The sequence below is a fragment of the Crocodylus siamensis genome, chromosome 1 (genome assembly GCF_052110815.1).
Source record: "Crocodylus siamensis isolate JL-2025a chromosome 1, ASM5211081v1, whole genome shotgun sequence".
Lineage (NCBI taxonomy): Eukaryota > Metazoa > Chordata > Crocodylia > Crocodylidae > Crocodylus > Crocodylus siamensis.
In genome coordinates this window covers 307,570,481-307,642,569 of record NC_143395.1, presented here as the reverse complement: position 1 = coordinate 307,642,569, position 72,089 = coordinate 307,570,481, and the positions used below count along the sequence as shown (strand labels likewise).

Genomic DNA, 72,089 nt, shown 5'->3' with positions numbered 1-72,089 from the left:
TGTATACTCAAATCCAAGACAAGGTTATTTTCTCCATCCAACATGGAGGAGAGGGGAAAAATTCCTCATCTTGGATTTGAGTACTAGCTTGGAACAGGGGGCTGCTGCAGTGCTGGAGCTGAAGCTGACACCTGCCCCAGGCCAGGGCTGGGGTGGCTCATACAGTAGGGGGAGCACAAGGAGTGGGTGAGAAGCAGGCAAAGCATAGGAAAGACTGTGTACAAGTGGGGAGTGTGGGGGAAACTATGCAGGGGCAGGAGATCTGCTGTGGCTCTGGCTTCAGCCCCGAAGTAGGCCTAAAGGCAGAGCTGGGGCTGGGGCCAGAGCTGCTACTGAGGCTGATGCCTGGCTGGGCCAGGGCCAGAGCCACTGTTGGTTTGCACCTCTGGCCAGAGCCACAGCCATTGCACAGCAAGTGGCAGTAGGGAGACAAAGGGCAAGTGGTGCAGGCAGTTGGGAGATAAGGGACAGGAAGCACAGGCACTGGGGGTAAGGAGACTGAGGGGGATGGGCAATGGGTGGGGGTCTGTTTTCCCCACTGCAGTATTGGGGCAGACAACCCTCCAATAATTACATTCTCTACACGAAAAATTATAACACATTTATAATCTTCTATGTATAAAATCTAATTATTGGAGGATCAATTAAAATTCAAGTTTGACTTGGATTCAAGTAAATACCTACCGTATTTATCTTCCATCAAGAATGCTTCCTTAACCCAAGTAATCATCCATAGGAGTCTTGTGTTTTTTTTCTTCTCTTTCTTTTAGTCTGACAGTTCCTTTATGTTTCAGTCAATGTTAAACTTTTGTCTTTCTTCATCTCTATATAACAACATACTCTTCTTTTTCCTTAGAATTCTGCATAATACAAATCTTACTATCTTCTATTGATCTCTGCTTTCACTTTTTAAATTTATTCAAATCTTGTTCTTAAGTGCTAGCTCACAGAACTTGCACTTTCCTCCAATATTCAAAAAAGGTTCCTAACTTTCTGTTTTAGAGGTAGGAGAAGGTTCATCTCTTTTCCTTCTCACCTGCAGAACACTGACTTGATAGGACAACTTTTTCATTACTATGATTTCCCTAACTTTTTAAAACCAGTCAGAGATTTTAAAGTTGTCACTTCTCTTCCACGCTTTTGAAATGCTGATTCTTGTAACCACTAGACTATGAAACAGTGCAGTCACTAATGTGTCACGTGTACATGGCAAGTCACTTAATGGCATACAGTGAGCCCTCTTGTCCATCAGGTGTTGATACAACTTTTGTGTAGTGAGCCCCCTCGTCCACCAAGTGTTGCTACAATTTTCAGGTATTTGTGTGTAATTAATGTTTTAGGACACCAGGTATAGCTGCAGAGCCTGACATGAATCAATTTGCTGCTGGCCCCCCCAACACCTTTTCCCTCCCCCACAGCCCTTTCCCCCTGCACACTTACCTGGTAAGTAGTGTCTGTCTAGCAGCACAGAAGTAACTTTTAAGTTTTACTCAGCCTCCCCACCAATAATATTTTCTCCTTCTGTTTATGCTTGTGCCTACTCCACACTGGGGAGTTGACAGGCAGGCTCCTGAGTGGAAGGTGGGCAGGCAGTTGGCCAGGGGTCCCTAGAAGCCGTGTCTTGACACATGGGCCATTGTGTATCCTGCTGTTGTGCCCTACATGGACAGGAATTTTGGCGGGTTCAGGGATGTCAGAGTAGGGCTTCTCTCATGGCTTTTGTGCCATGCCTGACATAAAGAAGCCTGACCTTGCTGGGTGAATGCACTGCTGACTGGGCCAAAAATTGCAACAGGGTGGGTGAGGGCCAGCCAGGCTGGGTGGGTTCTGCTCTGAGCTTTTAACACCTAAGAGGAGTTTAATGGGTCCCCAAAGTTCCCTTGGGTGGAAGCTCCTGTTGGTGGTGTGGGGCTCCTTTGTGAGGGCACTGGTGTGGTTTTTGGTATGGGGGATGCTTTTGGCTGGGAGGTGTGACTGGTTGCCTTTTTTGGTTCAAGGTTTGCCCATTCAGTCTTCTGTTCAGTGACTGCATTTTTCCCATTGGGTGCTTGATGGATTTCAGGGGTAATTCCCCAAAACTTCCAAGAATGACAAGTTTTTAGATGAGGGGTGGTTACAGGAACCATATCCCACTGGAAGTAGTGTCTTGACACATGGGTCACTGGGCAGCCTGCTACTGTGCCATGGCATGCAAGGAGAACCAGATACTGTTGGATGCCCTGGGGGTGTCCAACTGAAGAATGCAGGCACTCAGTAATGCAGAGATACTGCTACTGAACACAATACAGGCTATGATGGGCTTTCTACAGAGGCACCAATGAAAGGTAGTAGCTTCTCATGCCTAGCTATACCAGTCAATGGGCTGTGAGCTGGACTTGGAGAACAGAGAGGAAACCACAGATCTCAAGGCTGACAGGGTTCTGTGGATCAACCTACAGAGAAACGATTGCAAGGTCTGGGCCCACATGAGCAGCTCTGACTAGTGGGAATGCATCATACTGTTGATTTGGGATGATCGGTAGTGGCTTAAGAGCTTCTGCATGAGCAGGGACATATTTTTGCACATAGTTGCAATGTAGGGTTGTGCAAAGCTTTGGTAGCCAATTTGATTCGGAGGAGATGCAGCCCAATTTGGCCCCTGAATCTCTGAATCTGAATCAAATCAGGAGACCAATTAAAAGGTCCGAATTGAATCAGAAGCCTCTGAATTGATTCAGAAAAGATTCAGCCTGATTCGGAGATTCAGCCACAGACTAAACAGGCAGTAGTCCTTACCACACTGGACACAGCTGCCTCCAGCTGTTAAGTCTGTTGTAGTGGGGGGGGAGGGAAGAGGTGTGGGGGGCAGATCAATACCCCTACAATGAGGGAGGGATTGGGGCTGGGACAAGCTGTCCAGCCAGGGTGGGGGGGGAATGGGACTCGGGGAGGGGGGCGGCGGAGTGTGGGATGCGAGCACTGCTGCTGCTTGCCTAGCCAGGGTGGGGGGACACAGGATGTGGATGCGGCAGCACTGGGAGCAGGGGCTATGCCCTGCTTCTGCTTGCCAAGCCAGGGCAGGAGAGCATGGGATGTGGGTGCAGCAGTGCAGGGAGTGGGGGCTATGCCCTGCTGCCACTTGTCCCCTTCTGCCTGGAGTGAACTGCACCTGCATCACACCTTGCACTCCTGCCCTGGCTGGGGCAGCAGGGCATAGCCCCACTCCCAGCACTGCTGCGCCCACATCCCACACCGTCCCACCCTGACTGGGCAGCTTGTCCCAGCCCCAGCCTCAATCCCTCCCTCACTGTGGGAGCATTGATCTGTCCCCACATGCCTCTTCCTTCCCCACTCCACCCACCACAACAGACTTACCAGCTGGAGGCAGCTGTGTCCAGCGTGGTGAGGACTGCTGCCTGTTTAGACTATGGCCGAATCTCCAAAGTGGCGTCAAATCTGATTCAATTCAGCCAAATCAAATCGGGACAGTGATTCAAATCTCTGAATTGCTGTCCCTCTGAATTGGCTAAATCCAAAGCAAATAGTTGGTGCTTCACACAGGCCAATTGCTCTGCTTTTGCCACACATTGAGTGCCAGGACACTGTCATGTGTCACCCCATCACACCAGAAAAGAGGGTGGCCAGGGCCATCATGAAACTGGCCACCCATCAGCTTCTGCTTCATCAGGAACCAGTTCAGCATGGTGACCTGCACAGCCAGGGTGGCAGTACATGAGGTATGCCAGCTGCTGCAAAATGTCATGATGAACATCTTCATCTGTTTCCAAACCCGAGGGAAGTTGTTGAAGGCTTCAAGGCCATGGGGTTCCCTAACTGCATTCATGCATTGGAAAGCACACACATCCCAGTCCTATCCCCATCCCAGGGTCACCACTCATTCACCAACAGGAAGGGATTTGCCTCAGTGATCCTCCCAGCCATAGTTGATGTTCACTGAGAATACTTCACTAACATTTATACAGGCTGGGCAGGCAATGCTCATGATGTGTGTGTCTTTCAAAACTCACCACTGCCTGGCATGATGGAGGAAGGATAATATGCACCCGTGCTTCCCAATGCAGTGGTCCAGGGTGTTGTCATGTCCCTATTTATCATAGCAGATGTGGAGTACCCTTTCCTGTCCTGGCTCATGAAGCCGTATGCAGGACAAGTTACTGACCAGCAAAAGACAAAAATAAACTACTACCTCAGCAAATGCCAGATAACTGTTGAATGTGCCTTTGGCCATCTGAAAGCATGGTGGAGGTGACTTAACTACAGGCTTGAGGTGGAGCCAGAAAATATTACAGTGTTCATTGTGGCAGCCTACATGCTCCACAATATTAGTAAGACCGGGGGGAGGTTTTCAGCAATTCCTGGTCTGAGGAAGTGCAGGAGGCAGCAGCCAGACAGAGACATGGGCAGACATGACACAGTGCCCCCTATGATCAGCATGAAAGTGCTGGTTGGGGAGCCACTGTGGGGAATTGCCTGACCACACACATTCTGGCTGCTGCAGGTGGCAAGACTGCTCTGTAGGCCACTGATTGATCAGTGCTGAACACTAAACGGTTCAGCAATTACTATTGAAAGTTTCTATAAATAAAATTTAAAAATTGTTGCAACACTTCTGCCTGTCTCTTAAGTACATTGTCTCTAGTGCGGGGGGTGGCCCTGTGGTGATGGTGGGGGAGGGGATAGGGAGCCAAAGAGGACTGAAGTCTAAAGGTTTTCCTTTAGTTTGTGTGTATGGGGGGTGAAATGCAGCAAGCACCTTAACTTGATGCCCAATATGCAAAAAAGAGCATTGCCTCTGCTATAAGACCAGCAGGAAAGGTTTCAAAGTTTAGGAGTGGCCACCCTGCTAAGGCATGGTTTGCAGATGCCCCTTCCCCTCCGCCCCTGGCCTCACACTCCCTTGTGACTTACACATGAACTGCTTGGGCTGGGGCACAGACGTGGAATTTGTGGTGGGGCTGGGAAGAAGCCGTCCCTCAGGGCGCACCTGAGGCTGTCCTCTTGGCGCATGGCCCCGGTCCTTCCCTGAGGGTTCCCCTCCTGCTGGAGGACCTCCCCCCAATCCCATGTTAAGTGACTAGACATTTGCTTCCTCTAGATGTCCTACCCAGACACTGTCTCCCCACAGTGTGGACTCCCGTGATCTCTCCCTCCCTCCCACTGGTCATCCTGAATGCAGCCTGGCACTGCTATGTGGCTGCTGCACACAGGGGCTATCTTGGCTCAGCCCTCACTGTCCCCTGCACAGGGCCTGCTTCAAGCCTGCTATTACCTGCCCAGCTGCCAAGTCCCTGTGGTGACTTCCACCTTGCCCCAGCTGGGCCATGGGGGCAGTTGGGGACCCAGGCCTCCAGCCCTCCTCTTGGTCCTGAGGTGAAAGTCAGCACCATGGCAGCAGCCCTATGCCACCTGCTCTCCCTGACCCCCTCCGCCCCTAGGCACTTGGCTGCAGCAGCAGCATAGACCCAGCTTCTACTTTTTTACAGGTGTTTTTAATCCTCTTCACCTGTGGCAGGCAGCTGTGAACAGAAGGCACAGACATCTTGTTTCCCCTTTGAGAATAGCCCCCCCCTCCCCCCCAGCAGCTGTGTGAATGCGCTCACCACTAAATCCCAGTCCGAGGTTGGGGCAGCTCTTGCATTGGACCCCCACAGATCACTGGATGCAGTGGGCAAGGGGCTTCTTGATCCGCTAAGCATTGGGGATATCCCTAAAGCAACGGTTATTGCAGACAATGCAGCTTGGCCTGAATAAGTAAATCAGTGACCCCCAACAGTGCAGGAATGTGAGTGCAGGAATGTGGGTACAGAAGGGGGGTTCCAGACATCTTTTGGGATTGGGACCTCCTGTGACATAATGTAGGGAGCACATATTAGAGGTCCAATTAATGTACCACAACGCTCCAATATGTGTGGGAAAACATATATTAGAAATTCATGGGGTGCAGGAGAATTTCACAGGGGTGGTTGTTTGAGTGAAATTAAAAAAAAGTGGATTTACACATGAAATAAAATGTACTCGATGACATAGAACTAGGAAAATAAGAATAAGATGAGAATAAAAATAAAGATAGAAATGAAAAGTATAAAAATAAAATAAGAATAAAAAATTAAATAATTTAATTGCATCATTTCATTACTTAATTTTTACACATATTTTACACATATTGTTTAAAATATTTTTTTCACCAATTTTTTTTTTTTAAGTAAAGAAATTGCACCACTTTTGGTCATCTGCACATATCAGTGTGCTGTGAGCTATAGGTACACCCTTCTGTAATTTAATACAAAGAGATCGATGTGGTGGATTGTTATGCAGTGCCCCCTGCAGTAATTTACTGTGAATAGTGCACTGAGCATTTCATGACATTTAGAAGCGATGACCCACTGTTTCAATTTAGGCGGCATAGAATGCAATCCTGAAGGACTAAACCCCTATCACGTGTACAAGCACCCTAACAAGTTATCTGATGATTGTCATCTATTATTTCAGTGTGTGTTGAACTAAAGCACATTGAACATGTTTTAATTCAAAGCTGAGCTGCCAGAGGTAGGAGCTGTGCACCACAAACCCCACACCTACCCACAAAACCCACACACACACTGACACCCTTCACAACCCCCCCACAAACCCTACACCTGCCCACAAGCACCACATACTTTCTTACCCACTCCCCACAAACCCCACACTCACAAACCCCATCCCCACTCCCCTTCACAACCCCCACAAACCCCACACCCACCCACAACCCCCCCACACATTCATACCACCACACTTCACAAATCTCTCCCACAGACACCCCCCCATACCCACCCCCCAACCACACAAAGTACTTGCATATAGTTCTAAAGAAGGTTCAAATAGGGCTACATTTAATTTTATTTGTAAAAAAATAATTTTGCATAATTTTGAGTTTTCTTGCACATAATTTTTATCCACATAATTTCTAGGGTATACAGAATGGACTCAGCAGGAACATTGATTTTCCATGATGAAATGCCAAAATTAAACGCCAAAATATATAGGTATTTCAAATTCATCTTATTATAGTGATTGAGGCACTGGCGTCTTTCAAATTGCTTTAAAACTGTAAATATATCAATAAAACATTGTGTTCATCTGATACATACACACATTGTGCGTGTGTGTCTGTGTGTCTGTGTATATATATACACATATATACACACACACACACACAGACACACACACACACACACACTGGCTTTTCATTTTAATCATGGATTTCGGGTTTTTGGGTTTTTAATCAGATAATTTGCAATTTTTATCAGAGAATTTGTGATTTTTTTTATCAGAGAAAATCAGGATCCCTGAAGATGGCTATACAGTGTGTTAAATAGAAGGATCAAGAACATCAAGTTTCCAAGTATATATTTGAATCAATAACCTGGATACATATCAATTCACAATGATAACCAATTACAATCTATGAGGAATAATAGTAGTTATGTCAAGTAAAATAGTACCTGAAAACATGAATAGGTACTGTTTACAATTGTCCTGTAACCAACACCGTGTAATTTGAAAATTAAATTTAAACTTTAAACCTGGCTGGTCACCTGTAGGGACTGAGTTCTAGAACTTTAGCTTTAAAAATCACAAGCCTCACCTGGTTGAACTGAAGGAGCACTGAACATTTCCTTTTTATTTGGTCTTTGTTTTTTATCCCTACAGGCAATATCCGTTTTCATTTTTTTAAATGAAAAAATCCTAAGAAACCTAATTGTATAGGCAACGCCAGAGGTTAATTTTGAATGTAGGCTTTGCTGCGCTATGTGCCTTGGAATGCTTTTTGCTATTGGAAAGTATTTTCCTGGTTATTTCTTGACCAGCAGCACCAGTGCATGGTCTCAGAATAAACTGGCTTCTTTCATACAAAATCACATTGTTTCCTGCTTGCTTATTAGCTGACCTCTATTCTGAAAGAGGGAGTGTGAGGATGGAAAGAAGGATATGAAGTCTCAGGGCCCATGAAGAAAATTAAAAGAAAGAGATTCATTTTTGAGGGCAGTTAACAACACCTCCGAGTCCCATGCTTCCTCGGTGCATTCTTCCTCTGGGTTCAAATGGGCCTCAAAGACCTTCTATCTGTCTGGGCTCTGCATCCCCATATCACTGTCCTCAGTGAGCACAACTTTGTTGTTCTGGGCTTTGGGGACCTTCTTCCAGACTGCATGGGGCAAACTCTGCCCCTGGCAGGATGCTGGTGGAATCACCCTTCAGTGTAGCATCAAGCTCTGCATAGTAGTGGTTGCTTTGCAGGGCAGTATCATGCTTTGTTTCTGTTGTCCTCCCTTATTGTTCAAGAAAGTGTCCACAGTTCCTTCTTTGCTAAGCCCTGGAACTTGTCCCTGCTATGCTCTTACAGTAAATTTACCTGGTGTTCTAGCTGTAGTTTTATGGAGAGCCTTAGGTGTGCATAATTTTGAATTTTTCTGTGCATAATTCCCTGGGGTATACAGAGTGGTCTCAGCAAGAGCTCTGATTTTCTATGATGAAAGACCCAAAATCCAATGCTAAAATATATAGGTATTTAGAATTCATTTTATCATAGTGATTGAGGCAGGTTTTCCAAACAAATGTGTTATGAATTTTTATTGAGGTACCAATCAGGGGAGAAGGAAAGGGTTGTAGGCACTGTGAATCTTGGGAACCATTGTTAAAAAAATTCAATCAGCATGGTCATCACTGCTGTGCAGACACTGGCATAATGGGATTTTGGCTGGAGAACTATTTGTATGAATACAGGTAATGTAGGGTCCCAAACAGGCATGATACCAAAGAATGCTGGAAGAAAAATTGTGCTGCTTGTGAAAGTGGTTTAACTGATTGGCAGAGGTTTGTAGGACCAAAACCAAGTGGGGAGGAATGCCCAGCCTTCCTGAAAGAAGGCAGGTTTTATTAGTAAAATTCTGTAGCAGACCTGACATAATATTAATATCTGATCTGAATTCCACTGAAAACCTTCCAGCACACTACATAATTACCTGCCTTGATTCAAATTTATTTTAAAAAAGGACTAGATTTGTCCTATGTAGAGTACTTGCTTTGTACTTTGATATTAAAACAGCCTTCTGTAAGCCATTAGTCTGGATCTGTAACGTAATTTGAAGCAGCTACCTAGCTACTTGATTGTAAATATTCATTCTGGTTACAAGTTCAGGCTAGAAAAGCAAATACTTAGTAGAGCAGTTTAGTGAAATGGTATTCCAGTAAAATCATTTACTGGCTTCTGAAAGATAAATTTTAACATAAATCAACAGCTTTGGTGTTGTTTTGTTTTTTTTCTTTTGCTCAGTGCTCACCTCATGATCGATGATTAGAAGAGATTAATGGTCTTAAGTTTTAGTACTGGATCACTAAATTCCATTTGTGGTGGCTCTTTGGACAACAGATTTTAAAATCTTGTCATTTTCTCACAAGCTGCTAGAAGTGCAAACTAAACTTTATTCAAAAGTATGAAGAAAGTGGCCTAACCTTTAAAATCATTGTAGGTGGGGCTGGTAGCACTGCTTATTAAGAATCTGCCACTTCTGTTATAAGATGCTGCTTTCAGTTGTAATAACTTTGCCAAATTAAACCCTTTGGGCTCAACTGTCCCATGCCAAGTACCAGGGTGCCTCCGGTCTTTTTAAAATTATTATAAATTTCAGAGGAAATAGTTAAATCTGTTTCTGAGAAAATAACTTTAAAAAAAAAGGAAAGGTCATTTGTCCATCTTTTCCAGGCTTAAAAAAATCTGGAAGCCTTTCCTATGAGATGCTGCTAATGTTTCCATGCTTTGAAGCCAGGAATTTAAACTTGCTTTTAAGAGGGAGGTCTGACCTTAGGTGACCCAATGAAAATCTGCCTAAATATGGTCAAATTATATTCCTGTGAATAGCCATGATTTTTTTAGATTAAATAGATTCCCTAGTGATTCCATTCACAGTAAGTATGCTTGAGCCTCTCAGCACTGAGTTTTGGTCAGCCTGTATAAGCACCATCTCTACAGAGCATCTGTAAGCTCCCTCCATGCCAGGGATACAAAGCCAGGTTTTCCAAGTAATAGCTGCTCCAGCCAGGAAGGGATTTGTGCACTGGAACTGAGTGGAGAAGTCCTTTTTCTCCTGTGTCATCAGCATCCCACTGCTGATAGCTGGGCAGCATGGAGGAAGAAGTATCCTGCCTCAGCTATAAAGGGAAAAAGACAAGGAAGAAAATAAGTAGATTGGGACAAGCAGAACAATAGAAACTGAGACTGCCTGGGCAAGTAGACTGGTACTGGACACCAATTAGCTGGGCCAGAACAATGAGATTTGGCTGAGGAGGGAGAGGGAAGTAGGAGACAACTAGGAGTAGGTGAACAAGGAGACTGGGGCAAAAGGTAGGGGGAAGGATAACTGAGTCAAGCAGCTAGATGTGGAGATTGAGATTGGATAAGGTGCCCAGAGAGGAAGACTAGGCCTGTGAGCCAGGGATGTGGGGGGAGTTAGAAACAGATCAGATGAAAAAAGGGTTGAAAGAAATGAAAGTGGGTATGAGAAATAAATTGAGACTCAGTGACCCTAAAGTGGGAGATTGGGATGAGGATAAGAAACAGGGGTTTTGGGCAGTTGTCAGGGTAGTGAAGTGATAGAAGTTATAGTTTAGAGATTCATAGATGTTAGGGGCTGGAAGGGACCTGACAAGTTGATGCTCCCTAACAGGAGACTAAGGGAGCTTGGATCTGGGAGATACATACTAGCTGCTTCATAACTGAGGGACTAAATCAGAAAGATGAAAAGTCTGCAGAGGTTGCCTACTGCTTCAAAATTAGAAGTTGTTGTTTAGTTCTTTTCATTTATTGTATGCTTGCCTTTATTGAACCCAATGACCACTACAGGTAGAGCTTCCTGACTGGACCCTTACCAGGCTACTGTGATCAGACTGACTCTTACTGGGCCCTGGGCATTTCAAGCCTCCTGACTCCGAATAGAGTTCTAGTGCTGCTCTTGGCTGGGCTGTCTAGGCACACCCTCAGGATGCAGGTCGTCTGTCTGGTGTCCCCTTCTGAACACTGAGCTCCTGAGGCTGGGGTTAGCAGTTGAATACCCTCACAACTTAAGTTCACCCAGAGCTCCATCCTTGGGGATATTCTGGGCTTGCAGTTTAGTTTCTCAGGAACATATAAGTGTACCAGGCCTTATGTGGCAGTCTCCAAAATAGTTACTCTTTACTTAGCGTGAAAAACACAGATCTAGACAAAAAAATAAATCCTACTTGTGTCTTTCCCTGCCTCATTGCCTCACTGCTCTGGAGCTTCTTTGGGCTCTGTGAAATGTCTAGGATCCTTCTTAAGCTCATAGCTCTCTTCCCATTCCCAGGCTCCGTCTGCTCCAGGCCAGCTTGCTTCACATTAAGGGCCTCCTCCTGAATTATCCTTCCTCCTATACTACAAAAAGCATTCTCCCCTCTTCTACCCCTGGTCCTAGTACCTTCTGTGTGACTCAGCAGGTGTGTCTCCACATGCAATTAATGCAACTGAATATATTCTGGTTCAATTTGAGCTGGAGTAAACTAATCCCATATCACCATTTACATGTGTTTAAGTGCAGTAATTTACTGCGCTGTCAGATACCACTTGCATTTGACTGGACTATCTGGCAGCGCAGTAAATTAGTCTACTGTGCCCTAATTGTAGCATACATGTAGACAGCGATGCTTTACTGCACAGCAAATTAGTCTGTTGAGCAGTAAAGCATCTCATGCAACTGTACTCAGTGAGTCTCCCCTGGCCCATCTCACCTTTGTGATTCCATCACTTTGTATATTTTTAAGTTTGTTTTGCATTTGGGAATGTAGCACTCTCCATACTGCAGCCCACTGATGAGACGTTAGAGTAATCAGGTTCTCTTCAATAGCCAGTCAGACTATTTCTCTACTGTCAGCAAATGTTTATGAAACATACTGACAAAATGTGTATTTCGGTCACCTCTGGTACTGGTTTATAGAGAGGATGATAACTTGTGATTGTCATGTTACTACGTTAACTCCAGTAAGTAGCACAGGACTGCGGTTCAGTAGCTACTGACAATGCAGGTGGGTGTCCATTTGGGGCCATGTAATTTTTTTTTAAACCAACTATGACGTTAAAAGAACATTATTAAGAGCACAAAGTCAAATATTTGCATGTTGTAAAATGCACAAACTAAGGATGAAACTGCTCTGAGGATCATATAGTATGATGGTGGACAAACTTTTTGGCAGGCAGGTTGCAAGTTAAGCCCCATTCCCTCCCTGAGAGCTACTCTGATTCTCCCTTCCCTTTCCCCCTCCAAGGGACAGCTGAGGTTGCACCCTAGGGTGCTGGAGCAGAGACAAGGGGTTCTTGTCTTGGGTGGTGCACAGCAGGACAACACTGGGAGGCGAGGTACCACTGCCAAGAGCCAGGTTAGCTGTTCTCTGATTGTACAAGCATTAAAGTTTTATATGACAAGCCCTTAAATGGGTAGGAGCAGCAGGGCCAGGAAATCTTAATCTGGCTCTTGGCAGTGACCCCTTCTTTTGCAAAAGCATCCTGGGGTCTTTTTTGCTTCACAGGGCTGGAGACTATTGCTTCCCACAGCCATTCTGGCACCCCTGCTTTATTAAGCACCTGGGGCTTGGGTGCCACACACAGGTTGCCTGTAGCACACACGCTGCAGATAGTTCAGCCCTGCTTTACTACTTTGCATCCTTGGGCTATTAAAAAGAACAATAACAAGCAAGCATTTCTTGGAAACTCTTTAGGTGTGGAAAAATATGGATGAGCACTTGTTGTGCACGTGGGATTTTTGGCAAGGGACTGTCTCCGGGCTGCCCCTTCTCAGCTGCAATTGCTGTTTATTTTATGGCCACAGCTGTTACAGGTGTCTTTACCCTGTGGTAGCCTCAGTAAACCACCTTGTGAGGCAGCATCTGAAGGTACTTTCAGTGAGGAATCTGCCATGTGCTCAGTGACAGCTTCTGGCCTTACACTTACCCTGAGACCAAACACACAGGGCCCTGCCCTCCCAGCAGCGTGCTGCCTTCAGCACCCAGTGCTCTGCACCTGCTGGTGCCTTCATGCCAGGGAGGTAGCAGCACTGGTATCTTCAGGACTTTGCAAGTTGCCACCTTTCAGAGCATGTAGCACTGATAGGACAACTTTCACCCTTGGGCAACTGTATGCCAAACTCCACCTGTGGAGTCGCTGGGGTCTACTGCAGCAGCCTGTTAACCTTCCCCTCCCCCCAACTGGGCAGCCCCTTCAGTGGGAGCTCTCACATCCTCAGGATCCAAGCACTTCCATGAGGCAGTGTGCTGAAGGGTCTCAGAGCTGGCTCCAGGGCACAACTACCCTGCAGGATCCTGGTGTCACGCTGAGGTGCAGCTGGGCTAGGGCCTCCTTGTGGGGCAGTGACACTGGAACTGTAGGTGGTGTGGGTGTAGCAGCGGGCATGTGGGACAAGAGGCTCAGCCTAGGGCAGCAGCAGGGTGTCCAGGGCTACAGGAGGGTTGCCCTGCTGTTTCTGGGTGCACCCAGCATGGAGGACTTGGCATGGGGCAACAATAAGGCCAGGCCATCCCAACTCTGAGCTTGCTGCAAGCAATCCAGATACTGGTTCAGGAGCTGAACTGAGCCCAGGGAGGCGTAGAAAAAACAAGCTCTGTGCCCTACGTCAACCCTCCAAGCACCGCAATGGATGTTGAGCCGAGAAGGAAGGAGTCAGTCTTACCTGTCTAATGGAAGTGAATACTCAAGTGCTGCTGCTTCTGTGGCCTGCACCCAGCTCCTGCAGGCAGCACAGGGCTGTTGCTTCTCCCGTCTCTGGCTAAGCAGCACAGGGCTTTTTCCCACCACCACCATCATCCTTCCAACAAGGCAGCAGACTGTTCCCTCCTCCTCCCCCTCTCTCCAGCCAGATGGCAGAGAACAGGTACCTCTGGCCAGAAGTACAGGGCCCATTGTTCCAGCCTCTGCATGGGGCTGTTCACACCTAGTCCCTCTGACCAGGTCAAGTTTGCAGAGGAGCCAATGGGGCACAGTGGGTGCAATGGGCCCCACCAACCTGGCCCCTGCTGACCTCCCAACCAAGGGAGCGGAGATTCTGAGACCCACGTGCCTTGCATACCACAGGGGCAGTGTGCACGTGTGTTGAGGCCTGCATGCTGCAGGCTGGCCACCCATGAGGCAGTAACTGAGGCTGTTGACTTTAAGACCCTCTCACTTTTTGTAGGAACTGGAAGGCCTAGCTGTAGCAAATAAGGTGGGGAATTACAGGAAAAGAAAGCTCTTAAGATTACAGCACTTCATTAGTTGTAATACTGATTATTTGGAGTTGATCCCTGCTTCTGCAAGAAATGCGTACAGTAAAAATTCTGTAACCCCTTTGTGCTGTAGGAAGGTACTTTTGCTTAGTGGAAAAATGTCTCATTTTCTGAATGCCCAATTTCAGACTACTGAAGTCAGCAGGTGTGGCACTCTGAATAAACTGAGTGAGACCAGAATGCTAAGTATTTAAAAAATGAGGTTCTATAATCTCAGATCCAGCATCTAGCATTAGTGGTATTTTTCACCTTAATTTGTGTCTTGGTTCCCATCTGAGAAACAGGACATTAACTTTGTTTCAACCGCAGAGAAGTTTGCAAAGATGATTTATGATTACAAAAATGTTAACGAAATGAGCATAAACGGCCTCAGCCAAAATAAGTGAAAGAACATGTCCCCAATGAAGGCGACCTCCAGAAAAGTTTGAAAACCTTTGTCTCAGTTGTTGTTCAGCAAAACAAAGTCTTTGGAATCTAGTCTTGTTTAGCACCTGGAATCCCCAATGTGTGACTGCCACCTATTACATGCTACCCAGTTTCTGGCTCAACTCTCAACTTTTTCCTCAAGGGTCCTCTCACATAGGTTGTTTGAAGACTTGTTAAAGTAGACTTTGTAGAGAGCGATGTAGGCTAGTTATCTCTAACATGGCACATCATGGTACAGGAGAATGATCCTGTTCTCAACAGTCATAATACTGTTCCCCTTGCAGAATCAGAAAATTTAAGATTTAGTAACTACATTTCTGATTTTTAATCTGAAAATGCCTTTAATTGTCTACAAAACATGGCACAGTCAAAAAGGTTCAGCATAGCTATTCAATTAATAGAAATTTCCTACTTTGATAATATTTTATCTGTCAGTAAATAATGAAAGGAAATCTTATAATAAAAGTGCCTAACAAACCAAGTAAATATTTTCTGTATGTTCCTTTCCTCTTTAATAACTTGGGGCACAAAACAGGAAAGAAGTCCTATTTTATTATTCAGAAATATGACAGACATCTGTAATCCTTAGTTGTATTTAGAAAATACACTGACCACTATGCCAGAGAAATCCTTTTTCTAATAATATTATTAGATTTCAGTTTCAATAGCTTTACATTTAACCTACATCCTAATGTTCCTAGCTTCAGTGGTCTACAGCTTTATTTGCTAGCATACAACTAGAAAGGATACCCCACATTCCATCCGTTCTAAAAGCTCTAGTGAAAATAGCTGAAAATCAGAATTTAAGACCGGATTCTTTCAGGGTAGAACTGCACTTGGTAAGTGACTTTAAAAAGACATTGTAAAACCCCATGTTTCTTGGTTTCTCCCCACCCCATATAAATCCCATTTTTAAAATATGAAGCTCTGTACTTTCTAGTATTTTGTATAGTTCAAATTTAATGTTTTGCTCTGCTAAAAGAAAGAAATTAATAAAAATAGCATAATTTCTTCACCCAGAGCTGAAGCCCATAGTCTCATGACAGTCTCCTTCTTCTCAATTTACACTCTACTCTTGGCAGCCTAGTTTAGCTTTGAGAAATTTAATGGAACTTCAAAAAGTGAACAATTCTTAACAGAAGACATCTTGCACATTTGCAAGAGGTAGTATCAACTTTGTAAGTGTTAGCATGAGGTAATAAAAATGTCTTACCTATCAGAAAAAAATTAAGGAAAGAAGTAGGTGGGGCAGAAAAAACAAACATTTCAATTAATACAGTATAACCTCATAACCCCAGCATGCTTGGGACTAAGCACTTGCCGGAAATGTGAAAATATCAGATTTTTTAAACTGGTGTGGTGGCTGGTTGCTTAGGGAGGAAGTGGGTAGCAGCAGCTGGTTTTGGAGCAGTGGCCGCACGTGGAGCGATAACGCAGGGTGATGAATGGTGGTGGCAGCCGCCGCATGCAAGCTTCCCCCTCCGTATCTGGGTGGGGAGTGATACCCAGTCCCGGAGCGCCTGGGGGGAAGTGCTGGATTTTTGATAATTTTGGATTTATGAGGTTATACTGTATATAGAGACTCGAATTCTTTGGTCAAAGATATTTTTTTGGAAATAAGTGTCCAAACCTATTTATTAGGAGGAATGAAAACTGACTATAGTATTGCACACAGTCTCCTTAAAAGTCTGTCTATACAACTGGAAATAGGAGTCTTAGGTACGTAATTTAATATAACAAAAGAACATATATAAAACTATAAAATTTGACCAAGTAACATCTGTGCCATCTTAGTTGTAACCTGGGGAGTAAAACTCTTTAGAGATCATTTGATAGCCAGCAGCTCAAGAGAAGTGGTTAGAGCAGTGATTAGAGGTTTAGATTAAAAAATGTTTAAGAATTATGTCATAAGCTCTTTAAAAAAAAAAGATCAGAGCATTTAAAAAAATGAATATTAAGCATGCTGCTAAGTTATGTCTCTGAAGTATCAGTATGATCATGGTAGTACAGCACTTTGTCAATGCACAATTAAGTCATGGAGTTGCATACAATGCTAGAACTTGGGCATAATACAGGATCCTCTAGTGATTTTACTAAGTAGTTATGAACAGACAGAAGGTGCTGTGCTTCAAGTGGGAGTCAGGTCCCACTTACTTATCTGTCCCCAGCAGAAGTGGTTCTCCCCAATATTGCGGCCCCAGTGGCCACGCCCCTAGATGATAACCGGCTATGAGGGCCATCATGCAGCCCTGCCCCTCACTGCCAATTGGAGGGGTGGGGCCACATAATAGACAGCCCTCTCAGCCAATCAGTGGTGAGGGGTGGGGGCAGCAGCTTGGGCTCCCCTGTATGCCAGCAGCCTTCCTTCACCCCCCACCATCAGGATGTGCTACCAGGCTGCACTACCATGAAGACTGCTGGCTCTCTCTGGGAAGCTGGCATTTTATTTTCAGTAAATTGTTTTTGTTTCACTTTTTTTTTTTTTTTTTTTGGGGGGGGGGGGTGGATTTTGTAGGCAATGCCAGATTTTGCGATTTCCACAGAATCATGCTTTTGGGTCCCCGATAACAACGATTCAATTTACTTACATTGTCATCATAACCAGAGAGCCCAGTTTGCTCTGATTTAAAATATCCCCAATGTTCAGATTAAAAAAAGTAACCCAAAATCCACATTTTTGCCTGATTAAAATGAAGCACCATTATACATATATCTGTACATTAGTGGCATTTCATTTTAAGTCATGGAAAAATGTAGATTTGGGGTTACTTTTTTTAATCAGAACATTAGGGATTTTTTTTTTTTAAATCAGAGAAAACCAGGATCCCTGATTAAAACTACTATGTAAGTAACACATTTTAGTGTGCTGTTTGATATCTTACATAAGAATACTGAACCAGAAAGTATATCTGTAAATATATTAAAAATACTGTTATCAGGAAAATTTCATCTAATGAAATACCGAAGGGGAAACTGAGAATTTTGCCATTTCATATGCCAAGAGCAATTTCTTCTTTCTTGGGAACTCAAGACTCAGGTAGCTTTTACAAGTATGGCAGAAAACATGTGTTAATATCTTTCAAATACTTAAAAAATTCAGTCAAAGAGGACTTACCAGCCTGTTTACATTTTCATACTGCTACATACTAAAATAAAAAGGATTTTACAGAAGGCTTAAAGGTATCTGACTTGAAAACAATTAAATATTTGTTCATGTCACCAATGAAAGTACAGTATCTAAACAACGTGAAATCAAATACAAGGTAATATGTAGTTATTTATTTTTAAATCTGATTTTTAAAGGTCCCCTTTTAAACAAACAAACAAACAAGTGTCCCCCACAATTTCAAGGACTTCGCTTGTTTAGCTTTTTCTCCACCGTTCTTAATTCATCAAATCACCAAAGTAGTAACTTGCATAACCAGTGCTAATAGGGTGCACTTTTATGAATTCCATTTGTGTAATAAGCTTTAAATACAATGTATTTTCAGTGAACACAGCAGAAAAACTATTTTAACTGGCAAAACACAGCATTACATTTTCAAAGAAATTGTAAAAAAATTGACAAAATATAAGTATATCAAAAGACAGTAAAACTGAAATGTTTAGAGACTCAACCATTTCTAACAAGTAACATTGGTTTTAAACTGCATACAAAGCAAAACAATGCCAACATGCCTCCAGTCTGTGAGCTATGATAAAATATCAAGCTACGTTTAAAGTTGAGAAGCAAAATAAAAATGCCACAAATAAGAATTAACCCTGAGGCACATCCCCTTGCAGCTGAACACAGGTAACCCACTTTTCCACTTCTATAATGCAGAGCCTAACAACAAAGAAAAGCACTCCTATTCTACCCTAGTGAAACCTTCATTTCTCAAACTGTCTTCACATCTTTAAACATTTCTTTTACTCAAACATCTTAATGAATGTTCAGTTCTATTAAACAAACACAGATTAGCAAGTCAGAGAAGCTCCTTAAGATAATCACTTTTCAAACCTTGCATAGTGACAGGTGGCATTGATATTGCTACCATAGCATCAGCAGAAGATAAGAGGAAAAATCTTTACTTCAAAGTGATGCGCATTTATATCGCACAACTCATTTTTGCACAACATTCAGTTTAAACTTTTCAATAAAATGGAAAAGGTTTTTTTTGTTTTTTTGTTTTAAAGGGAAAAATATAGTGTTCACAAGCTTGGAAATAAAAATATTAAGTACAAAAACAGAACATCCCTTAAAAATACAAAGAATAAACTTTCCATTGTAACAGCACCTTCTATCACCAAGTACATGCCACAAACTAGAACTTTAGTATAAAGCTGTCAAATGAAAGGTTTACTTTTTTAATATAAACAAAGTGTAAAAATAATAATGGTTGCATTTTTCAAATTTAATGCTTTGCAAGTTTTTTGCCCTCCCCCCTCCCATCACCCCAAAACATTTGGTAGCAATTTCAATATGCATTTGATATAAACAACACTTGATTTAGGAACCATGATAAAGATACATTGTGCCTAGGACAGAATTATTGTATTTCTGTTCAACTTTAACAGAAATGGAATGCTCAAGGACACTGTTAAGTTCAGGGATACTTTCAGCAGTATCCCCAAAACCATGATAGTGTCCATAGTGCAAAGTATCTCCTACGTCTTCTACCCACGAGGGCCTGTTAGATACAAAGCTACTTGGGCTTCCATTCTGATGTAAGGAACCACACATATCAGTAGAAGTATTCAGGGCTTTTTCTGGTTCCTCAGTGCCATTACTGGTATGAATTCTATGCCTATTGGTAGAGGTTATTCCAGGAACTAACGTTAAACTTTCGTCACGCCTGGTATCCATTCCATTGAGCTGTGCTGTGCCGGTGAAGTCCAAATGTCCATTGATGGCACATCCATTTGTCAATGCGTTCATTATGGGACTACTGCTATTCATATCTGCATTAAGAAATACACCTGTCACCAAAAATTGAGACTCAATTGAAATACATCAAAATGCTTCCATTACAGTTCACTTATTTAAAGGCTTCTGTAAGTGGGTTCTGAAAACAACACTCAGTGCAAACCTCCTCTTCTTATTCCATGTCAGTATAGGAATTTAACAGTGATGTCTGACATAATCAGTAAATTTGAGACCAACTTTAATTTTATTTTTGGAAACAGAATTCATACCTAAATTAGAAATATTAATATACTTAACTATGTTAATCTTTCTGAAGGCAGAATAAAGTTAAAATAAATTTTAAGAAACTGCATGTGGTCAGTGTAGGGTAAGCAGATACAAATCCAATCAATATTTTGAAGAGTAAAATAAAAATTGTTAAATTATCTTTTTAGGCATAAATTTTAAACCAGGTTAAGGCTAAAAAAAAAAAAGTATGTGCAAGAACTGACTTTTATGTGAGGGGAGCTAGGGTTTTTAACAGCAGTGATTTGCTTCCTCTTTAATGACAGTTCTCAGAAAGTAGTACATTCTGACATAAGCAATACAAACAAATCTTATGGAACTAATATAAAATGTATTCCAGAATAGTCCAGAATAGTTCATTTAGCTAGTGCCTCACCTGCAAAGGAAAAATAATGTTTATATTTAATGACAGATTTGTAATAATATCTGCACAATCCACATGCCAAATGCCATACAACAGCAACTGCAGAATGCACAGAGGACTAGAAGATTAGTAACAGGAAATAGTAAAAACATGCATGCAAAACACACTGACAGCTATTTTTAAGCAACTCCTCTTCTGATATTTAGTAATTAGTACAGTAATTGTTTGCAGTAAAAAATTCAGTCAATTTTCAAGCTTACGTTTTTGCAGTGGTATTCAAAGCACTAGCATTAAAGTAATTATTGATTCTGCCATAAAAATATCTATTAGTGAAACATATATACACATACATTTATGTTAACGTATGACCAAAAATTAGCAACAAAAACGTAAAGACTTTTGTTTTCTATTTATCTGAACATGTGCACATGTTTATGTATAAATTAGTGCATAGAACTGTGTGCAGAAAATGATCTTTATTGTTTTATTTCTAGCTCAGGGCGGTTAGGAATTCTTTGGTAACTCACCAAAAGATAAAACATCAGATCTTTTTTAAAAGTCAGGTAACAAGTACCACTGTTTCACACTAAGAATCAGAAGGTTATGGTTCCCTTAACAGTTCTTTACATAAATATAATTGGATGTACATGACATTGGTACTTCATTTACAGTAAGTGAATACGGAGTTATCTACGAAATTTGCTAGGTGCAAACTAAATGTTTCCTGTTTCATATCTATATTACCTATAATTACCACACTAAACTTACTAGCCGTAGAGTACTACTGGAAGTTAGATTAAAAAAAATATTCAATCAACACATCAGACCCACTACTTCAGTGATGAAGACGCACAATAAAAATTTGTTAAAGTGTTTATTAACTGAAAAGTGCAAATTCTTAACTATTTTAAAATAAGTTATTTTGGCTACCTTTGCAAAGTAAAGTTTAACAAAAATGCCATTACTGTTAATCAATATTCAAAAGTAGATAATGACTAGTTCTAGTGACAATTATAAAACATTGACATTTGTGGGAAATCACTACCTATAACAATTATAGTAATTAAAAAAGAGGCCAATTACTTCTCCATAAATATATTTGGTAACTATCACTGGATTTTCACTATCTACTTTTAGATTATTGAATAAAAGATATTTTATTCCTAACATATTTTAATACCTGTCCAATATCATCCACTTTGGTGAATTTGACTTAAAGTATAAAGCACAAACATGTGATCATAGTATGACTTAAAACATAAATATTAATTTCAAACTATAATAATGCATCCATATTGTAACCCCAGTCCCTTACCTACCAAGTGCATGAAGAAGCTGATATAAGACAGTTTTCATTACCATGCCATATATCCTTTAAGGTTAGCAAAAAGTATTTTGATTGAGCAGCCCTTGAAAAAGCTTAAAAGTATTAAATATTTACTACTACTATTATTACTAACAGCATGGGTTTTCATGAAGACAGATACAGAATCCAAGCAGTGTTTCCTAAAGTATTTTAGTTGCAAATAGCAACCAAAGTCCTGCAGCATCCAGAGTCTCTTATTCAGATAAAACAAAGCAGTAATAGCTCACAGTAAGCTTCCTGTAGGCATAGTGCTGTGTTTAAACAAATGTTGAATGCACTCTGGTTAAGCCTGTATTATTTTTAGCATCTGCTAAGCTAGTTTGAAACTAGGTCAGTGGTACCACATGTTATTTTGAAAACAATGTGTTATTTTTCCCTATTTTCTTATTGGCAATTAAGTCTATTTGGTACCAGTGAAATCCATTTTTTAAATACTTCTGATTTTGCTTTTAAGCTGAAACTATAGTAACTAAGATAAGGCACATAAAATGTAAGCCTTTAATTAAAGTGAAACAGCTACAGTGACTGCTCTTTAGTTCAGACCTATCAGTAATATTTCTCTTATGCCTTTACACGGTGTTTTATGAAACAGCTAATCTTTGATAATCTACTTAAAACCCCAATCTAATGGACGTTACAGAAATACAATTGTTTTCAAAACTGGGGACAACCATGTGCAAAAATTAAAAAGAGTTGTTTTATATTTAAATTAAAAATAAAATGTATATTGATTCTTGCAACGACAAGGAGTTTGCATTGCAGAAACTGTGTAAATTTCAACCTCTTTTGGTCCAACAGAACCATTCTCCTGCTGTTTGGTGTCTTCAACCATTTGAATGTTGTTGTAGTTAACAGGAAATTGTCCACTCCCACCTGATACAACAGCAAACTCTCTATCAACGTGCATATTGTCAGCATCATCCTCAACTCCTCCATTCACCACTGGTAATAAGCCATCAAAATTGTAAGCTGATAAAAAAAGAAAAAAGGAAAAAAAGTGTTAGCTTTATTTTAATGCATAGATTTGAAAGGGCATAACCAAGCAATAAATTTGAGAACACATTTTTGTTATTAAAATAATAATATTGATACAATGAAAACTGATTTATATGTTTATGAAATATTTTTGAAAATATGCAAGAATGATATTCTGAGTTTGAAATAACTGAAGATGAGAGTGGAGAGGCTCAGTCACTTGTTCTTCACTCCAGAAAACTGACAAATTAGCTGGGCCCCGCTCTCTATCCACGTGTCTGCCTGTACATCAACCAGTTATTACCTTGATGCATCTGCCAAAGCAAAATAGAAGGAAAACAAGCTAATATTTAAAAATTACCTATCATTAGGCTTCATAGTTAGTACACTGGTATCAAGGAAAGCAGCTGACATCTCAAATAAAAGGATTCCAGCTCCAAATCACAAAGATACAACTAGATTTTGAATGTTAACTTTTTTAACTACAACAGCTACAGATTTAAATGTGAAGTAAAATTTTGGATTCTGGTGTCCCATCATATCATACATCAAGAACCATTACATTTCAAATTATAGAACTATCATTCAGCATATAGAGGGTATTTTCTGACACTGCTGCTCACTTATCAAGTTGAAGTTCTCCATAGTTTATTGCTATTAGATAGCTACTTTGTTTATGTGGCATACACAGAAGAAATGTGTAAGTACAGAAACATAATTAATTTATTCAAGTACAAGATAAAGGAGTGGCTTAACTTTCCTTAGGCTTGTTTTCCAACTGTATAGTTTCCACAGAGAGCCACAATTTCAGTCTTGTACCTAGCCATTTTATCATAAGAGTCTCTAAAACATATCAGTAGCAATTGCTATGGGCTAGGGTGGATTAATCAAGATCCACCTGCCCTATCGAGTACAAACTGCCTGCTCTCATCAATGCTCTCCTGCTTCCAGAACTTCCTCTGTAACTGTGCTTCAAAGTAGAAAGGATGGAGGGTAGGCCACTGTAGCTCTGAGGGCAATGCAGTCACAGAATAGGAAGTATGCTAATCTTTGTACAGTATGAATGATATATCATGTAATTCAAGATGTTGGGGGGAGAGGGGGTTGTTTTCATGCAGAATAAGGAGGTTTCCATGCAGGCTGTGTGAAAAACAGCAGGTTTGCTATAAAATACTTGCAGAAAGTTGGGGCAAGAACCATCTTTTTGACTTGATATTCTTTACAAGTTTGCACCACAGAAAATCTCTAATGTGCTTAGGGGACCTATGCTATCCGTGTCATAACACCTTAATTTCTAGATATCTGGCCCAAAGTGGAGTCTGAATTTAAAAGAGAATTTCTTATTCAGTGCTTGGGAAGAGTAACACAACTCAAGGACAACTCTTAAGATCCTTTAGATATAGACAAATTATAGAGGTGGGCAGATGAGAATAGGATGGAATTCAATGCAGACAAGTGCAAGATGCTGCATCTAGGGAGGAATCAGCAACACACCTATAGGCTGAGGAACACCCTTCTCGTCAACACGATGGCAGAAAGGGATCTTGGAGTAATTGTTGACTCCAGGATGGACGTGAGCCGCCAATGCAAGGAAGTGGTCAGTAAGGCTAACGGCACCCTGTTATGCATCTACAGAGGCATCACAAGCAGGTCCATGGAGGTGATCCTTCCCCTCTATGCAACGTTGGTCAGACCACAGTTGGACTACTGCATCCAGTTCTGGATGCTGCACTTCAAGAGGGATGTGGCTAGCATTGAGAGGGTCCAGAGGAGGGCCACTTGCATGGTCAGGAGGCAGCGGGGCAGGCCCTACAAAGAGGTTAAAGGGCCTGAACCTATTCAGCCTCCACACAAGAAGGGGATTTGGTGGCCATTTACAAACTCACCAGGGGGGACCAGCGGGAATTGGGAGAGGCTCTGTTTCCCCAGGCAGCACCTGGGGTTACTAGGAATAACAGCCACAAATTGTTAGAAAGAAGGTTCAGGCTGGACATCAGGAGACATTACTTTATAGTTAGGGCTGCCAGGCTCTGGAATGGGCTCCCAACTGAAGTGGTACTCTCTCCTACTTTGGGGGTCTTCAAAAGGAGGCTAGACAAATATTTGGCTGGGGTGACAAGACCCGGGCACCCATTCCTGCCCAGGGAGGGGGTCGGGCCTGATGATCTGTTCAGGTCCCTTCCAACCCTAAGCACTTTGATACTTAAAACCCACATGTTAATTAGTACCCTGCCTAGAACTAGCTAATATGAAACATTAAACACAAGGATGTATCTGCAAACTTTCAGGGAATGAAAGTCCATGTGAAAAACTTTCACACAGACCACTTATCCAAGGTAGGTCTCTTGGAAGTGGTATGGACTGGTAGGGACGAATTCACCGCAGGCTGAATCTGAGTGTCTGAATTGTGCCATGAGATATGGCACCTGGTACAAAGTTCACCACCTGAATGAAAAACATAGAAAGTGTCATATTTTAAAATCCTTTACAAGAAATGCATGAAGACAATTTCTTCATCGCCAAAGAGACTGAAAAAGAAGTGTTCTCTGATGCGGCTGGGAGCAGCCCAGATCGCCTGATGAAGGACTACAAAGCTCTGAGGGACAAGTTGAAGGAGACAGGGGGACAGGTGGTCTCATCTGTTCTCCCAGTGAGCAGACGTGGATGACGCCATGAGACTTGCATCAGGGAGGTCTACTTGCAGCTTCGGAAATGGTGTCTCAAGGCGGGCTTTGGCTTTTTGGATTGTGACCCATACTTCAGAACAAGAGACATGCTTGGGTGGGATGGGCTTCACCTCTTCCCCAAAGGTAAATGTGTGTTCTCTTTCAGGTTGGCTGATCTCCTCCCGCAGGCTTTAAAGTAGGTTTGTCAGGGGAAGGGGAAGATGAGTACGGAGTGAGCCACGGAACACCGAACCAAGAGACACCCACAAGATCAGCCCAGGTATGTAGCAAAGATCCTATTAGACAGCAGTTTAAGGGGGGGACCAGGGACAGCCACCAGGGGAATTAGGTGTATATACACAAATGCCAGAAGCATGGGAAACAAGCAGGAGGATCTAGAGCTCTTGCTAGCAAGCAACAACTTTGACCTAGTGGGACTAACTGAAACATGGCTGGACTCTTCTCATGACTGGGTGGTATGAATAGAGGGCTATAGGTTGTATAGGAGACACAGAGTAGGGAAAAATGGTGGGGGAGTTGCTCTCTCTGTCAAAAAACAGTACATATCTCCCCTAATCAAATTAGGGTCAGAGGGTGGTCAAGCAGAGACTTTGTGGGCTAGGATCCAAGGGGCTCAGGATGAAAGGGATCTGGTAGCGGGGGTCTACTACAGGCCGCTGCACCAGAACGATGAACTAGATAGACCAGGAATTTTCCAAGCAGCTCAAAGAGGCTGTGAGGTCTAGAGATATGGTAGTCATGGGGGACCTGAACTACCAAGACATATGCTGGGAGGAACAGTCAGCTAGATCTAACCGCTCTCGCAGGTTCTTAACCTGTATTCGGGACCTCCACCTAACACAGGAGGTAAGATATCCCACCAGGGGCAACGCCTTGCTCCACTTGGTGTTGGCCACAGGGGGATGACCTAGTGGGGGACCTGCGGATTCAAGGCAACTTAGGGGACAGCAATCACCAAATGATTAAATTCACTATCCAGCGAAGGGTGGGCATTATACTCAGCAGGGCACAGGTGCTGAACTTTAAAAAAAACTCACTTTAATAGACTCATGGGATTGGTTAGCAGGGTGCTAGGAGCTAAAAACTTGGATGCACTGGGGGTCTAGGATGGGTGGACATTACTTAAGGAAACCATTCTTTGGGCTCCGAGTGAGTCAATCCCATGGCAGAGGAAAGGGGGCCAGGAAGCCCCTTTGGCTAACCAGGGGCATCCAAGATACCTTAAGGGCAAAAAAAGAGGTGTACAGGAAATGGAAGCAGGGGGTAGCTAGCAAAGAGGAGTATACTTCTTTGGCCTGCACCTGCAGGGAGTCCGTCAGGAAGGCCAAGGCAACTCTAGAACTCAGGCTAGTGTCAGAGATTAAGAACAATAAAAAGTCCTTCTTTAGGTACATTGGGAGCAAAAAGAGGGTGTGGGGTAGCATAGGACCCATACAGGATGGGCAGGGGGCTTAGTGACAGATAGCAAGGAAAAGGCAGAGCTCTTCAATGAGTTTTTTGCCTCTCGTCTTAAATAGGAGTCTAGATGAACCCTCAACATACACCACAGACACCAACAAAGGGAACATCAGCTGACCAAATGGTCAGTGCCAACATGGTAAGAAGACACTTGGAGGGACAGGATGTATTCAAATCACCAGGGCTGGAGGGACTCCACCCACAGGTAATTAAGGAATTAGCGGGGGTCACAGCTGATCCACTGGCAAGGATATATGAGCAATTATGGTGCTCAGGTCAGGTTCCGGAGGATTGTAAGAGGGCCAACCATTGTCGCAATCTTTAAAAAGGGGAGGAAGAAGGACCCGGAGAACTACAGACCAGTCAGCCGTACCTCTACCTCTGGGAAAATCCTATAAAAAATTATCAAGGAGCACATCTGTGGGAGTCTGCTGGCTAATGTGATATGGAGGGGTGACCAACATGGGTTTTTAGCAAGCAGGTCCTGCTTGACTAACCTAGTTTCTGCAGGAGTCGAGGTGATGTTATCTATCTGGACTTCAAGAAGACCTTTGACAATGTATTGCATACCATCCTTATAAATAAACAGGGGATTTGCCTTGGATGATTACACAGTAGACTGGGTAGCAAATTGGCTCAAGGGTCACACTAAGAGGGTAGTAGTGGATGGGCTGGTGTCAATCTGGAAAGATATGGGCAGTGGAATCCCTCAGGGCTCAGCTCTGGGGCCGCTGCTGTTCAACATCTTCATCAGTGATCTGGATGAGGGGGTGAGAAGCACCCTGTCCAAATTCACGGATGACACAAAATTATGGGGTGTAGCTAACACCCTGAAGAGGAGGAACCAGATCCAGGCTGACCTAGACAGGCTGAGGAAGTAGGCAGAGCAACTGGACGCAATTCAATAAGGACAAGTGCAAGGTGCTGCATCTAGGGAGAAAGAACTGCCATCATACCTACAGGCTGGGGGGCGACCTTCTCAGCTCCACTGAGGCAGAAAAAGATCTTAGAGTCACTGCTGATTCTAGGATGAACATGAGTTGCTAATGATGAAGCAGTTGGCAGAGCCAATCACATCTTGTCATGCATCCGTAGGTACTTCAAAAACAGGTCCAGGGAAGTGATTCTCCCCATCTATGTGGCACTGGTCAGACGGCAGCTGGAATACGGGATGCGGACCACCTGGAGAGGGTCCAAAGAAGGGCCACTCACCTGATTCAAGGCCTGCAGGGAAGGCCCTACAAGGAAAGGCTAAGGGACCTTAACCTCTTCAGCCTCTCCAAGAGAAGGCTGAGAGGGGACCTTGTGGTAGTGTACAAATTCATAAGGGGAGAGCAACATGAAATAGGCGACGATCTAGTCACCACAGCACCCGCTAGAACGACAAGGAAAAATGGCCATAAGCTGAGAGAAGGTTTAGGCTGGACATTAGGAGAAAGTTCTTCATGGTCAGGGTTGCCAGAATCTGAAATGGGCTCCCAAGAGAAGTGGTGCTCGCCCCATCCTTAGGGATCTTCAAGAGGAGAGTGGACAGGCACCTGGCTAGGATCACATGACCCCAGGGTTGGTGACTCATTTCTTGCCTGCCGGGGCAGAGGTCAGACTAGATGGCCCACTGAAGTCCCTTCTGACTCTATGAATCTAAGATGTTTGAAAAGAGCAATTGGTTTGACACTTGTTCTGTTTTGTTAAGAAGCAGCTGAAAGACTCGAGCAATTTCAGAAAAGGCAAAATAAGGGGGGCTCCATGCAAGCTGTGCAAAAAGCAGCAGGCTTGCTACAAAAATATACTTAGCAGCAAGCAGAGAAAATGGTGGGAAGTCCTGTAGTTTTAGGACACAGGGGAAAGGGGGTGTAGGGTGGGGCTGCTTGTAGCAGGAAGCAGGGAGGCTTCACCAGGGTTCACAGAGCCCCAGCCTGCCCTCCCCACCCCCTCCCCAGCTTTCACTTACTGCCCTCATATCAAGCATAGGATGATGTAGCTCAGTGAAGCCTACAGTGTTGGGAGGAGCACAGCCAAGGAGGTGTGGCCATGGGGAAGGGCACATACTTGGAGTAGGTGTGGGGAGGGGAAGGTGGAGCCACCGAACTGTGATGCCAAGGGAATTTACAGCCAGGGAATTGTGTTTGGGAGGGAGAGGGGTGGGGGAGCTATGGCCCCTGCTGGTGCAGCCCCTGTGGCATGTAGCCCTTGGCTACTAGGAAGCTGGATAGCCCTATTTTAGAACATGGGTAGGCCCAACTCTTACTGCAGGGCTCGTGACAAAATATGTTTATACAGGCTTTTGTACAGAACTCAGTCATACTCTGCAAAAACTAAAACCCCCACACAAACAAACCCTAGCCATTGCCAAACAGTTGAACAAGACAAAAAAATAAAAAAGGCTTTAAGATCTTTACGACTGTAGAACTAAAAGATGTTCTACAATCCCTCAAGAACCTTTTTATGAATCAGCTTCTCGTACAAAATTCCTTCCAGCAGCCACTGCTATTCAGATGTCTCTCATTTTGCAAAACCATAGCATATGCTCCTCCAGAGTAGAAACTTACAAAAACATTTTTAAAGGAGGGCATCAATCCTTGTTGTGAATTTTATTCATATCTGATTCAGTTTGGCATTCATTTCTGACTGTGTTAAATTTTTTATTCCCTTTAATCTCATCAACAGTAATCCTTCCCCTTTCACCTTTGAAGTCTTACCTTCAGTCCTTGCTTTCTTTAATCCAGCAGATTCCACATCTTCAAAGGATCTCTTTCGACTTGTCCCACCATTGAGAGGATTGGAACCTGCATTCTGATGAACCCCATTTAAAGTGCCATTACTATAGAAATGATTCAGGTGACAGTTCTGGAGGTTCAAGAGAAACTGGGCACATTCTTGGAAGCCCTGGGTATGAGCAAGGTCTGCTGCCGTCAGGCCACTGGCATTTCTCAAGCTGCACAATACAAATAAACTGAATTACACTCATTCATCAACCTAGCTTGACTGCTGCTGCTGCTCTTACTGACTAACTATCTGTAGGTGATGAGAGAAAACATAAAACTTAGCAAATTTCCATTAAGGAATTAGCTATCAATCTTAAGATTCATAACTAACTTAACTCAACTTTTTGCACATATCTGGCTTCTAAGCAAAATTTGGGAGACAATATACTTAAATAAAATCAACATAACTAAGTGCCTTTAAAAAAAAAAGCATCTTCCTATTTAAACTTCTTACAATGCTTAATTCCTAAAGTTAGTCTGAAGCATCTGACATTTACATGAACTTCAGACCCTAGTCTTGAATACTGAATTGCACTATTTTCTGTAGTTTATTCTGATAATCTATTGCTTTATCTTGAGTAAAAAAATTAAATACTCAAAACAAACTTAGCATGACTTGGAAATTGTCCATGGCATTCTGATGTCTAAGACAATGAGAATAACATCACTAATCTTCCTAACAATAAAATATATACACACACACATATATATATATATGCTATGCTTAGTTATGCTTTGCGTGTCTTTTTTTCTGCATTGTTTCTTATTACAAAGTATGTGACGTTTATAAATGGCAGATTTTTCTCTAATTTGATCCAGAATTTTTCCAGCTAGGTAACTAAAATGGGATTCCTTAATTTTCTGATGCAAGATGATGAAATCAAGACATATAAGTTACTAACAACTGCAGAAACAGGTTTAATTTGAAAGAGTTTTCCTTTGGTCCTTCTCTCTTGAAAACCATTTACACAATTGGCTTCTATGATTAGGAACATATACAAAAAATGTAAGAAACAGCTACAGTGTAGACTCAGTAGAGTAGGAACAGAGAAATTAGAGGGTAGAATAGGGGATGTGGCAAAATCTTTCCTTTCTTGAAACACTAGGAAGGAGGTTTCATGAAAATGGGTTTTTACATCTATGTTCTATGACTTAGTATCTTGGGCAAGAAAACATATTACTTTATACCTTCCACAAAAAGATAGAATGATAACAGAATAAGAATTCTGGAGGTTAAGTGAGGCTGATCTATATGTTCCTTTGTTATAGTTCATGGAAGTTCCAACAAACTGCTCTTAGGCAAATATACAAGAAAACAAAGGAACATGATCAAGTTCTATACAGGGTCAAAATCTCAGCAAGCCAAAAATACAGACTGAATAATGTAATTTTCTATTCAATAAGAACTTTTCTGCCACTATTAATGGCACAGAAACATTAAGCAAGAGAAGTATGTAAGAGTACTTGAGAGCTGGCATGAAGCCCTAACACTTGACATGGTATGGAATAAGGACTGACAAAGGGCAAAGAATAGAGCTGCTTCCTAGAATATTATGACTTGCTGGCTATACAGATCAGGAAGAGATGAATTACTTCAAAAGCAATCTAAGTACAGTTGAGACCAATTCCTAAGCAGACAGATACAGTTAGATTAAGCAAAGTAAGGATGGGTAGAGCAGGTGGAACACAGGTTCGTTTCTCTTAGCTTCTGCAACTAGAAATGCCATTAACTAAGGATGATCAAGGTAGCTTCCTTTCTTACAAAGTCATCCATTATACACCCTATTTGGTACTGTTAATTTATTCATGCAGCACCCATATATCTATAGCATGCACTACAGAATTTTTTTAATGCGGTATTTCCAAGTCTTTAAATTATACCCTTTCTTAAATATCAAATTCTGTATCTACTTAGTTCAACATCTGAAAGAATAAAAGAGTTTTCTATCCTCACTCAGTTGGGGGTGGGTAAAAGAGTAGTAAACAAGCAGGGACAGACTGCTTAATGTCTCTGAATCTCTGCTATGGCTTTTCAAAGTCGCTCGCTGTTCTGGTATCAAGAAAATCTAAACAAGATGTGTATATGAATTTACAAATGACTTTGAACAAGACCTCTGAGTTCCAGAATCACTTAATTTTAATGAGTGATAACTCAGATACCATTAATTATCAGTTATTACTGAAATATTTCCCTGCTTAAAACTGTGAAAAAGTCAGAGCAAGATTATGATGATCTACACCACCATTTTCCAAAGTGGCACTTAAGCGAGAAAAACTAGCAAGTGGTACATAAGAGACTGTATACATTGAGATGTGTAGTCCTTTAACACCATGTGACCAAGTTGCTGGGAATGAAAGAACTCAATTAGCTTGATTTTCCTGAAGTTGGCAATACTCTTCCACACATCCCAAATTTTTAAGATTAATAAAGCAAAAGGAGACAAGAAACATAATGAGTTAGAACTTCTGGAAGGAACAGCTTCTCTTATTCACAGTTCTTCATGTACACAATGAAACTGCTATGAAACTATTGTAATAATAGTGCTGTGGCAATCTGTATGGTTACCAAAGAGCTATATAAGATGATGGTCTATTTATCCTGGAGAGCTAGCAAATTCACCTTGCATAAAGAATGAACTATTCAAATTGGATCTTAACTGGACAAAGCCAAGATATATTTTATACTTTAAGATACTTAGGAACTTGAAAAAAAGAAAATGAGGACCAAACTGGACTTGACAGAAAAGTTATAAAAATTCAGAAGATGTCCTCAAAAAAACGGTATATTCTAGGAGTTGGCAGCATACAGCTGTGGAGTCAGGGAACTTTGCTGCACTGCACCAGGTTGATCTGGCCTACAGCTCCAAAATCTTGCCTATTGCTAGTATAGTCTACTAGTTTGGCTCCCTTGTTTTGGGTCATTCTCTAAACGAAGCTTGTTCACAAGCATGTAAAATGACAATGAGAGGCTAGAGTGCTGTGAAATTTTAATGGATGTTAACATAGGGAAAGACCGCAAAGCACTCAATTAGCAATATTCATAGAACTCAAAGGAAAAAACCACTAGAATCACGCAGTGTTACTTGATTTGAATAGCGTTCATCCCTTTAAGATACCCATATACTTGCTGAATTTGTGTTTCCAAGAAGTGCCATAAAAAGGACTGGTGAGATTTGCTGCCACTTCTGGACAGAATACAGGAGCATAATGAACAACAATAATCTCATACACAGCCTTTTAAAACATCCAAGTGAGAGCATATACATGCATGGAAAAGCTAAGGCCTCCAAAAGCACTGTTCTGGATTGGGGCTATTACAGACTTGGACTGAAATTCCTAGCAGCAGTTATATAAAAGACAGCTCTCTGGCTCCACAGCTATATGCTGACAACTCCTTTCTTCCTTTTGTTAGGATCAAGTCTGGGATCCTGACAAAAGGAAGAAAGGAGTGCAGCAGAGTATGGATCCTGGACTTCAGAAAAGCAGACTGACTCCTCAGGAAACTGATGGGCATGATCCCCTGGAAGGCCAGTCAGAAGGGGAAATGAGCCCAGGAAAACTGGTTATATTTTAAAGAAATCTTACTGAGGGCGCAGGAACGAATGATCCTGATGTGCAGAAAGTATAGCCTATATGGCAGGCCACCAGCTTGGCTTGGCTTGGCTTGGCAGAAAGAACTCTTCAGTGAGCTTACACACAAAAAGGAAGCTTACAAGAAATGGAAACTTGGCCAAACAACTTGGAAGCAGTATAAGAATATTGCTCAGCCATGCTGGGATGAGATTAGGAAGACCAAAGCACAACTGGAGTTGCAGCTAGCAAGGGATGTGAAAAGTAACAAGGGTTTCTGCAAGTATGTTACCAACAAGAGGAAGGGTCAGCAACAAGGGAAAGTGTAGATCCCTTACAGAATGAGGGAAACAACCCAGTAACAGATGAGGAAAAGACTGAAGTACTCAAGACCTTTTTCACCAGTCTTCAAAAACAATGTCAGCTCCCAGACTACTGCACTCGGCAGGACAGTTTGGAGAGAAGGTGAGCAGCCCTCAGGGAAAGAAGGGACTATTTAGAAAAGCTGGAGGTGTAAAAGTCCATGGGGTCAGATGCAATGCACCCAAGGGTGCCGAGTGAATTGGCTGATGTGACTGCAGAGCCATTGGCCATTATCTCTGAAAACTCATGATGATCAGGAGAGGTCCCACACAACTGGAAAGGGAAAATATAGTCCACCTTTTAAGAAATGGAAGGAGGATCCAGGGAACTACAGAGCAGTCAGCTTCACCTCAGTCCCTGGAAAAACGATGGACCAGGTCCTTAAGAAATCCATTTCTAAGCATTTGGAGATGAAAGAAAGCAATCAGGAACAGTAAGCATGGGTTCACCCAGCACAAGTCATGCCTGACCAGACCAGCCCAATTGCCTTCTATGATGAGATGCCTGGCTTTGCAGATGTGGGGAAAGCAGTGGATGTGGTATAATACCTCAACTTCAGCACAGCTTTTGATACAGCATTCTTGCAAGCAAGCTCAGGACATATGGGTTGGATGAATGGGCTGTAAAGTGCACAGAAAGCTGACTGGATTGTTGGGCTCAACAGATAGTGATGAATAGCTTGAGGTCTAGTTGGTAGCTGGTATCAAGTGGAGTGCTCCAGGGGTCAGTCCTGGGGCTGGTTTTGTTCAATAACTTCATTAGTGATCTGGAAGACCGAATGGACTGCACTCTAAGCAAGTTCATGGATGACACCAAGCTGCGGGGGGAGGGGGGCGTAGTAAATATGCTGGAGGGTAGAGTAACCTAGACAAATTGGAGGATTGGGCCAAAAGAAATCTCATGAAGTTCAACAAGGACAAGTGCAAGGTCCTGCACTTAGGATGGAACAATCCCATGCACCAGTACAGGCTTGGGACCAACTGGCTAAGCAGCAGCTCTGCAGAAAAGGACCTCAGAGATACAAGCTGGATATGAGATAACAGTGTGTCATTGTTGCCAAGAATGCTAACGGCATACTAGGACTGCATTAGTAGGAGTGTTGCCAGCAGACTGAGGGAATAATTATTTTGCTCTATTCTGCACTAGTGAGCCCACATCTGGAGTACGATGTCCAGTTTTGGGCCTGACACTACAGAAAGAATGTGGACAAATTCAAGTGTATCCAGCAGAGGACAATGAAAATGGCTTGGGGGCTGGGGCACATGACTTCTGAGGAGAGGCTTAAGGAACTGGGCTTATTTAGTCTGTAGAACAGAAGACTGAGAAGGGATCTGACAGCAGCCTTCAGCTACCTGGAGGATTCCAAAGAGGATGGAGCTAGACTGTTTGCAGTGGTGGCAAATGACAGAACAAGGAGCAAAGGGAAGTTTATACTGTATATTAGGAAAAACTCTCACTAGGAAGGTGGTGATGCACTGGAACAGGTTACCTAGAAAGGTGGTGGAATCTCCATCCTTGGATGTTTTAAGGCCTGACTTGACAATGGAATCATCTAGCAGGGGCTGGTCCTACTTTGTGCAGGGTGGTTGGACCAGATGACCTCCTGAGGTCCCTTTCAACGCTCATTTTCTATGATTCTAATATTAGCATTACTTCACAAGGGCTGATGGAAGTATGGCCACCCACAGAGGGCCAATGGGGCTAGTCCTGCTCAGTCTTTGTGCTATGGTAAATCACTAACACTACAACTGTGGTTACATGCTTTTTAAGAACGAAATGGGAATAGCTAACTCTGCTCTTTTCCTTTTTTCTCTATGTATGTAAATCCCTCAGTGGACAATGCAGGCAGAAGTCATTATGGCCTATGTTTAAATCTCTGAAAAACTAAGTTCTTAAGCCACCTTTAACATGAGGAAAAATGTGGAAAAATGTGGTAAAGTAGCAAGGTATCATTAAAGGAAGTAGATTATATAACTTGTGTGGTAAAACTCTATCAAGCAAGGGGTCGTTTGACCCCACTACTCTTTCCTGCCATAGCAGGGGGTCGGACTAGATGATCTGCTCAGGTCCCTTCCGACCCTAGAAACTATGAAAGGGGAAGTCCAAAGAGTTGGTAGTATAATAATAGTGTCATATTCTCAGCCACAAAACTGAGAGACGCCTTTCCTTGGGAAGTTTTCTTCTTTTCTTTCTCAGAACTGGCTGTAAAAGAAGAAAGTTGTCATAAATACTTATATAGTTTAAGCAACATGGCCTTCAAGGATCAAACTTAGAATGAAGGAAGTGTAATATGTGATCTATGGATAAACAGGAAGAAAGCATTTCAGACTTCATATAGCCTTAATTTAAATTCCTACCCCAAATCCCAAACTTTTAAAAAAAATGTTCTAGGGCATTCCCAAACCAATTTTAGCACAATTTTGACCAAGCTTTGAAGTGCCTGAACCTTAAAATCTGAAGCTGCTTATTGTAAGCAAATAATTCTGTGTCTTCTCAGCTATGATAAACCTTAAAACAAGTTTGCCTTCATGTAACTGGTAATTGCAATAGTGGATGGGACTCTCCTGTACCTAGTTTTGCAAATCAGAATATGGAAACCAGTTCGTTAAAAGGCTGTTTTTGAAAGGCTTTCAGATAAGAAGTTTCTATCTACTAGTTACCTACATGAGAAAAGACAAAGAAAGGTCCAAGGCAACACAATAACTGACACCTTCTTAAAATAAATAATCTTAGAAGAAACCAATGTGGGGAAAAAAGGGAAAGCCATGTTAGACTGAGCTCGAGCCTTGGAAAAAAATGACCAAAAAGTCATAAGCCCTAGGTCTACCAACCAACCCTTAACTATAGAAAAATATGTTCTTGAAACCAGACATTAATTTTTAAGGATAGTATAATTCTTAGCAAAAATCCCCCACGATCTTTTCTTACATTAAAGAAATAAAGGACTATTTTGAGAGGTCAGTCTACCTAGGGGTTAAAAAAAATAAAAGATAAACTAAAAAGGCAACTCTACTGACAAGAAAATTAACCGTCTTGTAGTTCATCAAACCTACTGAGATGAATGTACATACGGTTCAACTGGCAAATATTAGAAAGAACTTTTAGTTACTTTTAGCTAGGACAGACAGAGTATGACTTTGTGATCAGAAAGTCTATTCACTCTGCATTTAGAAAACAGCTTTCTCTGGTATTGTTATCAAATGTTTGAAGAGAGTAACAACACCTCTAGATTTCTTCTTACACATACATTTCCTTCTACTCTGTTATGTGGAACTAAGAAACTACAATTTGAACCTTCTGCCTCAAGGCCTTAAATCCAAGAGTCAGGAATAATGTAAAAGGACAGGTTATCTTTTTAAAGATGATGTTAAATATGTTTCAGAGGGAAGTGTGGAGTTGGGGATTAGTACAGTGGAAAGAAAAATATTCTCACAACAAGAATAAGTCAGATGGAGATACAAATATGGGAGAGGTAAAATTCTTTGAGAAGTCTAAATAAGAAGAATTAAGCAGAGTGATCCTAAGGTTCTTCTTTGCTGTTTACTAAATTTCAAGCAAGAGCTTCTTGCAGTGATGTGTTGTTTCATACAGAAACTCATAAACAGACAGCTGATTAAGTTCGTCATAAAACCCAAGAAGGGATTTATTGGTAATTCCTTCCACTACAACAATGCTAATGATGATAGTCTGCAATTGACTTTTTCCATGCCCATACTTTTTGAGTTTCAAGTGGTTTTCATAAGCTGGTCTTCAGAACTATGTCTAGTTTCTAATGAGTATGTTTGATGTTTTTCACTCATCTCTTTTGTTTTAACTTCCATTTTTTCTTCTTTAGTTACCTACATCACCATAGCATTTATTCCAGAGCCATGATAAATTTGAGACTGTTGTATCAGCCAAATAGTGAAAGGGCACTGATGCAACACAAAGTCTAGAGTGTATTAGTTCTACAATACTCACAAGTGCTGACGTAAGCCTGATCAATTTTAATTCAATTAATAAAAATAGGTTTTTGACCAAACAGGAAGTGGATGTGGAAAGCCGAAGTTCACTTTCTGGACACTTATACAGTAGAAGGATGCTCTCTGCCAAGTTTACCTTAACAAAGTTTTATTAAAAACATTCTGCAGGAAAAAAAAATCTTTACACTAGCGCTCAGAAAAATATCCCCATTAAGAACCTTCCAACAGGAGAAAGCAAGATACTGAAAACAGAGTATAAAGCTATATTAGCTGAAAATACTTATATAAACTTTATCTAAAGTACTAAGAAGCTTGGTAAGCAAACTGTTTCTTGCATATGATCAAGAATTTGATATTCTGTGTATTTACTGCATCTCAGGAAAGAGTAAGTTCAGTATTTCTGTAGAAGTCTTAAAATGTGCTTTTTGAAATAGTAGTCCATCTTCTGCTTATAACGTCACATACTTTGGAAAACAAACAAAACCAGGATTTGCTACTAAGAATAATCAACATTTAAATTAAATCCCCTGTATCTATCATTTTTTTTAAAAAAAGAGATCACCACATCACCTACTGCTTTATGTATTCTTTGTTAATGCCATGCGACAATCTAAGAAAATAAACCACAGTTTTTGTATATCAGCATAATACTTCTGTTAAAAAGTACTGATCTCAACTTATCTATTGTTAGTTTACAAATAAGAATGTAGACATTGTAAATTAGGGTAAGCAAAGCATGCAAATCTATAGATTCTATATCTGAATTCCTAGATTAGCATTAAAACCAATCACCGCAACAAATACCTCAACAGTATGCCTTGTGTGCAGAAAGGAAGCGATACTGAACATTCAATGCCACAACTGTAAGGTTTTCGGAGAAGCACCTGTGGCAGTTTCAGCAGTTTCTATATGGAATGCTCCCCCTTTCTAGGATTACTTGAAAAAATCAAGTCAATTCGAATTACGTAGCTGTAAAACATTGACATGTGTATTTTTTACAGTTTCAGAATCTTCTGTTTGATTTAAACGGGCAATGGTGCATAAACAGGAAACTTATATCAAAAGGGATCACATATTTGCAGGCAACAGTAAGATTAAAAGTTACATTAACATACATAAAGTGCTGTAGCACATTATTCATTATGTAAGCCATTATCATGTGACCACCTTGACAACAAAATACTGAGACTTTAATGCCTTTTAAGCATTACTACTTTCATCCTGAAGCCAAATTAATTGTCAATTCTTTGATGAAATTTAAAAAGCATGAACTAAAACTACTGGTCAACTCATGGCTTCAGTTACTTTAAATTTAGTATGCTGTATTTCAAATAAATTAGTAACTATGCCTATACAAAAATTAGCATACAACAAGGATTAAAAAAAAAGAATCAGAACACTAATACGCCCACAATGAGAAAAACCCTTTTCCTACAAACATCAGTATACTAAGTCTAAAATTTCTAAAGCAAAATGACCTTTAAAATACTACACTTAAAAATGTTTTAACCCTTTGGTGTCCAAGTACAAAAGTTGCAAAGTAAGTTTTTTAAACATACATTCTTTAGGTAACTGCAGAAAGTAAAATATTTTCAATTAAAACAAGATTTATGACTTTCTGGGAAAGCCGTGAAAATACATAACGGACTTCTAGGCAAACAAGAGAAATTGGTGCCAGGTTTTCATTTTACATCTACAGGCATGATGTATGGAAAATACATTTTTATTAATATTTTTAATATTTTTTTTAAACCTTGCCATATTCTCAGTCAGTTCTCCAAGCCTTTGCAAAAAGATTTCTATGAATTTCACAGGTACTGTAAGCAACTTCTTGATGCCACCACTTTCTGCTGAGCATATACTGGCACAAGAAAAATCTGGCAAGTTTACTAATCATTAACATTAAACATTAAAAATATTACAAATTTAGAGAGAGTACCACTGGTGAAATATAAGGCTGCATACAAGTTGGGTGCTGACAACTGCTATACTGAATATTTTTATATTGTGGTGTATTTGTTGCTTTTTTAGTCTAGCTTACAAGAAGTCTATGTTATAACGCAGGGTTTTCATCTTAGATGCTTAGTGTTGAGAAGGAACCAAAAGTATATCCATCAAATGTCAATTTCTCTGAAGGATCTAGTCAATTCATCTCTCCAAGAAATTCTTAAGTTGCATCAATATGCTGAACAAGATACTACTATTGGGTTTTGACTGGTAAGTATAATTGGTAGATTTTCAAGTATGTTTGGGAAACTTATTATGTAACAAAACATAGTTTACAAGACATGTTGTGAGAGATTATGATAATTTTCCAAGTGATAGCCTGCTTCTCTAAGCAATAGTGTATCAGGTAGAAGATGTTTTCCATCCATATAAAATTAAAGAAAAAGAATTCCCTCAAGACACCACAGATGGTATGTTGCCAGCAAACAAAAGCCTTCCTGCTGTACAAGTAATTCAGTTTGATATAAAATATAGTCATAAGGGAATATTAAAACCTTCAAACAAACCAGACTCCGGACTAAGCCCCATAATGCAAACTTAACTGACAAACTAGCAGTACTGCTGCTATGTCAAATGATTGTGTCATATGGGAAGTGGATGGTCTATTTGGTAAAGCCAGAAATTTTATGGCTGAAGCTGTTCTGTTTATAAAGGAAGATGAGGAATTAAAGAAAACACACTTCTGTAGTAGAAGTATTCATTAAAATATTGGAACAGAAGTTACAACAGTGGTATTTAATCTAACACGAAGAGAATTTCATGTTTCCTTACTCACTGAGCGGTGGGTAGCACCCAAAAGTTATCTAAAAATCAAAACAAAACACAAATTTGAGGAACTAGAATCCTCGCAGGGAAAAATAACTACTGAAGAACAGCAGGAATATTACATGCATTATTGAATATGTTGTTACAGAAGATGTACTGCATATACAAGTAAGACTAATGGCAACTTGTGGACAGAAAATGTAACAAAGAAAAATTATGATGCCAAATAGGCTAAATAATGCTGTGGAATTCCCCTGAACTACAGAAGTGAAACTACAGAAAATATAGATAATCATCTCAAAGATTGTTTTTTTTAATGTCAACTGAAAAATGGAAATATATTGAAGAAAAAGGAGAAATAGCCAGTTTAGAGACCAATGAATAGCTCTAATAGCTTCCAGTAATTGTGTAAAGCAGACAACTTCGAATCATCTCAGAGAATTAAAATACTTTCTGCTACAAGATGGCTGTTTGGAGTTGATTATCTCCACTACCCTTCCCTGGAAGTTTTCAAGAAGAGGCTGGATAGACATCTCTCTGAGATGGTTTAAGATTAGTGAATCCTCATTCTGTGCAGAGGTTCTCAACTTTTTTAGACTCATGACATCCCTTGTTAGACTCAAGACAACCCTCAGAAAATATGTCAGCTCTTCAGCTTTATATTTTTTTTCCTACAGAAAAATAGAGCAATTCTTCTTTTGTTGCCAAGAACTCAGACCACAACAGGTCTGAACAGTTTGGATGCTATAGATCCTACTTGAAATCTCTGACTTCATCTTGTGAATTGCATGTATGGTTTTGCATACCAGAGAGTGCCAATATTGCAGGGCACTTTATAGCACCATTAAAAGGATCTCAAGACGCTGGTTATGACCCAGTGTCCTAGACATTCCAAACCTATGGCTCCTTAATTCAGGAGACAGAAGACTTTCTGGATTCAAAAGCTATCAAAGTTTATAAGGCAAGCTTTGGATTTGTATGAAAGAAAGTTTTTGTTCCACCTAAAAGGGAAATGTAGCTTTCTTTTATTGCTAATACTACAAAACACAAAAAAGAAATTGTTCTTGAACTACTGAGTATTAATGTGCAGTTGCCCTTGGTTCTCAAGCTAGGGCTGGCAAAGCATGTATATGTATTCTACAAAGATAATTCTGTCAGGTATTCACCCATGAGATGCTTCCTGAAAGCTGCAGTTCCAGACAGTAAAGTTTTTAAAGCATTTCTCTGACCAAATTTCAGTACCCCTTGTGACAACTTCAAATATTTCTTTGCCAGTTGTTCCTAAATATAAATTCAACCATAACTAAATCTGTTGGAAACATGAGAACTGAAACTTAGACAACAAAGAAAACTACCTAGAGGGATTAGGACAGTAGGGGGCACAGTAAAATATAAAAGTCATGAATGTAGGTGAAGGTTATTTAACAGAACAGACAAAGGGGAGAACTTGTTACCACTCTGTCACAATGTCTGGGCCCCCCACAAAGCTAGTCACATTTCCTGAATCTTATTTTCATAATAAATTATCCATTATCACTACAGCAACTGCTAAGATTATGCTACATCCAACTTTTTCAGATCATGGTTTACTTGGTAATCCTGAAGTATTTCAACCTGCCAGAAAACAGAACTTTCTGTTACTACTATAATCTTCAAAAAAAAAAAAAGTTAATCTCTTCTGAATTGCCCATCTTCAGAGGAACGGCATACCAAATATAATGCCCTTCCCCTCCACAACAGAAATAGGCCCATTCATTCCACAAGTTGGCCTACAAACATGCAAGAAACTAGATCCCAATTCTAAATAATGGGTAAAATTTAAACTGTCTCATATTTTTGGATTTCTCTGTGGTCTATGATAATGTTAGTAGTTTCTGCCGCTCTGCATTACATTACAGAATACCATTCTTTCTAAAAATATCTGTTCTCAGACCAACCGGAATTTGAAGGCAGGAATTTTCCTGGTTATCTGACAATCTGGGCTACAGCTAGGAAACTGAACCTCATTGTTTTCTGATGCTACATTTATTTAAACAGCTTTCCTGGTACATGTCCCTCTACCTTCCTTAGAAAAGCACTCCCTGAAGCTGGCAAAACAACCAGTAGAATCACTTCACTCTGAACTCATGAATTATGTACAATATCCTTCTGTAAAAAGAAGAATCTCAAGAAAGAAATCAGTATAATGGATGCTTGTTTTCTCTATACAACAGAAATACTCAGTAAATAGACTAGAACTACAACCCACTTTCACAGTGAAATGTGGTACATCTTACCTTCCTACAACATGGAGGGTCAATGTATAAGGCAATAAAGAGGGGGAAAAGAAATCCTGTAAGACTCACACTTTTGGGACTGGTGAGATGCTCTGATACTATGAAAGGGCTTGGACAGATTAGATAACTTTTGCACTGCATGCCTTGATAATTTATTTTAAAATTTAGCTCAGCAGGTCAGTTGCTTTGTATGGGGCATGGGAATATGTTTGGAACAGGATAAATTGAAAATAAGCTCTTTAGTTTTGAAATAGTCAGCTTATGTAGCTTATCGTAATAAATCTTTGTATCTCTGCAGCAAAGAATCTAATACCAGTGATATGAAAAATCATCATTAAGCATTAACAGTATTATTATTTGTAAGGAAGAACATGATTATCAGAGGCTATATGATTCTTCTAAATGGAGCGTCCGTTTAGAAGCCACAACACTCTCCCAGAAGGAAGAAGTGGCATTTTACATGAACAGCGTGTAACAATACTAGTTAGTTGCAACTCAATGGTAGAGACATGGTAATTGAGTTACTCAGGTGAGGAAACAAAGAACATTAAAAATTACATTAAAGGCATGTGGTACCTAGAATCTGAAAGAGGAAAAATAAAGACCTCAAAGAATTCCAAAGGTCACATAGGTAAAAAAAGGTAGAGCTAAACAAATGAAAGTGTTTGTAAATCCTAAAGTAGAGAATTCAGAGTAGAGAGCATTGTTCTCCCTCCAATTGATGAATAATTGACTGAGAACTGACTGGTTTTTTTAAACACATTTCTAAGCTGTCAGTTACCATGAAATGCAAGTCTCAGTTTAGTATCTAAGTGGTGAAAATCAAAACTTGGAGAAACATAAAAGTCTATGAAGTTGCAATGAAAAACATTAGCTAAAATGAAAGCTGAGGAATGACACAGGAGAGAGCATAATTAAGGAAACCAACTAGAATTCAGTTAAGAAAGATGGCAAGGACAAACATAACTACAGAAGCTTTACAAGGATCTACATTTGAATACCTAACAAGGATCTGCTCAGGAAAAATACTCATAACTCCAGAAAAAAAGCAGGCAAATAGGAACAGTCAAGTAAAAATTGAAAGAGCTGTGATGAGAAGAAGAAAAAGAGTTGCAAATACAAAAATCAAATCAACAGCACAACAGAAAATGAGAAAATGTTTTTATAAACTGAAAACAGTGTTTAGGACACTCATTCAAATGTACTCCATAATATTTCTAGCAAAAAAACTGTCTGAGACCTCTGAGTGAACAAGAGCTGCAATGAATAAAGCAGCTTGATGATGCAGAGCAGTCACCTGGTGAAAGCAGATTTGTTTCTACTACTTATTTAATCATTTCAAATGCTACTGGCATGTTTATCCCAGAAGTATTATTCCATCTCCTAGCATGGTGCAACAACTCTTTTGCCAAAAGACTTTATAGAACTTGCCTCAAAGAAATTAGGGCTTACTAATCAATTTCAAGAGCAAGCGTGCTGCAAGAAAAATGTATGGACTTTCTTCCCTATTCCATTAGTGTAAACAGAAGAACTGCTTTTAATGAAGATCTTGTGGGTTCAGTTAGATGAACAAGTTCCAAACCAAATCTTGATCTTAACATGTCTCTCTGCCAGAATACAGATGAACAAACAACTAGTAGGCATTCTTTCCATCAGTCATGCCAAGACATTGCAGTTAGTAGTAGAATATGGCTGCTCAAATGGCAGCTGTAGAAGTCTGAACTGTTCATAAACCAGAAAAAAAATGGTGTACTCACAGATGTGATGCTCAATGTAACATACACCAATATAAGTGTGAGAAACTGTTTCCTATTAATTTAATTAACACTAACAATATATCCAGTATGACTTTCTTTCCTGTTTATCCAACTATTTATATCTCTGTTTATAGTCAAGTATTCTTTTTATAAGAGCACAATGTAAGTTTTTAAAATGTGTTAATATATAATGTTGAAAAAGATGCATTGAAAGAAAACCTGGCACCAAGAAACCTTTTCTTTAAAAGATATGTGAACACTCGTTTTTAATCTGAAACACACTTGACAAAATATGAATTGTTCTATTATGTCTTTTTAATAAAAACCCAGCAGTTATTATGGATACTTTAAAAGGTATTATCCACATTAAAAAGTCAGTTACACAGCAAACCTTTTCACTCATATGAGGCATTGTGACCACCTGCTTCCCCTCTTCAAGGGTCCATGAATACCATAGTTAGTGGTGCAACCATTTTTATGGCTGTAGGACATACAGAATATGCTTCAGCTAAAATGAGAAGGTAAATACCACAAAAAAAAAAAATCAAAATATTTTTACTGGGGTACATTTTATATTGTTTTACTATTAAAAATTTACAAAGGAATAGAGACCCAAATTCTCTTTCATCAATTAGAAAAAGAATTCAACAACTTAGTCAAATTAGACTGCAACATATTATATTTCTTTATAAGAATGATGAACTATCACATTTGAAATAAAGTCAAATAAATTTACCTCTTTAAGGTCCATCTATTTAAACTAAAATGCTCATCATATGTCCAGTAAGGAAAAAAAAACCTAACTATAGTCAGCATTCCTTAGCTTCCAATTCAGCTGTACGAGTAATAAAAGAATAGTGTAAAAAACAGATATCATGGATTTTGGTAACTCAAGTTACATTATGCACTAAATTTCAAAAAGCACTATTTCCATTATCAGTCTTCAATAAAACACACATTCAAAAAATATTACAATATTAATTTGCTACAATTAATATTATAATTGAGTCTTAATATTTTTGAGTTACTTTTACAAAGACGAGTGAAAAATGTGAAATTAAGTGCATACTGTATACATGTTATGTCAGGTGTTTGTACACTTGCTTAGGTTATCCTCTGTATCTTCATTCAAGTATGTTTTTTAACAGCAAAAACACAATATAAAGAAACAAAGAATTTATCTATAGAAAACAGAATTAGAAGACCAAATCTCCATGAAATGAAAGGGCCAAAAATACCATCAGTATAGGTGGGCACAATTAACTAAAAATTTAGGACATTATATTTTCTTATACCAGAACTGTGCATGGTTTTGTGCTCAGAGTGTTAACAAATCTTTCAAGTATCCTATATAAGTATCTTACTATCCTGTGACTGAATTTTTAATTACTGTAACAAAGTGGAAGAGTCTACTTTTAACTTGAGACCAGGGAATATAAGAAATACAAACTTAGTACTCAGGCAGCAGTACTGCTTTAATTTTAAGACATTGCCAAAACAGAAGGAAAAAAAAAAAAAAATCAGTTTACTATCAGCTGTGGGCCCATTTTTCAAATCTGACAATTTATTACTATTCCTTTCAAGTGCTAATTTATGGATTCCGCCTAATTTTAAGAAATTAAATATGAAAACTAGATTCCATAGGAGAAATCTCAGTCCAATGGACTTCAACAGCTAAACTCTTCCCAAGATCACTGGGACAAGTATTCCACTCCATATAAAACATAATATAGTTTGAGGCCCAAATTCTGTTAACTGATCTGCAGACACTGACTGCATTAAAGCTGCAATGAAAGCAGACTCAAGGACCATTTAAGTAAATCAGACTAGATTACTGGGGTCTAATACTATAAATCTTTCAAAGCAGGGCATGGTATTTTACTTGTACATAAAAGGTGTCCATATGCCCATACGCATACCTAAAGCACGTATAAATAATGAAATACCAAAACTAGTAATCTAAAATCTTTTTCTATTACAGTGCACTATTTGCTGCATTTTATTCTCCATTAAGAAGAGAATAGTTTTGGCCAAAGTTTACTCATTACTTGAAGGTTAAGAGCAGTTTTTGCCTACATGTTAAAAATGAAAGATGAGTTTAGTCCAGTCATCAAAAACTACTAACTTGTACTGCTTGCACATTAAAGACCCCATGAAAATCCCTATTTATTTTTACTTGGAGTATATCAAGTTACTGCATTTATGTTTGTTTATTACCTAGCTATATATGTATATTACCTATACATAGTTATGGGTATATATTGATATTATCCTTCTGAGAGTTATAAAACTGACTGGTTACATACTAATTGATGATGATAATTAAGGTTTGCTCAATTCCACCGTAAATTTCAATTCAACTTTACCTCAAGACATCTGAAAGCGAATGTCTCGGTCCTCAATTCAAAATGTGGATGTCAGTATCAAGTGTTTTCATGAAATGCATCAAAACTTGACCCTGACAGCTGCATAATAGTTGTTAGTACCATTTTCCTAAAGACAACTGTGTTATTAACTTACAGATTATTATATTTTGTGGACACTTTACAGTAACATAGCAAAGTTTCATTTTAAGACAGATTCACTGGTGCAGCATTATTAAAACAGTAAGATGGAAACCAAAGGGTTAAACAAGGTATTAACTGCTTGATTCTTATTTCACTTAAAACTCAGTTTCATATTGTAGATTAAAATACAAAATACTAATTATCATTAAATAATAAGCTAGTTCTAATTAAAACAAGGTACTAAAGTATTTACGTTATTATAAGCCATAGAGCTTATACTCAACATTTCTAGGTGAAAACTGCATCCATTTTGTCCATGCTGTAAGTTGCAAAAGTTTGTGAGATTTTCTGAATGTTTTTGCAGTACATAAACCTTTAAAGAAAAAAGTTAACAGTGCAAATATACAACATACTAATAAAAAATACTGAATAGTTAAGGGTGTGTGAAATGTTTTTATTCCCCCAAATAACGGTATTTACTCTGATGTTTAAATTTATTCAGTATTATGTATAATGTATTTTAGATAAATATTTATTAGATACAACATAAAATTTTGGGGCATTTCACAGAATTGAGATTAACGTTTTACTAACTATACATTCAGTGCTTAATGTACTGGTATCAGTTAAAATGTTTACTATTAGACATATTCAAAATCTTGAGCGTTACTATAATTGAATATGTCTTATTGATGTTTTCTTTTAATAAAAAATCTAACTGCTCTTTTTCAATTTTATTAGCATCTGTGTTTACTGTTCTATGTTAGATACAAAACAATCAACCAAACAAAAAACCACACTTACTCTATTTGTGCTCCATTAGCCACAAGGGCACTTACGGAATCCATACTACCAGACCGTGCTGCTTTATGAATAGGAGTTTCACCAACATAATCCTGTAAAAGTACATTATATTTTGTCAAGTACCACCACTTCAAAAATTGAAGTTCCTAAACATTCCTGACTTCAATTAAGGAAATGGACATAGTAATAATCAATTAATGAATGCAACTGCTCCTTTATTAGCATTTTAAAGACTGTGCTGGCTCTCAACTAGATTGAATGTTTCATTTAAAAAAAAATCCTTGGTCTGCCCCATCCCCCCATACAATGGTCTAATAAAATGCATCACTTGTAATAATCCTTGCCTCTTGGCATTTTTCCTGGACCATCATAGCTACAATATCACTCCAACATTCTTCTCTTTCACCCAATTCCCATCTCTGCAAAGAGCCTTTAAAAGAGGAATGGACAGTCTAGAGTAGGCATGTAAACTTCATTTGCTGGTAATACAGCTGTGACAGATCTTTTGTTGGCATTAGGTAACATGCACAAAAACTGAAGGGAGGATAAGGCCATAAAATTGAATTTCTGTTCTATACTTTACTGCCATATTCATTATGACAGTAACATCAATTGTCTGGATTCAATTTCAATTGGTTCACTCAAGGCAGAGAGTGGTGGGCAAACCACATGACCTGAGGAGAACTGGGATATGCACCATGGACATGATGCAGCCTCCCATTTTCACTTGTTTGTAGTTGCGGTGGGGACGGGGGGAACAGCGGTGGGGAACCAGGAACCTGTTTCACCTGAATCTTCAGGTGGCAGCCTTATTCTGTCGTCTTACTGTAAGCCACCCTGAGCTTGTTGGGAAGTGGCACCTAGATCAAGAGAATGTGATTCTTTTTTCCTTCCAGCATTTTTGAATCTCTTGTACCCCTCTCTCTCCATTTCCCACTTCAGCAATTGCCACTTCCTAACCTATGTGCTATTCTTCTAACCTCACCTCCGTCTGTGAAAAGGATCATTAAGTTTTTAAGTGGCAAGTGTCACTGCTTCAGAACTGAGCTCCAATCCAATTAAAAGGAAAACAGGGAGTTCATATCTATGTTACTGTTTCAGATACCTACAGACTAAGGTGGATTTTCACTCTTCATATCTGGAAGATTCTCTCTGTAGTCATGATGCCTAGAAACTTTTTCTTTTACATGTTCTTGGTATATGGGCAATTTAAGAGTTATCCTGAAAGGAAAAAAAATGCCCTAGAATTTGTCCTTCAGATTTGGCCTAGGCCTATGGGTAAATGTCCTCTCAGCAAGTTGCATCAAATAGTCAAGTTGCCAAAAAAACAAAGACAAGCATACAATATTGGTCATAGTTTCAGTTTAAGATTTTAACTTACTGCTTCGGATCATTTTCACATAAACTATTAAAATAAATCCTAATTTTGCTGATTGATGCAACAGACCTGTTTTTCCAAATTCTTCCATTGGATACATTGCAATTGTCCCACATGCTACAGGAAAAGAGATGAGACACTAAGAAAGTAGCTTAAGAAGGTTGCAGCTTTATTAAAAAGCATACTCGAGTTATCTAGCAATCATCCATGCATTCCAGGTTATTCTTTCTATGGTCATCCATTTCACCTACTGGAGGACTGCCAGTAGCTGGGCATCCTATTTAGCTGGTCCCAGCAGCACTGCTGAAAACCTTCTTCCTCTCATCTAATGATCAGCAAGTCAAGAAAGAAGGGTTCATGTTCTCACTACACTGGTAGACATTTGGAGCTCCCAACCCCATTCCCCACTTCCTTAGGAATTGCCTTCTAACCTAAACCCACATCCAGTACTTGTTTGCACACCACATAAGCCTCTTTCACCAAAAAACAGCCCCCAAAATTGGGGTATATGTCCTAAGCAGAGAAGGTGATTTTCCACCAAGAACAGATTCACCATACTTTGATTCCTGCTCCACAAGTGCAGTAGGAGCGGTATCATTATTAATCAAACAGCTAATATTTCACTAATCAAGCTAACTATTCTTCTGGCAGTTTGGGTGTGCACCAGCTACTCTTGGGTCTCTCTTTCCCTATTTTGCACTGTTCAAACTGCAAAATCACAGATTCACCCACGGAGATCAGTCTTCAGCAGCAGCTAGGGTTTCACCTTTTAGTTAAGCATGAGAGAAAGGGTGAGTGGGCAGAAGATTAAGTTCTATTTCTGCTCTATACAGCCATAATTATGGGGAAAAAAACTTTCATTCTGCCCTCCCAAATATAAGGTGCTTGGTCTTATGTGGGGTTGTGATGAGCCATATTCCCCTCTCACACAACAGATTATGATAGCACTGAATTCTAAAACCTGACCTATGCCACATGGTCCCTGCTTTTGGGAGAGTTGGAAAAGAACACAGGGGAAAGTTCCCCACACTGCCTGACCCCACTGCGTAAAAGGGTTGACTGGCATGAAGTTTACAGAAAGACCTGATTTGACAGTAATATCAAGATAGACAAGAATGGTGAAGGGAATTTGTCTTCCCAGCATGAGTAAGCCCCAGGCCAGAGGAAGAACTTATAAACCACGGGCAGACAATTATTTCTGCTGGAGGGCCAGTTAATGAGTTTCGGTGAGCCGTCGAGAGCTGCAAAGGGCAGACCCAGGCTATGACAGGTGTCCCGCCCCCTGGTCACCATCTTGGGGCCAGAAGTCCCTCTCCTAACCCCTGACCTTTACCAGTGGAAGTCTACCTTTTGGGAGGAAAGGGTTGCCATCTTGAAAACAGAAAAACCCCCCAATAAAACACCTACGGACTAAAAGTCAAAAACCTATTATAACATCTTTTAATTTTATTACAGAAAATATTTTGTCATAATTTGTGTTTGCATAGTGTATATATTAGTGATTATATAATAACTGAAAAATAAAGTCTTACCCTTATATATTATGGAAAGTGTGCATGTGCAGGGAAGGGGAGTTTATAAGGGGATGTGGCTGTACGCGTTGGGGGACAATAGGGTATGTGGTGACTTGCGGGGGAGGCTGTGGTTGTGGCATTTGAAAGGTGTGAGGGAGGGTAGGGGAGCCCCCTCCAAACACACTTTGCCCCCCATGGTGCAGAGGCCTCACTGCAGCAGCTCTGGCCAGTGCTGCACGTGGTAGTACCAAGCGCTGTCAGGCTGGCCCACCTCCATGGCACAGAGCTCTGCACAGTGCACATGCAGCTCCCAGCACTCGTGAGCCACCAGGGGAAGCCCCATGCAATGAAGCTGGCTGTCTTCACCACTCCCTGTTATGCAGGTCTCAGGAATCTACCAAAAGTGGGGCAGGGGGAGCCCCACCACTTGCTTTCCAGCAGAGTCCTGGGCAGGGCTACTGCTGCCACCACTGGGAGAGCTGCTGGGATTCCCCGTGTCCCACTCACTCCAGGTACCAGGCAGGGAAGTGACAGGGGTGGAACTGCAGCTGGGCGGAAGGACAGAACATGGGGCTAGAGCTGACAGCAGCTGCTCCACTTTTTGCCACCACATGGCAGCACTGGTCTGAGCCACATGCCACTACACCCTGCTCACCCAAACTCTGCACTCCCACACTCCTGCCCCCACCGGGCACAGGCTCCATGCTGCTGCCAGTCCCAGCCCTATGCTCTGCACTCCTGCCCAGCTGCAGCTCCGCCCCCACTGCTTCCCTACCTGGTACCTGAAGCAAGTGGGATGCCAGAGAAGCCAAGCAGGTCCCCTGCCGGCTGCAGCACTAGTAACAGCAGCTCCACTTGGACACTAAGTGCTGGCTTTTGCCCGTGTAGGTGGGAGCGAGAGGCATGTGCTGGGTGGGCTACAATTAGCCAGTGGGCACCCACAGGCCACATGAAATTGCCTAGTAAGCCAGATCTGGCCTATGGGCCATATTTTGCCTGCCTCTGTTATAAGCCCTCCCACCTATAAGTGCTCACAAATCACAAGGCTGTAGTAAATCCAGTTGTCTCGTAACACAGGCCAGAAACCCCTGAACATGAATGGGGCTAAATGCCCCCCCAAAAGAGAGGGATATTCCTTAAAAGGAGCTATTACTCCTTTTACACCTACTGACCTAGGACAGTCAATACAAGAACACCCTCCTGTGCAACCTCTGAGGCTGTGGAGGGAGCAACACTACTCTCCAATTAAAGATTTAGTGGATTAGCTACAAAAATAACTTTGTGTTTGTTTACAACACCTGTAATAAGTGTTCTGTGCTTAATGTGTCAAAATTCTAATCACAACTACTTCTAAAATCCCCAGGATGCCAAATTATTTACAGTAAAGTTTTAGATGAAAACCAGTTCTTTGCTGAGCATGAAGAAAACAGGCATGTTGGCAGTTATGCAAGGCTAGAAAACAAAAATGATTCTCACTGAAAAAGGAATGATCCCATCCCTGAACTTACGAGGCCAAATTTCAAAAGTTAATTCATTCTGAAGCACTTCCACAATGAAGTGTGAAAGGGTTGGGAAAGAACGTGGGGGAAGGAAGTAGGTTTTTTCTTCCTGATAGGTGCAATGGGGATAGATGAGCAAACAGTTCGACAAGAGTAGACCTTTTTAAATTAATGTTACAAAATAAAGACAGAATAGCACTTATGTCAGAAACTTTTCTCTAATTTCCAGTCCAAATTTATGGTTAGTTTCTATATCCATTTGTTCTTGCGCCAAAGAGTCCTTCAGTTAATAAACAGCCTTGATATCTGCTGTCTATAAATAGATGCGAGATGGAGACGGGAGTAATCATATCCTCTGAGCCTGTTTTGCAAGGCTCTAGACAAGCTTGTCTTCTCCTTATGATAAAACTCTCAATTTCCCCGATTATCTTAGGCCAAAGGTGCTCAATCTCTGTTAAATCCATGCTGATGTGCCCGTGGGCTCAGAACTTTCATGCAGCTCTTGAGCCCACACGATGCATGCCACCACTGTTGCTCAGTCCCTTTTTCCTGCTGCTGAATTCAATGGGGAAGAAGGAGGCAAACAGTAGGGATTCTCAGCTGCTGAGCTCTGGAGCCCCACGAAAATTTTGGCAGCTGGAAGTGGCAGTGGAGACCCACCCTTGGTGGTTCCATGCACGCATGCCCACAGGGCTCTAGCATAGCACAAGGCTGGCTACAGCATCTGAAAATACAAATTTCAAGTTTTGAAGAAAGCCTCACTGCTCTGGGGCACCACATAGCCCTACGTCTACCACTTGGCCATGACTCTCCACTTCAGGAAAACAGTGGTAGGGCACTAGGAAGAGCAGGAAGCTTATGGTACAGTGCTGCCAGCTGAGCAATCTCCATCTGTGATCTGAAAGAATTCTTTTATTGTCATGTCTTATGGCTGGTTTTATTTTTTGTAATGATTTTTTAATTATTTTTATAAAGTTTAAATTAATACTACAGAATACTGAACTTTTTAACTTTATATCAATAAACCTAAAATTACTAAAAAATGTATGCTTTCCTTTCTAATATGTAAAATACTCAATATTAGGATATGCAAAAATACAAAAAATATAATACTTCCCTATGCAGCCTGTGGCCCATTTTCAATTTTAAAGTTTGGCCCACTTTTGTTAAAAAAAAGTTGAGTATCACTGTCTTAGGCCTTGGACAGATGTACTTTTTAAGTGTGTCAGGCCACAGAGAGGCATTCAGCTCACTGAAAGTGCAAGCTCTCCCAAATAGTTGCTGTTTTATTCAGGGTTATTTTTGGAGCACTTAAGACATTTTGGGACCACTTCACAGGGCACATATGCCTGAAGCATTTGAAGTGCTTCAACTATTACATCACTCCAAGGCCTTGGTAGCCCTTCCCTGCACCTGTTCCAGTTTGAATTTCTCCTCCTTGAATATAAATGACTAGAACCATATGTAATTTTCCAGTCTCACAGTGGCACTAGTACTTCCCCACTCCTACTGAAAAATGTGTCACCCAGTACATCCTATGATTACAACTGCCTTTTATATAGTGTGTTAACACTGAATGGTTCATAGGCTACCAAGTCCTTCTCCATATAAATTGCTTCCAACTGGGAAATTCCCAGCTTAGAGTAGAAATTTAAGAGTAGGAACTGTTGTTACTTCAGTCCTTAAGTTTATCTAGTTCTTCTTGTAAAATACTCCAGTATTTTTGTATTTAATTTTTCCTTAGCTTACGTCATCACCACATTGCCACTTTTTGGTCAGTCACTAACAAAAGTATTAAACAAGATCCCAATATCAATCTTTGAAGAACTACTACTAATTTCCTCTCAGACTTAACTCAGTGCAGCCCTCCCCACCCCCTTTAGCCACTTCCTTACTCACCTGACAGTTTTATCAACTTTACTTCTTCAACTTTACTAACAATTTTCCTTGTGGCAGCACTTCCAATACTTTACTGAATTCCAGATGCACCAGATCTTTTCCATCTCCTTTGTTTATAGGAGAATTTATCGTATAAAGGCATCAGGTTACTCTGGCATGAGCTAGCTCTGGTAAACCCACACGTTATTTTTCACATCCCCCCTAACCCCCCATTTACCATCTCATCTTTATTTTTTCCTTGCAAACTGCTCTGAAGCCTTTTATGCTATTGAGGTGGAAACTGCCTAAATCACCTCTCCCTTTAAGTAGATACTACTATTGTTATTCTCTAATCACATGATCCCAACCCCTGACTTTATAGCTTTGTAAAAAATACATGCCACAGGAAGTGCAATGTGACTCCAAAACTGGAGTGTGTTAAGCTAAATTTTGCTTCCACCTCTGTGGAGGAAAAGTCCATTTCCATATCCCAATCCCCTTATTCTGCCATTGCCCTGTTGGTCAATGTCATCATCCTTACTGAAAATTAGGAGAAATCATACACTTAGGTTCTTGAGCCTTTCCTATTCTTAAATTACCTTCACTGCACAGGAATGCCACTTCTTTTTTTGCTCTACTTCTATTTTTGCTATGTTAATAGTCTGAGATCTAACTAAGCTTGTCTTTGCCTTTGACATCCTTTCGTCTGCGAGACTCTGGATGTTGAAGCCTATGACACAGATGGTTTGCACTATCTTATGCGATTAATCTGAGATGTGCATGATCTGTGGCAGTGGTTGCAAGTATATGCATCATGGTTAAGCGGTTTGGGAGCTGCTTGCTTCCTATGGACTCTTTTCTTCAAGCTGCTGGAGCCAATTCCAGTTGTGGACTTCGATGCTCTGCAGGAGACAATGACAACACTTGTTCTGATCTCTTACCAAGGTTACCCATTAGTCAATTCCAAATGACTTCATATCTTGCTGCAGTGAAACTTGGGAAATCCTGTTGTTCTTGTTCCCTGTGATAGTTCCTCGTATAGCATGTCCTTGGGTATACATCCATCTTCCAATCTGCTCAGATGACCTACCTAGCTCAATTATCTCAGAGTACGGCTGTTACATTTGGTAAATTTGCCCTTCAAAGAACCTCTGCGTTGGTAACTATCTTGCCATTTAATGCCGAGTATGTAGTAAGTGGAAGCTTCTCTCTTGATATGCACAGGTTGTCCATGTTACCTCATTACACAAGAGTGCAAAGTATGCAAGCTTTGTACACTAGCATTTTGGTCTTGATGATAAGCTTTGAGATGTTCTATGCTCTTTTAGTTAGTCTGCTGAAGCTGGTGGCAGCCTTTTCAATTCAAACATTAAGTTAATCATCCAGGCTAGGGACAGACATTACACATGAATCAGTTTAATTGATCATAAACTGGTTTAAGCCTACAACAGAACATAAGTTCAGTGCACATAAACCAGTTTCAAAATGTCTGTAACCAGTTTGAGATGAACCTGGTTGAATACAGTATCAGACTTAACGGATCTGGGTCAAACCAGTTTATGCAGCGTCTAGTTTAACTTAATGCAGGACGGGGTCTGGGACAAAGTCCCCCAGCATCCCAGATGCTTTGCAGCCCTGGATTATACTGTCTGCTTCAGAAAATAGGGCTGGCCCCGTCCCTCTGCTCCCTAGCTGGAGCACCAGCAGAGACTGCAGGCACAGCAGGGTCTGCCTTGCTTTCCCCTGCCCCCATTCCCCCCCTCACTGCTCAAACAGGGATTTTGCTTCCCCCCCACTCCAATCTCCCACAGCGCAGACCCCAGCCCCACAGACTCTAGACATGTGGCATGCTAGCTAATGCTGAGAGGTGTCTGTGAGTGTGTCTCCAATTTCACTGGGACAGGCAGACAGAACAGTGTCTGCTCAGGGCTTTCTGGAGCTAATCAACAGATCAGCTAGTAATGTCCCTTCATTCCTTCCTTGGAAAAAGCTGTTTAAGAAGAGCTTGAATTAATGAGAGAGGCTTTTGTTTCCTTGATGGGCTGATAAACACTGTATTATCAGGCCCCTGCTGGATCCCTCACCTGTCCAGTTTGCAGAAAGTATGAAGCAGGGAGAGGGAGATAGAAAAGCTCAGTATCATCACCAGATGTATGCGCTGCACACACCCCACTGAGTGACAGCTCGAGGCTGAGGTCTGGCAACACTCGCACCTCTTCAGCAGCAAGCGGGGAAGAACCTGGGACAGCACAGGCAGAGTTGGGGTTTACACCCCTCCCTAATCAGAGTGTTCTGCCAGAGCCATGTCATACCTCCCCACTCTCACCTCAGCGCTGTCAAAGGGAAGGGAGGGTTGCTCTTGTGTCCTCTGGCTTCTAGCCTGAGCCGCTGCAGGCATGCACCTGCATTTCTTCAGTCCAGAGGGAATGTCTGTGCAGTTGCAAACCAGTTCTACCTACGTAGGTTAGACTAACCTGCAAAGATTGAATCAATTCAAACTCAGGCTTTTTTAATGTCTGTCCCTAGGCCCAGTGAGAAGCTGGTGGTCACTGTAGAACCTAGGTAGCTGAACTTTTGGACTACTTCTAGCTGGTTCTCTTTAAGGGTAATAGATGGATCTCATGGAACTCCCTGTCTTAGTACAATCGTTTTCTTTAAGCAGATGGTGATAACTAATGTCTGGCAAGCTCTTGAGAGGCAATCCATGAGTTTTTGTAGTAGGTCTTTGTCACAGGCTATAAGGGCAGCATCATCAGCCAATAGAAGCTCCTTAATAAGCACCTTTCTAACTTTAGTTGCGACAGGTTGAAGAGTTTCCTCAACCTATCTTGTGTAAATGTACATTCCACCTTTCATGTCTTTAAACGCGTAGTTCAAGAGTACTGAGATTTCAAAGAGTGTGGGAGCAAGAACACATCTTTGCTTCACTCTGCTTTTTATCTCAAAGCTATGACATCTGCTTGCTTCCATCTAACAGCTTCACTGCTCCGTGACTTGAGGGGGGCAACCTTGTTGAAAGCCTAAAGCTTTCTTCAGACCACTGTACATGACTTTTAGGTTTCGTGTGTCTGAGGCTGTTTGTATCCCACCACAGAGCTTAATCCAATACTAACTGGCACAGCATCTAGTTGCTTTCTGTACCTTTTTTTTTTTTTTTTTGCCTATCAAAGCCTTGCTTTGGTGTTCTCTATTGGCTTCTTGCTGTGTTCCAAATAGGCTGCAGCTTGATGCTGATGAGGTAGTAGTTTTTCTGAATTTTCTTATTGGATGGTCTCTCTTCCTCAAACATAGCTTTAGTCATTTCATGGATTGCAGTTTTTAAGCCTTCTCAGATTTCCCCTGCCTTGTCTGATGGCAACTTCCCAAACATGCCAAGTTCAAAAGCTTTCACAAATTCTTGGCATTTCCTTTGGTTCTTGGTGTCAGTGGTACTGATTTTGGGCTTGCTCCTAGGTTTTGCTCTATGTGGTTTCTTGGCTCTAATTCTCACTTTGCTAAGGATCAGGGAGTGGTCAGTGTCACAGTCAGCACTGTGGAATGTGTGGATCTTCTGCATTGAAGGTAGATCTTTCCTGTTAACAACAACATGGTCTAGGTTGGTGCCAGTGGCCTGATCGTGGATGTCCCTATTGGATGTAGTCCATAACACAAGATCCCTTCTAATCAGTGTGCACATGCTCAGAGGTAGGAAGGTTCTAGAACAGCTAAACTTTCCATCTTGATGGTGCCAGTGATGCACTTACATCTGGGGTGCTCGCACAGTAGCTTGTGTGGTCCAACAGAGCACCATGTACTATACCTGAGTGCCAAGAGCACAATAGTAGGGTATCATGCAAATGCGAGCATGATTGGTGAAAAGAATGACTGACACCTGGTGCAATTTTGGCGAGTATTTAAGGAATCCTGAAGTGCGATGCAGCATGAATGGAATATGGATGCTTAAGAGGACTTGAAGTTTGAATAGTGCACAAGCTTACTTGGTTGGTGATAGATCATACCTGCATGTCTGAGCCATATGAGCAGTAACTGTAGCAGTGAGAGGAGTGACCAACTGGACTGGATTATAATTGGAGACTTACCTGTAAAAGTGTTATTGGATCAGGACCTCGATCATCCATTGGACTGGTAATTATCAGCAATCACCCTTCCCTCACTCAGTCTGAGCGAAAAAAACTGAGGGCCTGACTGTCACTCCAGCTCAGTGAGCCTGTGAAGTCCCTGAGGCTGCCCTTTGCTGCTCCTGGCAGTTCTGTTTATGGTGCACTGAAGTTAACCAGTGTATACAGTTAATGCCTGATGTTATGTACGTTTCCTACTATTAGTCTTTTTTTGTTGTGATCATGAGTTTATAATATACTGTTGAACTTTACTGGAGTCTCTGTGTATTCATAGGTTATATGAGGGTAGGCTGTAGCTCTATGTATATCCCTGGCCCCAAATCCACCACAAACAGAGACAGCACACAAAAGGCCCTGGGGTTGTCTGAAGAGACCTAACAACCCATCAACCCCTTAGCCTTCTCATAGGTGATCAGTGTTCAGGACAGCTGGTGATGTCCGCCTTTCATCCCCATGACACCTTGTGACAAACTTTTCCATAAAAATATGAAATCAGTAATGCAGAGTTGGTTTTGGGCACAGAACTGAAGAAGTCAATGGCTGTTTTCATTCATCTTGCCAATGCCAAAGTGTCCTAGGCAATCTGGCCATGAGTGGTCTGCGCCAACTCTTACACTGAATTTTCTGAGGAGGAATAGTTGCTCAGTTGATGGTATTCCTTTGACCACTTTGTGCAGAGCATCGTAAAATTTATCCCTGCCTATAAAGCTTTTCCTAATAATTTTAGCACCTTTGACATGAACGTGGAAGAGACCTGAAAATTCTTTTGAGTCTCTGAGATCCTCACGTCCAGAATAGTTACTTCCCTCAATGTCCATTTACCCTTTTCAAAGAGGCTGTTAGCATTACACCTATTTCTTTTTAGCCTTCTTTTAAAAAACAGAATCAACACACATGAATACTGAATCCAAGGTCATCTTCAACGATCAACTCTCCTATAATGCCTTTGTGGCAGAATGCCATCCCAGTCTCTCCCCAAACTCTGCTATCTGACAACTTGGCTATCATGGTCACTGCAGAGGGCAGGCACCCCTCCCCATCTGCTTCAGGTAACCGTGAGTTGTAACTTGAGCTACATACATTCCTGAGGGAGGGAGGAACCTGTTCCCTCTGCCCACATGACTGGCCTCATACACCTTGGTGGTGGGGAGGCTTAAACTCCCTATTGTTCTAAGCAATGACATCATGACTTGGACGGGGCTAGAGACCCTGCCAATCTACCCGGCAATGAGTGATGCATTTCAAATTGGTTGTCTGGCAGCCAACAACTGCTGGCCTTCACTGGATCAGGTAAATGAGGTCATAAGGTCCATTTGTTATAGCCTGCCCAGGAGGAAGGGTGACAGTTGTGATGAAGACTCTCAGAGAAGCTGGACCATCTGAAACTAACTCTCTCTCTTGAAACTCATGGAGAATGAACTGCTGGAAGGTGCAGAGGGAATCTCCACCTTCCTCTGGATACCTGTGAGTAAGCTACTTGAGATCTAACTAGATATATAGCTTGCAGTAACCCAGATGCGTGATCAAAGGCTACGATGCCACTGTGCGCTAAGGGCTGTTCTTTGATATTGCTCCACCCCATATGCTATTCCAAACCTACTGACTGTAATCAATCAAGTTCTCCTCTGTACCTAGCAGGGGAGAATTATTGGGAGAGGGTCTAGACTCCCTTGGCCTGGCTAAGGGAAACCTTTATTTATGCTTCAGACTAAAGGAAAGCACCCCAAGTTCTTGCAATGGGCCAAGTACCACCTTCAGGTCTATAAAGCCCGTGTACCTCACAAGGCACAGAGCCACTAATAAACCAAGACTTGCAAGTGGTGGCAGCATTACCTCCAGGCTTGCAGGTGTGCCCCAGGAAGGGGATCAGGCAGACGTGAGGTGCCCCCAGAGAAGCACTCAGAGCCTGGAAGGTGGATCAGGCACAGTGAGGTGGGTGGCTCAGCACAGGAGCACCCCCTACTGGTCCGCCACAGCCTTCATTACCAATCAAAAGAAATAAGCATCACTTCTTGTTTCAGTAAGTATTTGGTAAAGAAGTATTCGCTATCAGATCCAGGGCCCAAACATAAATTGACCCTACTATTATTTACAGCATCTGCTCTGAAATTTATATCTGACAAGTTTCTTATAATGGCAATTGTTGGCATTACTCCCTAAAGACCATTAGGGAGATCTCTACTTTTACCCATATTTGATCCTGAGGATCCAAAGTATACTTCCAATCCTAATGCAGAATTATTCTACAGCCAAAATTGCTTTAAGGAAGGATGACCATGTTTTATCATTGTTTCTTAATAATGCAGACTATAAAATAAAAACATTTAATGAATAAATCAATCAATCAATCAACCAGGATAACTTGCAAATTAACAATAATTTGTTACCTGTCCTTAGCAGCACATACCCTTCAACACCGTCTTCCAGTGATGGCTGCTGTTCTACCATGTTTCTGTTATTCTTATAATATTTGGTTTTCCATTTAAGATTGTTATGCCTAAATTGCTTCATTCTGTTTTCCACCTGCCTGGTAGTAGCATACAAACATTTCAGTTGTTTCTTACCAATTGCACCCAGTTCACTAGTTGATAGGATTCCTTAGCAGAATCCTATCCTGTCACTAACTGTATCACCTACCCACTACTGTTCCCATCATTATTATTACTTCCTCTTTGCCATCCATCCTTCTACCCACTGACATACTTTTATTCCCTGTCATATCCTGCTGTGACCTAAAGCCAGGCAGAGAGGTCATCCTACACTGCCCCTCTACCTTCTCCCTTCTTTTCTTAGCTTAATACTCTTATCAGTTATACCAGCCTTAATCCTAGAAGGCTATTTCCCAAAGTATGCACATGAAGTCTAGCCTTTGAGAAAAGAGCTCTTCCCGTGGTTGCCTCAGTGGTTAAGATATCCCAATTCCTTCCTTGGAGCACAAATTCAAGTCATCTTTTTTTCTCCATTATCTTGATATGCCTTTGCCCCTCCCCCTTTTTATGAGCTGAAGGAGTTCTATTGAAAAAAAAAAAAATCACTTGAACCTCTACTGCTTTGAGAATCTTCTGTAGTTTGGCAATCATCATTATCCTAGGTCAATTTCAGCAAGAATCTTGCATCTTTTCCCTAATAAGTAGACTCCAGGCACACAAACCTGCTTCTTCCTCGCACTGGTGTAAGTCTCTGGGGTCCACTTCTTCAATTCTCCCTTCTGTCTGAAGATAATTCTGCCTTCTGTTGTCTCTCAGAGTCTTCTGTATTTCAGCCAAGTATCCCCCAAGGCTCATTTCCTTGGCAAGCTCCATTGTGTCCTATGCCTCTATTCTCATGGGCTACTCTCTTCTTCATTGACACCTTATTTTAGGTTTCTGCCTACTTATATTTCTCCCCAATTCTCCTCTTCAATCTCCAGCCCAACAAATTTATTCCTCAAATCTTAACTCCTCTGCTAGTCCTATTTCTCTGCCTTGTCCTACAGTCATATCCTTCTACTTTCTTTCATCCTGTTGTTTAAACATATCGAGTCATTCTTGCATTTCGGTCTCTTCCCTGTTATTTCCTCAACTCCCAGTCTGAGCTCCACAATTACCTCAAGTTGTACACCACTAGTCCTTGGACCTTCCCCTTTCTGAGTTGTTAGCCAAGAACAGCATGCCTCAGTCTCTCTGCTGGTCTGCAATTCTTCAGCTCCCCTTTACCATTACAAGTTTTCTTCTCGTTGTTTCCATCTTCAGGAGAAGGAAGAAGCCTTTCCCTACTAACTAAAAAGTAACTTGTAGAATTTTGCTACATCTTAGAAAAGAAAAATTAGGAAAACAAATACATGCTAAAATAAATGCAGACCCTGCTTTTTATTAGAATGAGCATTTTCACTCAATGGTGGTCTGCTACCAGCTTCCATGGCTTAATTAGATATGGTATAGACACTTTTCCAGACCATAACATATTAAGCCACTGAGAAAGTCCATATCTATTAAAAATAGGCATTTTTAACATGAGAATTTGTGGTTCTGCTGCAGACCCCAGTGATCCAATATAATAACCTTTTGCTCAAGTCACCATCCATACCTCAACATATTGTGCAAAAAGTGTTCTTCAATAATTAAGTGGTCTTATACACTTCATACTATAGTTGTCATCAGCCGACTTCCTTTATAAATTTTTATGAGATGCTTACGCTTTCCACAGTTGATCTTTATGATGCTGATAATCTCTATAAGCATATTCAATTATTGTTTAAGGCATAAACACACTTTTAGATACAAAGACAAAACAAAGTATTAGTTCATACCTGCTTGTTTATGTTGGCCCCTGCTTGAATCAACCAGATCAGGCACTGAGGATGTCCTCCAAAAGCAGCAATATGGGCTGGTGTTTGGGCAAAACGTGTTGTACAGGCATTTACAGTAGCTCCAGCTCTCACTAACTGTATTAGGCACTCCAGCTTTAAAGATACATGAAGAAAAACTATTTAGAAATACCATGCATCATTCATATTAATTGATAGTTGAAGCACTATCAAGCAATCAAAAACACTTCCTTCTGCTTGAAGATAAACAAAATTTGACATCTTAAGTAGAAGCGGGCAATTATTTTGGCTGGAGAGCCATTTAATGAGTTCTGGTGAGCTGTCAAAGGCTGCAAGTGTAGCCTCACCCCCCTAATAGGTGCCCCATCCCCTAGTTGCCATCTGGGAACCAGAAGTCCCATCCCCACATGCCGTTCCCCTGTAATCCTCAACTGTTGCCACCGTAAGTCCCTCACCCTTGCCTCCCATAAGTATTCCTTTTGGAAGGGGGCTGCTATCTTAGAACCAGAAAAACACCAAATCATACACCACAAACAAAACCTACTTTAACATATTTTAATTTTATTTAAAAAAATATTTGTCGGGGTGTGTGTGTGATTGCATAATAACTCAAAAACAAAGCCTTAGGCTTACACAGTGTGTGGGGGGAGTGTGAAGTATGGTATGGGGGGGTATTAAACAGGACCCCCCCCCCACACATACCACCTCCCCCATGGTGCACAGCTTGTTGCCAGTAGCAGCAGGTTCTAGGAGCTGCATGTGGTGGCAAGGAATAGAGCCAGGCTGAAAAACATCTTCCTGAAAACATTTAATATCAGGAGCAGGAAAAATATGGCCTGCAGGCCAGATGTGGTCCGCCAGGAGATTTTCATCCAACTTGCTGGTGCCTCCCAATTAATTGAACCCTGCCCAGCCTGTGCACTTCACTCCTTCACTTTTGTGTGGGAGGGCCCCACCCCAGCCAGCACACACAGCATCCAAGTGGGGCCACTGCAATAGCCGGCAGGGGACTTGCTCAGCTTCCCTGGACTCCAGCAGCTCCTCATGTCCCTGCTGTAGCTCTTGCACCAGACAGCAGGTAGGGAAGTTGCAGCTAGGCAGGAGCTCAAAGCCCAAAATCTGGGGCCCATGCCTGCTGTGACTGTGGATCCCTTGTCAGCCTGCTTCTATCACGTGGGTCTCCCCACAGCTCATGCACACATCCCAAGACTTGCATGTCACCAAGGGGAAGCCCCATGCAATGGAGCCAGTGGCCTAGCTCCACTCCCTGCCACCGCATGCAGCACCCAGGACTCCAACAATGTCCCAGGAGCTGCATGCTGGAGCAGGGAAGGAAGCCAGCTCCATCATATGGGGGACACACATGGCATTTGAGTAGTGGGAGCTACACTAGCCACGAGGAGCCCAGCGCGATGAAACCAGGCTAACCTGGGCTCCACGTCCTCACTGGGCATGGGCCCCAGAACCTGGGCTCTGTGCTCCTGCCCAGCTGCAGCTTCCTCCCACTCACCACCACTTCCCTACCTGCTGCCTGGAGCAACAGCTGCAGCAGGGACACAAGAAGGAGCTGCCACAGAAGGTGGGAGAAGCTGAGCAGGTCCCCTGGCAGCTACAGCAGTGGCCCCACCTGTGCATGCTGGCCAGGGCTAGGGCTCTTCCACACACGAGGAGCTAAGCATACAATTAATTGGCAGGCACCAGCCAGCTGGATGAAAAAAAAAAAAAAAAGAAAGCCTGGCAGGACCCGTAAGCCATATTTTGCCCACCCCGATCTTACGTTTTTTCAGGACAATCTATAAGGAAGGAAGAAAAGTTCTTCACACCCACCCTCCCCACATCCCTCCAAAGAGCTGAAACAAATGCAAAGAAAACAAAATGCTGGTCAAATGTCCACAGTCCAAGCCAAATTACGTATATACAAATAAGTAAGCTTTCAGATTATGTTGATTACCACTCTTTCAGATTAAATTGCTATAATAGCCATTACCAACAACAAATTTGTTTCCCTTTTTTTCCCCGCCACATTCTGTTTAATATCACACTAAGCAAAAGTTTTGGCTATTTTAATATACACAATTTTGAAGACTGTTGTAAAAGTTTATAGCCGAATCAGGCTATTGTCATTTTCTTAACTCAATCTCAGCTTCAATAAATGGTAGGTGTTGCAATTTTCTCAATTTTAAAAAGAAATGGAATTTGGGAACCACTGCCCTCTTTCTTTACTGTTTAAAACTGATTTTGCACCTCTATTAACGATAATTAGCCATACTAAACAGTATGGCTAAGTGAAATTGTTGGCAGGGGAGGGGGTCTTGTTAATCTCAAATAATTTAAGACAGACAAGGCACAGTATCCATTTTAGCAATTCTCAACCAAGATGCTACTGTACCCTGGGCTCCCTTGACATCATTTCAAAAGGCACCACAGTTGTAGAACTGTTCAGTGTACAAACATGATTCCCCAAGGTAAACCTGAAAGATTTCAAACAGGATTACTTAGTGATAAAAAAATTATATATATATCCTGACCTGTTGTGGTCTGAGTTCTTTGCAACAGAAGAACTGCTCTATTGTTTTTCTGTGGGGAAAATAAAAAGAAAGAAAAACTCCAACAAGCCAAAACTAGAAGTTGGCACAGGATCACTGACTGAAGACTAAGCAGTCAACAACTGGACGAGTACAAAACATGGGGAAAAAGAGTTGGGGTGGGAGGGGGAGAGAGAGAACGAACAATCTTACGCTACATCCCTGCCAGCAATGGCTAGAGATCATGAACTTAGATATTTGTTTATCTCCCCGCTATATAATTAACTGTAATTTGGCTGGATGTTTGTGTGGAATTCGTTCATCTCTCAAGAAGCAATTCTCCGTTTTTATATTTTCCATGAAAATAAACATTAAATTTAAAAAGGAAGCGCAACTTTGAATGGACTGTGGTTTATACTCAAGAAGATACCAGAATACTAAGCCATTAAAAATGAAAGGCATCACACCTTCTGAACATTATTTTATGTTTTAGCCATAGTAGTTGCTATGCAACAAAAAAGCGTATGAAATCACAGGTTTAGAACTCTTTTCCATCTTTGCATTTTCTTAAATTTGAAAGCATCTTGGTACTAGACTTCTTTTCTGTCTCATTCTTTCCCCCCTCTCCTCATACTTCCCCTCTGACAGCTTTTCTACCTTCCTCATTGTGGGGTCAGTCACCATTACCTATATAAAACCTAATAATATAGACAAAACTCAAAACTGTTTTTGAGTATTTGGGTTTTTTTAATTTATGAAGACACTGAAATAGTTTCTCCCCTGAGCCCACTATCCTTGGGCAGAAACAAGTTATAGAAAACCGTGAATACTTACTACAAGATGCCATATATTAAAAAGTTGAATGGCAAAACTGAGCTTGTAAATGCATTGCCCACTCATGAACTCTTATACCAACCAATGACTGCCTAAGCAGAACAACATGACAACAACATGCCTTCCTTTGTCATGTAGGATCTACTTAAGCCTTTCAGAAGCTAACACTTAATAGTCCGCAATAAGTTTAAAAATAAAAGTATTTTCCCATTTCAGTTATGACCACTCTGAATTAAGATAAAAGACATTAATAAAAACACAAGCAAATGAAGGTGTATGCAGTCCATGAATGCAGCTATTGTTTCATTTCCCAGGAATGGGTATATTACTCAGTCTTATCTAATGAAAGGTCTATTTTGGTACCCATGCAATCTTATGAATATTTAAATACCAAATTTGTTTTTTTCTTAATTACTCAAATATGTCTCTTTGAAGTACGCCTTACACTTTCCTAGCCCACAGGAAGGGTAGGGTTTGTAACAGAAATACAGCATTCACACAAACTTGATGTAAATTCAATGCATACTCAAATTCTTCATAAATTCCAATACACCCTGTCACATCAAAAGCATTCACTGAAGTTGGAGGAGTCAGCTCTGCTTCCACCTGCTCCAGAAGACAGCAGGGCTGAGGTTCCTCCCTCCAGTGAGAGTTTATCATCTTTTTGTGTCTGCTCCTTTCTTTAAGGGTGCCTATACATTGGCAGAGAGGCTGTTCTGATGCATTAGTCACAATGCACTGGGGCAGACTCTATTGAGTCTGTGGGGAGCATGGCAATTACAGCTCTGTAGTGCAGCAGTTCTCAGTCTGTGGTATGGGTACCAGTGGTATGCAAACAACCTGTCAGAGGTACACATTAACAGGTTTATTATAGTTACTTCGTATGACAAAAGTGTGTTGGTGGTACTTAAGGCTGTATCATTTTAAATTGGTGGTATGCAATCCATCAGTTTGCAAACCACTGCTCTAGTGGACTCCAGCGCTGTGTGCATCAGTAGCCCCATGCTGAAAGATGGGGGGTGAGGGAGGGTGCTTAAACTAAAGCTGGTTCAGCTACCTTTAGTTAAAGCGTCCCCACTGCCATTTTTCAGCATGCGGACACCACCAATTCACATGACCCTGTGGTCCATAGCAGCTCTTGCAGCCACTCTAACGGAAGTGCCCCCCCACCCCCAGCATGTCTATAAAAGCCCCAAATGCCCACTCCTCTTTAATGATCTGTACAGTCCCATCAATGCCTAACATCTATGAAACTGGGCTAAGAGCCCCATCCATTATCGCCCTGTGGAACATAAAGCAATCAAAGGCTACCTAGCTTTAGATACAGACTATTTTAGAAACACCCTTGCACAAAGATCTAGGGACCACTATTTAGGAGCCAAAAGCAAGCATTCCGCGCTCCGTTTAAGTCAGCTTAACACCTTTGGCAAAAATAGGTGCTTGCACCCTGGCTGTCGCAAAACGGCTATTAAGCAGACAGATGTAGCAAATCAACCCTCCAGGGGCAGGTGCGCGCCGCGATTTCATCCGACACCTATCTTCACAAAAGCGCCGCCCTTGTAGCCCGGTCGCCACAACAGAGACTCCACAACAGCGGGGCGGGGCAGGCAGCGGCAGGCACGGAGCTAGCAGCTGCGCGCGAACGCCCCAGGCGGGTGAGGGGGGGCGGCAGAGCGGGAGGGAGCGGTTCCCCATTGGCTCCCGCCGTCGCGGCCCGTGACCCGGGCACCTCCGAACGCCGGCCAGCCAATGGGAGACACCGCTGGCTTGTCCGCTTCCCTGCCCGAGGCGGGAACGGGAGAGGCCCCGGCTGCAGCCCCCGCGCCGACCCCCCCCGCCCGGGATAAAATGGCGCCGTGCGCGGGCGCCTGCGTGAGGGGACCGGGGGACCGGCGGCGCCACCACACATACACCCCGCCCGCACCTTGCCGAAGTGCGCGGCCCAGTGGATGGGGGTCCAGCCGTAAAAGGAGTCCTCGGCGGCCAGGTCGGAGCGCGGCGAGCTGTGCAGCAGCGCGCACAGGGCCCGCACGTCGCCGTCGCGGCAGGCGCGGTGCAAGGGGAAGCGCAGCGTGAGCAGCTCCTCGCTGGAGAAGCCCGCCTCGGCACCGGGGCCCAGCGACATGGCGGCGAGCGGGGACTAGGCAGGGATAGACGAGTGCACGCGCCGACCCGGCTGGAGCTTCCCCCTGCTGTTGCCGCTGCTGCAGCTGAGCACAAAGGAAGCGAGGCGGAGCCGGCGCGAGGCTCCGCCCCGGGCCCAGGAATGATCGCGCGCATGCGCACGTGCGCCCTACCCCGCCCCACACTGTTTACGGCGCCCGCCAGCCGCGCATGCACAGCTGCTACCTTGTTCCTGGCGGGGTGGGGCGGGGACTTCACCCGCCGGGCACAGGGTAGCGTCATAGTCCCCCCCCGTCATTATCAGGGCGGCCGTTGCCATCCACCGCCCCCAGGAGGCGGGCCCAGGCAGTGCAGTTACTGTAGTTAACGGCCGCCCACGTGCTGGGAGCCTTGGAAAAGCCCAACTGCCCCGAGCCGAACCTCGCCTTAAGACGTGGGTGGAAGCGGCAGGAGCGGAGCAGCCTGGCTGCGCTGCGCACTCGTCCCCCGGGAGCTCGTCTTCGCCTGTCGCTGTCTTCAGTCCTCGTCTTGCACCGTTGCCAGTTAAAAAGCGGCTTCTCCCCCCACCCCCACTAAATTTCAGTTCTTAGCGTGCCTTGCAGTGAAGTCAGCATTGTGGAGGGGCCCAACTGAAATAATTGGTCCAGGTTGATGTGTGCAATGCAATGGAGTCCAGTTCTTTCCCTCTGTCACATGGGCAAAGGAAAGGGATTTCTAGAAGTTTCTCAGCCTTCGCTAACATGAAGGGAGAGGGAGCATCTGAACCCCAAAGCTTTTGGGCCTGGGGTTTGCAAGTAGGATGCCTGCCTGGATTTGGGGAGTATCTGAAGCCGTAAAGGAGTGGTTGGTGTGGGCCCTAGGCAAACGCACTCATGGGCCCCTACTTTTTTTTAGTCAATAACTATCACAGGCAATGTGCAAGGGGGGACATGGTGGGGCATGTGCACCCCATGAGATTGGCCACTGCTGATGCTGGCGCTAGTGGGCAGTCACCACTCGCCACCCCCACCCCAAGTGGCCACCTGCAGGTGATCCCTGCTCGGCCCACCCTCGCTGCCGAGATTGCTACGGCCAGTCCCTGCTCAGCCCACCCTCACTGCTGCTGCCCCCGCAGCAGCCTGTAGGCGGTCCCCACTTGGCCTGCCCTTGCTTCTGACATAACCATGGCCACCTTCAGGCAGCCCTTGCTTGCTGCAGCCATGCTGCAGCTGCTGCCTACAGGTGGTCACTGTGCCCTCCTGCCCCCGCCACCTCAGAAGGCACGAGTTGTTCATGATAACTATATATGTAAAATAAGCACAACTGGGCTCCTTCTTCACCTAGGGCCCTAGACATGTGCCTAGTTTGTTTACGTGTTAATCTGGCCCTAGGCAAGAGGATACTTGCCCTACTGTACAGCTATGCAGCTTTGATGAGCGAGTTGTGCTCAGTCAAATTTTCGACTGACCAGGAGTCCAATTGGGCAAAGCTTGGTCAAATTTTGGACTGAGCTTTGTTCACCTGAATTTGGAACTGATTTGGCCTTGATAAAGGTAGAAAGGGGATTTCTAGAAATTTCTCCACAGAAACATCAAGCTTTTACAACTGAAGGTCATTATTCCCGGGTTTTTCCAGTGAGCCAAAATACAACTCAACATCTCTAATCACTGCTGACAAGCTAAACTTCTGGGGGCGGGGGACTGAACTAATTTTTAAACACTGCTTAGACTGAGGACTGTTTGCTCAGCCTATGGAAAAGGGGCTTATGGAACAGTTCTGTATTGGCAGATGCTGGGCTGGAGTAGTGAGACTGGAAATGCCCTGTAATTTGTACAATTATAACTGTTGCAAATTAATTTACTTGAGGAATCTTTTTTTTTTCCCCTAATCATTGTGTCGAGTTGACTCTTGAAACAAGCAGCCCCAAAGGTGGAGCAAGTATCATTTGGCTTTTGTAGTATGTTTAAGAATCTTAAAGCTTCTTTTGGGGATCGGTGATTATGAAGTACCCAGGGGATAAGAAATCCTGTTTTCTCAGGCATTATGCTATTCTTTTTTCTAAGGGTGTGGATATGTGACACAGTCAAAGTAATGTATTGTGTTCTTTAAGTAGAAAAAAGGAAGAAATAAAATGATACGTAGAACTCTTGTTTAACCCAAGTTTTTTCCTTCAGGTTTTCTTTGAAGAATCAGCAGTTTTAAGGAAATTCGTAGAATCATAGACATAGAGCTGGAAGGGACCTCCATAGGTCGCTTGTTTGAGGCAGGATTATCCCATTTACTCACCCTGGAAAGATACTAACACCTTTAATGTTCTTCCTTGGATCACAATGTCAGTTCATCTTGGCAACCACTTAATACAATACGATTGCTTGTACCTAGGGTAAGTACTGTAATGGAAAGCTCATACCTTGAATTGCTGTATGTTACATTTGGGGAGGTTGGATTGAGTTAAAAATGGCCACCTGATCTAAGGTAGATCAGGATGAGGGAGCTGTTGGGGGAATTAGGGGGGGATCTGGAAGGGGCAAGCAGGCTCCAGGGGTGGGGGACCAGGAGTGAAGTGGAGTCTGTGAGGATCAGAGGAGTAAGCAGGGTATATGAGAGGGATGGGGGGGCTAGCAGGACGGGGGAGATCAGGGGGGATAGGATCTGTGGGGAAGGTTGAGGGGGCAAGAAGGGTCTGCGGAAGGGATTGGAGGGATCAGAAGGGAAGCGGGATCTGAAGGGGGCTTGGTGGCGTCCAGAAGGCTTTGGTGGGATCTGGGGGACCAGCAGGGTCCATAGGGAGAATGGAGGAGGCTCTCTCCCCAACCCCTTTAGACTAGGGGCTATTTTTAGCTCCCTAATGCCCCCAGAGAACCTACCCTTTCATTCTGCCTGCCCCTCCCCCGCACCCTGATTTACTTCCTTGGTTTCCAGCACTAGTGTATGCTAGTAAAAATGGTACCAGGAGTGGCTTATTGGATGGGGGCGTTGTCAGGCTCAGGGGGCTGGCTGATCTGCAAGGCAGCTTGTTCATCTGGGGAAGAGGCTGGGGGGCTAAAAATAGCTTGGTGTCAGGGGGGGCAGTAGGGAAGGTGCAGCTCTGGGTTGGGGCCAGTGGCTGGGCTTTCCCAGTCCAGGGCTGCACAGTTAAATGTACAGAAATTTAGTTAGATCAGTCTCACCAGACCCAATCTAAATTAGACTATCTCAGAGATAGAGTTAACTTGGATCTGGTCATCCACTTTTAGACTGATCTAACCTTCCTGAACTTCTGTACAGTTCACACTTGGTTCCACCTAACTAGGGATCTAAGAGTGCTCACAGAAGTGACATTTGTTGCATGATTGGAACCCTGAAAATTCGCTACAGCCACGCTGTGTCACATGCACAGATGCAAAGTGCTTGAAAAGTGGGCAAGCATGTGGCAAAGATTCATAGTTTCTATGAAACTATGAAATTAAGCCTCATCTAATGAGGGATCAGATAAAGTGGAGCACCTTATGGAACTTCTGTCAAACTTCTGGAGCTTGATTCCCCTCCACCCCCCGGACCCAACAGGTGAACATCTCTTGGGCTGGGAGGAGGTTGCTGTGTAACTCATGGCATTTTCTGTGAAGTACCATGAGTTAAAGCAGGGAGCTGCATCTCTGTCAGGTGCCCTAAATGTAAGCTCCACATCTGGGCTAACTAAGATCAGGTGGCTGTTTTTAATGTAATCTAACCTCCCCTAACCTCCTGAAATGTCTTTATGTACCCTTAACTTGCTATCCAGTGACCCTTGCAGTAGTCTTCACTGCCTGCCAAACAATAATTTCCTTTGCAGCTGTGTCTTATTTTCCTGGCATTTGATAACATTTATTAACCTGTGTAGCCTGGGTACACCCAGGGGGTGTGCCCTGTTCTTTAATGACAGTGGTGGTGGTCAGGCAGAGTGCCGAGGAAGGGGTTAGCTATTAGAGCGGCTTTTTTCCCCTCTTTATAGAGCTAGGCCAAAATTAAATACTTAACTATGTGCAATTTATTATAAGAATAAATACAGACACTTAATATAAAACAGAATTTTTACAAGTCTTAACTTATAATACTATATATAATATTTCACAATTTACATATAATACCAAATATGAATTAAATAACTTACAACCTATACAACACAATGAATACACAGGGATATTAATTTATATAACCTAAATAAATAAACAGTAATATTTTTAAAACCTTTACAAATAATACCATTATACACACTGAGACATTAAAACACATAAACCATATAAACCCCCTTAAAGGATACCCCTAGCTACATAGCCTTTACCATGACAATCTTAAAATAGGGAGTGGACTTAGCACCTCCCCAGGGGGTTTTCTAAAGCACCTCCCC

At 41.9% G+C, this 72,089-nt stretch overlaps 1 protein-coding gene across 3 annotated transcripts; it reads right to left on the bottom strand.

Annotated features, from left to right (window-relative positions):
• Positions 1-18,010: 18,010 nt before the first annotated feature.
• Positions 18,011-69,752, bottom strand: ANKRD10 (ankyrin repeat domain 10). 3 transcript variants are annotated; one of them, XM_090022174.1, is made up of 7 exons: positions 67,545-69,752; positions 62,244-62,396; positions 47,569-47,660; positions 38,027-38,062; positions 29,492-29,727; positions 22,546-22,641; positions 18,011-19,710 (listed from the first exon to the last, which is right to left on the bottom strand). In XM_090022174.1, the coding sequence occupies exons 1-7, from the start codon at positions 67,743-67,745 to the stop codon at positions 19,241-19,243; spliced, it is 1,284 nt and encodes a 427-aa protein (XP_089878300.1). In that variant the 5' UTR covers positions 67,746-69,752; the 3' UTR covers positions 18,011-19,240. The 3 variants fall into 3 exon arrangements, with proteins under 3 accessions (XP_089878300.1, XP_089878283.1, XP_089878289.1); XM_090022157.1 differs by lacking the exon at positions 38,027-38,062 and having other exon boundaries at positions 67,545-69,743; XM_090022163.1 differs by lacking the exon at positions 38,027-38,062 and having other exon boundaries at positions 18,011-19,692; positions 67,545-69,732.
• Positions 69,753-72,089: the final 2,337 nt, after the last annotated feature.

Coding starts and splice junctions, on each gene's coding strand:
- ANKRD10 (XM_090022174.1), bottom strand. CDS start 67,745: ATGTCGCTGGGCCCCGGTGCCGAGGCGGGCTTCTCCAGCGAGGAGCTG. Junction 62,397..67,544: donor GGGCCGCGCACTTCGGCAAG/GTGCGGGCGGGG, acceptor GTATCTTTAAAG/CTGGAGTGCCTAATACAGTT. Junction 19,711..22,545: donor AGAGTTTGCTGTTGTATCAG/GTGGGAGTGGAC, acceptor TTTTGGTGACAG/GTGTATTTCTTAATGCAGAT.